Source organism: Apium graveolens, chromosome 10, assembly GCF_009905375.1.
Source record: "Apium graveolens cultivar Ventura chromosome 10, ASM990537v1, whole genome shotgun sequence".
NCBI classification, from domain to species: domain Eukaryota; kingdom Viridiplantae; phylum Streptophyta; class Magnoliopsida; order Apiales; family Apiaceae; genus Apium; species Apium graveolens.
The window spans coordinates 208104466-208176554 of NC_133656.1; the positions used below are offsets into that span (position 1 = coordinate 208104466).

Sequence of the window (72089 nt, forward strand, 5' to 3'; positions counted from 1 at the left end):
GATCATGAGGGAGGATCCAGTTCTAGAGATTAACTTCCATCTGCAAGGAAGTGGACTACATCACACACACCTGACTCAATAATTGGAGATCCTGAAGTAGGTGTCAAAACTAGAACAACAACAAATGAATGTCTCTATCATTCCATTCTATCTCAGACTGAACCAAAGAAAGTGGAAGAAGCTCTTCAAGATACTGATTGGGTGCAAGCAATGCAGGAAGAATTTAATGAATTTGAAAGAAATAAAGTCTGGACCCTAGTACCAAGACCAAAGGACAGATCAATTGTTGGTACAAAATGGGTGTTCAGAAATAAAACTGATGGCGATGACATAATTACAAGAAATAAAGCAAGGCTGGTTGCTAAAGGTTAATCTCAACAGGAAGGTATTGCCTATAATGAAACATTTGCTCCAGTTGCTAGATTGGAAGCCATAAGAATCTTTTCGGCTTATGCTGCTCACAAGAAGTTCAAAGTCTTTCAAATGGATGTGAAAAGTACTTTTCTCAATGGAGAATTGGAAGAAGAGGTATATGTTGAACAACCTCCAGGCTTTGTAGATCCAAAATTTCCAAATCATGTCTACAGGCTTGACAAAGCACTTTATGGCCTCAAGCAAGCTCCAAGAGCATGGTATGAGACTCTGGCTCAATTTCTTCTGGAAAGTGGATTTAACAGAGGCACAATTGACAAGACTTTATTCTACCTCAACCACGGAAAGGACTTACTTTTGGTACAGATATATGTTGATAATATCATCTTTGGCTCTACAAATACAAAACTTAGTGAAAGATTTTTCAAGTTAAATGCAGTCAAGATATCAAATGAGTATGATGGGAGAACTTAACTATTTTCTGGGACTTCAAGTCAAGCAAAATAAAGAAGGTACTTTCATAAATCAATCAAAGTACACCAGAAATTTACTCAAGAAATTTGTAATGCAAGACAGTTCAACTGCATCAACTCCCATGGCCACTGCCACCAAGTTAGATAAAGATACTGGAGCATCAGTAGATATTACTAACTACAGAGGTATGATTGGCTCACATCTATATTTGACTGCAAGTAGACCTGATATCATGTATGCTACCTGTCTTTGTGCAAGATTTCAGGCTGATACAAGATAACCTCATCTAATAGCTGTGAAAAGAATTTTCAAATACCTCAAGGGTATAGCTGATCTAGGATTGTGGTATCCTAGGGAATCAAACTTTAAGCTAATAGGTTACTCAGATGCAGATTTTGCAGGATGCAAAATAGACAGGAAAAGCACTAATGGAAGCTGCCAATTTCTTGGAGGCAGATTGGTTTCTTGGTTTAGCAAGAAATAGAAATTAATTTCCACATCAACTGCAGAAGCAGAATATATTGGTGCAAGAAGCTGTTGTGCATAGATTCTTTGGATGAAGAATCAGTTACTAGACTATGGGTTAGAATTTTCTAAAATACCTGTTTACTGTGATAATCAAAGTGCTATTGCTATGACAGGAAATCCAGTTCAACACTCAATGACAAAGCACATCAGCATTAGGTACCATTTCATAAGGGAACATGTGATGGAAGGTACAGTGGAATTGCATTTTATTCCAACAGATCAACAACTAGCAGATATCTTCACAAAACCACTATATGAAGCTACTTTTACAAGACTGGTAAATGAACTTGGAATGGTTTCAGGTTCTTTCTCAAAATCTATTTAGTTTTTGTTCTCAAACATCAGACTTTATGATCAGTGTTTACATATTTTCTTATCTCAATGTAATCTGTGCTTAAATTGTTACATATTAAACACTTCTTGTTATCTGATGTGATTCTATAAACTTTGAAATTGTTTTGAATGTTCTGTGACTATTCAATCCAATGAAGATTATCTTGTTAGATGCTGACTTAGTAGTCTTTAACAAACTATGTATCTCATGTTTGAATTAGTTGTTTATGTGGAAATCAATAACACAAGCAAATTCTGATTTTGATCTTAGTCAAATTTACTTTGTGTATCTTATTACTAAGTCACAAACTAGATTATTGCTTCTTATCTGTCAAATTCTGATGTCAGTAAATCTTAAGGATGAACTACATGTTTGATAAGCCTCACTTATCTGAAGAAAACAAAAGAAAAGAAAAATTAAAATCATGTACTCCTTTGAGATCTAGAGTAATTTATGTGAGAGGGAAGATCCAAGTGCAATGCTGATATTAAGTTATATGCATTAGAAAAACAAATTGATTTGTCTTGGTGACTTTTCACATTCTCTGATTACTGGAGAAATATTCTGATAACATCATAAATTCTGATGGCAGTTGTAACTCATTTACACTGAGAAACCATTGTCTAAAGAATTTCAAAAGATGCATAAAATAAGCACAAACAGTTGAGGTGGATTCTTGCATGACTTTATTCTACAATAGACTTCATAATTCAAGACAGATTTTAAGCATTTTTTTTAGTTATGCCTTATTTCTAAGATATACTGAAGTTTATCAGACTTTAATCCTTATCTGATCATTTGCACATACACACACTATCACTCCATATGAATGATGACAATTAGTGTGGTGATTAAGTTATTTCTGATAAAAAGTTAAGTATTATTTGCATAAATTTTGAAGACAAGTTCTGATTATGTTCTGATGATTAAACTCTGAAGATACCAGTCAGTATTTGTGTGAAGAATCACAGAAACAGTCATTCACTTTTTTGAGTACAGACGTCATGTTCTGATGACCGTTAAATTCTGATAAGAGTCAAGTTCTGATGCAAACCCTAATACTTACGTGTCACATTTTAATTACTTGACTTATTTTTAGTATTTACTGTAACGGTTATAATTCATAGGAAAGTAATTAAGTGAAGATAAAAACAGTGATAATCATTTGGTTAATGGGTTGCGTGTTTGTTTTGGTAACCGCATGTGAGCAATAATTAATGCACATTTACCATGCCAACTAATAATGTTTTGACTGTTTACATGCTGCCAGGTGTAAAATGCTGGTTTTACTTCCAAAAAGAGCCGTTGAGTGGAAACAGTATAAATATTAGAGATAAAAGATTATCAAATCTTGTAACTTCTCTCTTATCTTATCTCTTATTTCTTTTACTCTCTCTATCTCTCTCTCTCTCTCTCTCTCTCTCTTTTTCTCTCTATTTTCTGACGGACTTTCTTACAGGCATTTTATCAAACACCTTACAAACACACAACTTTTCACTTAGTTTCTCACAGAAATGGCACCAAAGGACCTTATCTATGATGGAGCCAAGTTTGTTCCCAACAACTACATGGCTATTCTCAACGAGGACAAGGCTCCTTCAGAACTTCACTTCATTCAAGATTTTCTTGCTCGAAGTGAAATTGGGTATGCTCTGTCCCAACCACAGACTCTCTCAGGCAAGAAAATTCTGGAGTTTTGGAGGTCTGGAGTTTATGATGATGGTGGTAAAAATGGGTCCCCAAGCATTATTTTTACAACAGGGGAATATGAGCACTTGGTCACCTTATCAACTGTTCGACAAGCATTGCATTTGCCAGAAAACTGTACTTACAGTTCACAAGTTGGAGAGTCAGTACTTCAAAACATGATGGCAAATCTTGGCTATGAGAAATCTTTGTCCAAGCTGGGATAACTGAAGAGGCCCTATATCAGGAGGGAGTGGAGCTTCTTTTCGACTGTATTACCAAAGCCTTTTCCAACAAATGCTCCAACTTTGATGCTATTCCAATCATGAGTCAGCAAATTGGGTATGCTCTTCTTAATCAAACTCATTTTGATTATGCTAGTGTTGTGCTAGGTTTTATTGGGGATAGGATGAAAGAGGACCCAAATAGAATAATTTCTAAAGCTACTTTGTAATTCTAAACAAAGGACCCGTGAATGCTTTATAGAACCGCATGCACGGGTTTACAAAACTTGCACTAAAATAGAATAATTTCTAAAGCTACTTTGTATATTTTTTATTTCCAGTGTTAGCCAATCTTATGCAGAATCTTTAGGTATGTGATCCTCCTTTGTCCAGTAAATCTTGGCCCTTCTTCCAGTTTTTTGTAGTCTTTCCAATTTAGTGATATAATTGTTTGTTGACTGATAATCTTGAATCTTTAACTTATCTACATTCAGAATTATGGAGTTGTTTATCGAGATCTCTTTTTGTTCTGTAGAGATGTCACATATCGATAAGTAAAATGACTTATCGATATCTTGAGTTCTCTATATGTGTCTTTGACTTGTCGAGGTCTCCAGTTCTTTACATGTATAACGACTTGTCGATATCTCCAGTTCTCTACATAGGCTTTTAACTTGTCGATATCTCTAGTTCTCTACATGAAGACTTGACTTGTCGATATCTCTAGATCTTACATGAGGAATGACTTGTCGATATCTCTAGAGCTCTACATGAAGAAATGACTTGTCGATATCTGAGATCTCTACGTGGATATTGACTTGTCGATATTTTTTGGGACTTCTCGATAAGTCATTTTGGACTTCTCGATAGACTTCTCGATATTCCTTGATCTGTGACTTGTCGATATCTGACTTAGAGCATTTTTCCTAGAACAGTATTATTCAAATCCAAGCTGATGTACTTCTCTTTGAGGCATGATCAAGATTTGATCTTCTTCTAGAGTTTATTACTTAGCTTGAATTTTGTTCACAAAAAAATCCTCCAGTCTAATCTACTTATCATTTTTACAGAGTCAAGTAATACAATTACAAAATACAAAATTAAATTATCATACAACTTATCCTTAGGGTTGTCAAGATAATTTAGTCTTGTTATGTACAAGCATGTCTTGCACAACATATATAATTTCTAATTTGATTACCCTTGACTTTGGTTATCCTTTTCAGTTACAACCATTAGATCTATCAAATCTTGTTAACAAGAACCATTTGATTTAATTTTAAAGTTAATATAAACAATGTCTGGAGTTCGAATTCCACAAACAACAAGTCTTAAACAATATTAATAAAATTTTATTTAGTATCAGTTTCGAATCATGCCAACAACATGTATTAGTTAGCACATCAAACATATTTTATTTCACTTTATTGGTTTTAGTTAGCTTTAAAAATACTTTAAACCACTTATACTTATATTATAATTGATTTTTAATGTATTATTTTTATAAAACTTAAATTTAAGATTCATACTTAAAATAGATTAAAATTGTGATTTATTATATATATATATATTGTGTGTGTATATATATATGTATATATGAATTTCTTTAAATTAAATTTATATCAGGTATAAATTTATAATAAGGAGCATTTATTAAAATATTTTTTAAGGACAAATGATGAATGATGTTGATTGAAATTTTAAAAAAAAATATGGCAATGAGGTATCCCTGAAACAACTAAAGATCGATATTTCACCTTTAGTTATGTAGATATGGAGGGGGTGAGATACCCACACGATGATCCGCTTGTCATCATGCTTGTGAAAGGAGGCTCTCAAGTAAAAAAGTGTTTTTGTAGACACTGGAGCATTAGTAAATATCATGTACTATGAAACATTCATGAATATGAGATATCTTGATTCTCAATTAACCTCTTGTGCTCTTCCGAGATATGAGCTCAATGGAAAAAGGTCGAAGATAGAAGAAACAATTCTTCTTCCCGTAACCATTGGGCAGAAGCCTTGATATACAACTAAAATGCTGAATTTTATGGTTCTAAAGGTCACCTCAACATAAAATGCGATTTTAGGAAGAATAAGGTTGCAGGGCTTTAAAGCGGTGGCTTCCACCTAACTCGGGACCACAGTTTAAAAAAAAATTGGGAGCACGGTGTAAAATTAGTTTTTCTTTTTGAAATAGACTTTCATTAACTTTGAAATTCAGAAGGTAGCATCTCCAGCAGCAGACTTGTAGGGGACATGAAATAACTAAAATCATCTAACAAACATGTGACTTTAGCTAGCACATGAGCAACCATGTTTGCTTACTTTTTGATGTGACAAATAAAAATATCATCTCTCAATCTAATTTTCTCCCTGCAATCATCAATTACATGACCAACCTTTAATAAAAATATTTCCTTTCCATGAACAACATTTACCACAGACTCGATCAACACGTTCTGCAATCGTAACTCTTCCACCTATTTGCAAGCTTCTTGTACACCTCTCTGCTTCCAACACTGGTAACCTCCAATTTTCATTATTTTCCCTGTAACAAACTTACCTTGATCATCTTGAATCAGCATACCCGGCGAAAATGAAATATCTTCACTGAAAGCCGAGGCATCGACAATCTCTTTCAAGGTTCCAGCTTCCGGAGGTTTTCAATGGACATCCTTATGACCTGGAGGTTGACCTACTGCATTTTTTAGTAAGTGCTTTCTCTTGTTAGATTCCTGTCATCCTAATATCAAATTAGAGCTGATCTCCAAAAAAGTTCTAACCTCATGAGAGAGCTGTAGTTTCCAGAATTTATTTCACCCCACGTCTGCGGGCACACTATTAGATGAGAGACCTAATACCGATACCCCGATTTCACTTAATAAATCTCATTATTTGTTCTCATCACGTATCTCTTACATTATTTTGAGGTATTCTTGTCTGAAGAAAGAATGAGAGCAATATTCATATCATGAAAATTTTGTTGAATCTTGTGCACATCCCGGTCTTTACTATTGGGGCGAAAATATCGACAAACACTTTCTTAATACGAATTTTCTAGTGTGTGCCCAAGGGCACATGCTAAGAATCCGTGCTTGATGAGTTGTTAAAATTTTATTGGTGGATAGTTTATTAATAATGATGGACCCCGTGCATACACAAAAATCTCCACCAATAAAATTTTGACAACTCATCAAGCACGGATTCTTAGCATGTGCCCTTGGGCACACACTAGAAAAACCGTTCTTAATATAATGTCATAAATTCATAAATATCCCTGTTATAGCCCGAGTGTGAAACGGCCCGAAAAGAGTAATATCAAGTTTTTGCAAGCCCAGCGAAGCCCAACAAACTAGTAGTTGAAGAAACGTTATAATTCAAAATTAAAAAAGGACACACGGTAGTGAGTAGTGAGAGAAAAGGTAGAGAGAGATATGACGGTGATCGACATCTTGACGCGAGTAGACGTAATCTGCAAAAAATACGACAAGTACGATATCGACAAACACAACCATCTCAACGTCTCCGGTGACGATGTTTTCGCTCGTCTTTACGCTGATGTCGAATCCGATATTGAAGCTGCTCTTCAGGTTTTGGGATCCTCTAATGTTTTTATACAACTATACTTCACTTTTTAGAATGTAATTATATGTGTTTATTTTGTGAAATTATGTGGGGGTAGAAAGCCGAGACAGCTGCCAATGGCAAAAATAGAGCTTCTGTAGTGGTGGTTAATGCTGAGATTCGACGTACCAAGGCTCGATTGTTGGATCAAGTCCCCAAACTGCAGAGTCTTGCTTTTAAGAAGGTTTACTCTCTCTCTCTCTCTCTCTCTCTCTCCCTCCCTCCCCCTCCAGTAATTGGGTTAAATTATTGATTGTGCAACGTATTGACTGATAGTGATAATTTATAGAGTTATCTCACCCACATCAATATGCCTGTTACAAAAGATCAAAATAATATGAGAAGAACATAAAAGATTATGATATATATATAAGGGAAGGGTCTGTAGCAACTGTTTGCTATTAACAGGTTGTTAACAAACAGTTTAACAGAGATGGTATCCGGACCGCGAAAATTTTCAGCGTTTGGTCTGGACGGACCGCGGAAAATTTCCGCGGTTGAGTACTGTCCCCTTATCCCCAGCATCCCAACAGCAGCTCATTTCACCACAAAAAACACCAAAATTTTCAAGAAAAATTCTACTATCTTCAAGTTTACATTTTAGGCGATTTTGGGGCATTTTCATCAAGAAATTCAAGTAGTTTTGTCAATTCAAGGTATATTTCTTCTCTTAAATTTTACATTTTCATGGAGGATAAACTATTTGCTCGTATGTTTCGTCATAAACGTCAAAATGAAAAAAAAAGAGTCTATTGATCATAGCTTACATCTTGATGATTTAATTACTAGTGAAGAACCTAAAACCCCTGTATATGTTGAAGATGATGATTTTGTAGATAGAAATGAGGAATTTATTAATTTAGATGACGATTTGGTTGATGTTGAAGATGAAAATGATGAAAATGAGGTTAAAAACGAGGTTGAAAATGATAGTGATAATGTTGAGGGTGAGGAGGAAGATGAAGATGATAATTTAGAGGATGCAAATTTGTATGAAAATGTTGATGGGGGGAGTTCCATATTTGAATCAAATTTTTCAAAGTGTGGATGAGGCCGGTCATTTTTTTAGGGCTTATACTTTACGAAATGGATTTGCTATTAAAATTCAAGCTAGCCATCATAATAAAGACAACGAGATATATGGTCGTTTATATGTTTGTAGGCTTTATGGAAAAAGTGTCGTCGCCGAGAGTAGTCAAAACAAACGGTGTAGAGAGGTTCTTCATAAAAGCGAGTGCAAGGTGAGGATGTATGTCAATTATCAAATGAAAAAACGTCACTGGGAGGTAACTAGCCTTAAATTGGTACACAACCACGGTCTTGTTTCCCCTAGTAAGATGAATTTGGTACAACGAGAAAGACATGTCAACACCGCAACCCGTAGTTTGTTTAAAACGCTTTATGGTTCGGGGGTTCATAATTGTCAAGTGATGAATGTGATTGGTAACATTCATGGAGGTAATGACAAAGTTGGTTTCAATGTTCAACATGTTAGGAATGTGTTAAGAGACGAGAGGAAGAAAATGTTTGAGATTAGTGACGCCCAAGCGGGGTTGGACTTGTTGCATAGGTTGAATGAAGAAAGTGGTTCTAAATATTTTATTAGGACCGAAGTCGATGAAGAGAATCGCTTGAAGTGTCTAGTCTGAATTGATCCGAGATGTATAATGGCTTATCAAAATTTTGGCGATGTTATGGCTTTTGATACCACTTATCAGACAAATAGGTATGCAATGCCATTTGTCCTATTTACCGGAGTCAATCATCATTATCAATCGGTAATTTTCGGGTTTGCATTGATGCAGAATGAACACGCATCGACTTTTGAGTGGATTCTTCGTACTTGGCTTGAAGGTGTGGGGAATAATCCTCCATTGACTATAATCACGGATCAAGATCAAGCCATGGCAAGCGCTATTGCGGTTGTACTCCCGATTACTACCCATTTATTATGTTCTTGGCACATTAGACAAAAATTCCCCGAGAAATTAGCTCATTATTATTCGACTTTTCCGGAATTCAAGACGGACTTCAACAATTGCATTTATAAATCTCTCACCGAATGTGTTTTTAAAGCTAGATGGGCGTCGTTTGTGGAAAAGTATCACTTGCAAGATCATAAATGGTTAAATGGGTTATATGAGTTGAACCACAAGTGGATTCCTGCATATACTAGAAACAAATTTTCAGCGTTTCTAAATATTTTACATTTCCTTGCCATTACAATTCATAAATATACATAAGTCTGGTACAACCAAAGTTGAAAGCCTAGCCTATTGGTAGTTCCTACCTCAGCTACAACGGCATCAACGCCTACAGGAAATTGCGGAACGTTTCCTATCCGCTCACGAATTGGGAGCTTGGTCCTGCTCATCTTGTCTATCTGTTGTTGTGTGATGAAAGAAGAAAGCAAGGTGAACAACAAGCCCACCGAAATGATATGGATAATAATTAACAATATATGAGCATTCTCATAGTACTCATGAAAGTCTTGGTCAAAAGAAATGAACCAAGTTGATATCTTAACGCGACCAAGTCGCAAATTATTCAGTATATAAGTATATATACTTTTCATAATCTTTGAAATCCTCTTCCATGCATAATATACACAGAGTTCCAGTTTATAACTGTATAAAAATATCGTTGCAAGGTGATCTCATATATCTAGCCTTGTCTCAACATTTTTGTGAAAATCTTTGTCATGCATAAGATAATCATTAACCAGATATAAGTTGAAAAGATGAAGTTACAAGATACTCCAATATACTTATATCTTTTCCGGATACTACTTGAACTACCACCGTTCAAGGTATCATCAGTTTCAAAAGTTCATCACATAGATGAGACTACAAGAAAAGGTTTGAATAGATTCAATCTTTGAAATATCATTCAAAAGAAATGAAGTTACGAGATACTTCATTAAGTCCCGATATATATATCCATATATATCTCTCATACATTTCCTGAAAACCTCTGTCATGTAAAGTATGAACAGAGTTGCAATATCCAATGAATTTGGAAAGAAAAGAATTTTGGCATAAACCCGATATCTTGCAGATCAGGCAAAGATACCAATAAGTAACCTTTTCTACTGTAGATGGATGAATTCCTCTCCGGTCATCACCCTGGCCGCATTAGGACCTCGCGCTAGACCGTTACCTGGCCACTCACGCGTGGATGGACTGTCACCCAGCCTCTTACACCTTCATAGACCTACCCCGACCTGTCGCTTATGCCGACTCAATTAGATGGACTTACTTCCCGAACGTTGGGCAAGTAATCAAATTGTTTTCTCAAAACAGCAACCTCGTTGCGAATATAAAATACACCACAGAGCCGGATCCCTCGGATTTTTGAGCGAGTATTCAAGTCCCCTTCGAAAGGAAGATCTTAAATTTGAAAACGAGTTTTGGGATCCGCTCTAACTTTTAAAATTATTTTAAAGACTCGAAAACATTTTTAAGAATGTTTGGAGTAATGCTGATTTAATAAAATAAATCAGTCCCGATATGTTAGAAAATATCTGAATATTATTATTTAAATAATATTCCCATAAGGATAATCCTTATAAAAATAATTGAAGTAAAAGTTTTAAAACTTATACTTGAAATGAATAATAAATAATCAAAGATATACTTATACGAAAGTATGATCTTTATTTGAATAATCGAAAATAAGTTGGATTATCGAAACATTATTCTTTAATAAAATAAAGAATATTATTTAATAAATAAGCGGAGTCATAAGTCCTCAAATGAATATTCAAAATAATATTCATTAAATAAAATAAACGGAGTCTTAAGTCCTCGAATGAATATTCAAAATGATATTCATTAAATAAAGTAAGCGGAATCATAAGTCCTCGAATGAATATTCAGAATAATATTCATTAAATAAAATAAAGTTATCGAATAAACCTTATTCGATTAATAGTTTTGAAAACTATATCAATATATATATATATATATATTATACTCGGGAACATTGACTCCCGGTTTAGAAAAATGTTCACCTTTGGGTCCCCTATACTAAGGGTATACGCAACTACTGCTTATCTCTAGCATAGGTATTATGCAACTTATAAGCAATTGAATCAACAGTTAGATATCAAGATTACGAAACAGACATGCATATATACCATATCACATGCTCCAATATATCGCAAGATTTGCTAATAACAATCATGCACTTATCACAAGATAATGCATATACATATATTTGCATCACAACAACAGTATAACGGGTAGAAAACTTTCCTGAGTGTTCCGGGGTAGACTTAAGCTTAGAGTGGGTCCGATAACCTATGAACAACAACATAAGTCGGAAGTAAACCCCGGTCGCTTAAGAAACTAGACTTTAACCAATTGAACCCTAACGTTCACTTATGGTAACTTATACGCTTAATGAATCACATAAGTCCTTCGAGTACCCTCGGCTCCACCATTTTTAATAAATTAACCATTAAGAGTTTTAAGGCGATTCTTTCGCGAGCACCTTACCAACTGCCTAATCCACTTTACATAAATGTTTCATACTCCAATTAGTCATTTAAGGGCCTTAACCAAGGTTTCAAAGTAAGGCGAGGGGTAATGGTTCGGTCGCGGAACGCCGTTACTTAAAACGGTCGTTTCTCCTAAACCGTACATCGGATTCAAACGAACCACATATCAAAACGAAGCTCGTAACATGAACTATCTAATCATGGCAATGGTCAAAACCTAACAGTGAGTTCACGGGTCCTAATGTTAAGAACAAAAACAGTCTAGGGTAATCAGACATTACGACGACTATGTTTATGCGATTACCAATTTCGTACAACTCCAATTCACAAACAACCCACAATCAACAAAACCACTTACTAAACAAAGCTCTAAACATTATTACACACCCATTACACTAACCCATCATCTAAACATTAGGAAATCCAAACAACAAAACTTAAGACTAAGATCATGAAGAGTTATACCTTCCTTGAAGCTTTTAATCCATGAAAGATCCTTGGAATGCCCATGGAAGCCTTAATCTAACCTCCTACAAGATTGATCTTTCAAAGAAATCAAGAACACAAAAATTAATTTCAAGAAAGTACTATTCACCATCTTCTTGATTGATTTATAGGAAATGCTAGGAAAGGATTTTGAAGCTAAGATTCCTAGGAAGTATGTAACTTAACTAGGAGAAGCTAGGATAATTACCTTGTAAATTAGCAAGGGGGGAGCTTGGACTTCCCATTTCTTAAGGAAGAGGCCGAGAGCTCTTGCTTGGAAAGGTGGAGAAAATGTGTTTTTATGATTTGTGATTTGTTTGGTTGGTTGTTTTACTTTTGTTTTGTTTAATTATCTTTTAACCATGTAAAATTGTGTGGCTTGAAATCAACCACCCTTCCTCCCCTTTTTGTCATGCTTAGGTCATCAATCCTATGTCATCTTCCCATGCTTGTCCTCTTCTTATTGGTTTGATGACATCATCCTCACTAACCTCTTTGATTAGCTCCTAATTACTTCGCTAATGACCGCTGATCTATTATGCGGTTCGCTTAACTTTCGTTTTCGTTTATCGTTTGAGGGATCATACCCGGGATCTTATTACTTAGGTTTCCTTAACCTTTCACAATACATTATATTCCTTTTATGATCCTCTCGTATGATCCTTGAATTTAAATCCTTTTTATTTTGTTACCTTATACTCAATTCTTTCTGTATCTGGTAGATTTCCGGGAAAAATCAAAGTGTTCGAATTTGGATTCTGACGATCTTTACATACACTTATATACCATATAAAGTACTAATAAGATCTCAGAAGATCAATAAAAGAACCCCTACATAGTGTGGTATGAAAAGTTTTCTTATTCAGCATAATCAGCAAAATCACTATTCATAAGGGTTTCAAAAATTCCAAAAATTGGGGTTATTACAGTCTCCCCTCCTTAAAAGGATTCCGTCCCGGAATCAGATAGAAAATGAATAGGCATACTTTCTTAGCATTGCACTTTCTAACTCTCAAGTAAATTTTCCCACATTGTGGTTCTTCCATCAAACTCTGAATAGTTTGATAACCCTTCTCCTAAGCACTTGCTCCTTTTTTCAATCTATAACCCTTCCTGGTTGCTCCATAGGTTACGTCTGGTTGCATGTCTATGCGCTCCTATGCCCCTATTTATCTGGCATCTGAATTACACTTCCTTAACATTGATACGTGGAACACGTTATGAACTTTCTACATGTTCGGGGGTAGGGCTAGCTCATATGCTAACTTCCCAATATGTCTTAATACCTCAAAGGGTCCAACAATTCATGAGCTTAGCTTCCCTTTCTTTCCGAACCTCATCCATCCTTTCCAAGGGAATACCTATAACAACACTAGGTCCCCTACTTCCTATTCCTTATCCTTTTGTGTCAAATCAACATACTTCGTGTTCCCATCTTGGGCTACTACCAGCCGTCCTCTGATTAAATCTATTATATCCTTGGTCCTTTGGACCACTGCTGGTCCGAGCATCTTGCGCTCTACAGCTTCATCCTAACATAAAGGGGATCGACATTGTCTTCCCTCAAAGATCTCATAAGACGACATCTCGATACCTGACATACGATCTATTATCGTGAGAAAACTCAATCCGCGTTAAGTGATCATTCCAAATTCTTTCAAGTCTATTGCACAGACTCTCATTATAGCTTTTAGCATTAGAGCTTTTGCTTCTCAATACCCATTCTTTTCCAGTTCGTAATCGCTACCTTCCGTTCCTAATATTATACTGGTTATACTTTTGCTCGTTAGCGTTCTATAACCTTTTAATAACCACGTCAACCTTAGTATCACGAATATGTTTCCATTCCGAATACCACCATAACTTTACTACTCCTTTTTCAGCTGTTTCTATTTTCCAAAGTTTGATCAATCATATAGAACTACAGGAATTTGTTGAGAGATCACTATGATCATAAACACTTGTTCTATTGCATAGTTAGTACAGAAGGTGGCCAGCCTTTAGTACTTGACAAGCAATTAAACAACATGTGGTATCCTACTAGGCTTCTATCGCACAGATAGATAGTCATTCGGCAATACCTCCCCTTCTGGAAGGGTTGTTCTTCTCAGCTTACATGAAATGAAAAGAAGAGAAAAGAACGAACTGAAAAGAATTGTATATACGTAAAAAAATTTATTGCCATAAAATATATGGCTTGGAATCTACCTCTGAACTATAGAGGTTTGTCATAGGAGAACTCAAGTATTATAGCATCGTATTTCACATGCCTAAATATTTTTGCTATTCCGTCCATCATTCTATGGATCCATGCTCTTCCTCGAGCTTATACACAATCACCTTTGAAACTCCCTCGATATCGAAAATCGAATCTGGGATCTCATTCTAGACATCATCGTTACTAGAATTCTATGCTTGCATCGCAACCTTCCTCGTATAGTAATACGACTCTCTATTGATAAGAAGGAATAAATATTCAATAGGTAAATAATCGACCTAGTTTTTCTATCAAAGATAACTTATACGTCAACACGACCCGATTAGTGGTACTCAATCTCAACATCCATTCCAATACAACTCTCACGGTTGTAATCAGCTCATTACTCGCAGAATCATTGTTGTATTACTATGGTCCACCACTGACCTACTGTCGTCATTCACTTTCCATGAAATCTTAATATCTAACCATACGGAGTCCATACATGTCGTATAGAATTCTTCTAAGGAGTAAACATAATCACCATTCATAATTCATGAAGAACACTCCAAATTCTGACGTACTTTCATGACATGAAGCAGATAAAATTGCAAAAGAGTTTCAATCAAAGCAACGATAGCAGGTTAATACCATTCTTAATCATATGCCTTAAATAGAAGACTTAACTCAAAGGTTCGTCAAGTCCTTTTTAAAACATGGTCCTGGCTTATCTCAAGATAGTACCTTCTGAGATAGATAGCCCGCTCATGGCGATTACACGAATTAAACCTTTACCAACTACTATTACGGTTGGGTATTGCACAATCATCAGAAGGAATGTCAATCTTCCAAACCATAATACAACCTTCACAGCTTTAACCATCATCACTATATTCCTTTGGCACAAGCGCCTATAATTATCCTCTTACCTTTAAAGTGTCGGTCACCTCTTTGGCCTTTCCTGATAGTAAAATTTTCCTTACAGTCAATTTCATTTTAACCACCTCCAAATAAATTTTCTACCTCATTTCAATCACTGCTTATGTGAAGATGTTTTCCTTAAAATCTGATGAATAAAAAAAAATATCACCATTTTTCCATAAGTTATTGCCTCAGTCTTTAGAGGTTAATCACTGTCACGACTGACTCTCAATCATACTTAGAACATCTTTTATCTTAGGTCCTAATTTCACTGAACAATTTCGACCTTTATTGGTTCGATCCATACTTTCTCATGGTTTAACACGTGCCCCACTTGGCATCATTATAATTACGTCATATTTCCTTTATCAACATTTCTATTCTTGAGAATTTTGAATATTACATTTCTCCTTGTAAACCCTCTAAGGTTATCCTTGAATCGTTCCTCCTGTATTCCCTAGATACAGGGCATATCAAGATACCATTTATTAATACCGAAATCATTGTCTATATACTTCTGAAAAATTTCTCCACTGATCCTTAAAGGTTGTTATTACCTTAATCCTTTCCAATTCATACTGTCAAAACTCATACTATCCCTATTAAGGGTGAAATGCCAACCTTTATGCATTCCCCTAGGATTTATTTTAAGTTACCGATGTTCTATCCTTAATTCCACCTTTAAAAAGGTACATGCATCCTTTCATGGATAAATCAAGTCATATATCCCTGATAAGGGTGTCTTATTCAATCATTCCCACCTCGATAGTATATGCCGAATTTCACAATAACATCTGTATTCAAAATGAGGTCAATCAATATGGCCTCCAAAAGATAACAACGGTTATCCGCTTTTCTTGCCTAAATTGGGTAATGATAACAAGGATGTTCTGGAAGATATTGGTCGTGTTCAACGTGAACTTCTCTTTAATAATTCCTTATTTACTTTTGTTGTTTATCTCAACAGTCATCTCAATGTTGGGATCTCTTTCATACCTGGCATCTCCCTTTCTGGGTATCAAGCCACCGGTCTTACAGTTCACATTCTTGAAGGTCACTTCCTTCATCCAATTTTCCTAATTTCTTACTTCCTTGTCTCCTCAATCTATCTGCGTCTCATTATTTATCCTTCGAACTATCTCAAGGTTTCCTCGAATCATCCCAACTTACAGGGGATAAAATATATGTATCTCTTATTCCTTCAATCATCAACTTTAACTCATGGTGAATCACCCTCATCCTGACGATTACATACTTTTCCATTTCTATTGCTACGAGTCTTTAGGGTTTCCTCATACCCAATCTCCCTTATTATTCCTCAAACTCTATTGCCTTTATATTCCTTTCCACTTCAGTTTCTTTTTATTTTCCTTTCTCTTATCATTATTTCATGAACCAACACAACATAAGCATTGATTTCAAACATCCCGTCATTCTGGATTCGTGTCCTCAGAACGAATCTTGACAACTTTTACCACTTAGATTCATAATTCATCATACTCTTCTGCCTTTGTTCTGGCTCTAAAGCTTTTACACTATCTCCATAACCTTGGGAAGTACTTTCCTGAAAACAATTGACTGATCTTAAATCAGTTTATTATAATCTCTTGCTTCGTGCCTTCCTTGGCCTTTCACCAGCGGGTGGCCTCTCTCTTAGGAGGGTAAGTGACAAAAACAGTCTTTTGTGATTCGTCAATCATTTAGAATCTCAAATGATTCCTTTATTTCCTTTAGCCAGGCTCTTGCCTCGACTGGGTCAGCTTGTTCCTTGGAACTCTGAGAGCTTAGCGACTTAAAGGTCCTGAAAGAATTTCTCACCGCATTGTTTCCTCAGGGTGGTGGTTGGGGATAATAGTCTAAGTTCTGTCTAGAAAGGTCCATAAATTGTCGTATAGGAGTACCGTCTCGGGTCTCCTTTCCTTACTCGAATTCTGTTTCCTTAGTCTGAACGTTCCCTCCTCCTCCCCATAATTGGGGTCATCCTACATGTTTTAAATCCTCATTTTCCACTTCATTATGTTATGGGTTCCTTCTATCTTGATGGCGACCTCCCTGACTATCACGTTTAGGGTTTGCTCTAAATCTTATTCCTCAAACTAGCTTTCATCTAAGATCTCATCTTTAAGCTCTTGAACATTTGGAACCCAAATACTATAGGAATACCTCATTATTCCCTTATCATCTTTCTCGGTATTAATCTTTTATCTAATTGTTGGCTCTCTGCCTTCATTCATCACTTTTTCTGGCACAATATATTCTTTTCCGATAATTCGGACTGTATTGCAATCTCAAACAGCTTTTCGGTACCGGCTCCAGTTACCTTCACTTCTATTTCCATTTTCTCAAAATCTCTTATAAACTCTCCCAAAGACATTATCATCTTGAGTCTCTCCTTTTTACTAAGGGCATCAGCCACCACATTGGCTTTCCCCGAATGATAAAGAATCTCCCAATCATAATTCTTGATTAGCTCTAACCGCCTCCTCTGGCATATGTTGAGCTCTTTCTACAGAAAAATGTACTAGAGCACTTATAGCTTAGGTAAATCTCGCACTTCTCTCCATACAAGTAGTGCCTCCAATCTTTAGGGCAAAACTATTGCCACGAGCCCAAGCTCATGGGTGGGGATATCGAATTTTATATTCCCTTAATTTTCTTGACGCGTACGTGAGTACCTTGTTGTGCTGTATAAGAGCACCCTAATTCCTTATGCGAAGCGTCAATACAAATCACAAAATCTCCTTTTTCCATCCGGCAATGCCAACATAGGGGCCATCACCAATCTTTGCTTCAGTTCTTGAAAGCTGTTCTCGTATTTCTCTGTCCATTCAAACTTCTCAGTCTTACGAGTAAGCCGTGTTAAAGGGCTACTATCTTTACAAACTTAAACGCACCTCTGGTAGTGACCGGCCAATCCTACCTCTGGTAGTCGCCCTAACCATAGTCATCAATTCCTCAGTGGTCCTTTATTCATTTTTGTCAGGATCCTCCACGGGATTCTTCTCAGCAACAATCCCTTCTAGAACAACATCCTCAACCGCTACATCCTTAATATGAACATCATCCGGTCCCGCGTTAGGACGCTCTATCGGATCCATAATCTGATCTCCAATAAGTAATAAAACATCATCGCGTTGTTGCTCCTCAACCTCAGGGTTCGGAGTCCCGCTACCATATACGATAACGAACTACACTTCTATCACGATATTTATAAGGGTTCCCATAAGGGTTTTAACTGTCAGTACTACGTTAGGTAGTCCGACTATGAACTTGGCAAGAGTTATTATTATCTTAGTGAACTTATTATTTTAACGTCATATCATCTCTGAGGTTTATAACGCTTGGCTCTGATACCATTTCTGTAACACCCCCAAATCCGGGGTCGGGGATTCGGGTTGTCACGAGTTCCATTTCCCTTATCAATACTTAATCTTAACAGTCAACCAACTACTGCGTACTGTGACCCCAAAATATACACACACACACCACAAGTTATAGTCTCAGAGATGAATACTTACACAAGTCATTTTATTCCACAATTATAAACCATTTCACCATAAAAAGGGTTTCTAAATATTTTACATTTCCTTGCCATTATTACAATTCATAAATATACATAAGTCCGGTACAACCAAAGTTGAAAGCCTAGCCTATTGGTAGTTTCTACCTCAGCTACAACGGCATCAACGCCTACAGGAAATTGCGGAATGTTTCCTATCCGCTCACGAATTGGGAGCTTGGTCCTGCTCATCTTGTCTATCTGTTGTTGTGTGATGAAAGAAGAAAGCAAGGTGAGCAACAAGCCCACCGAAATGATATGGATAATAATTAATAATATATGAGCATTCTCATAGTACTCATGAAAGTCTTGGTCAAAAGAAATGAACCAAGTTGATATCTTAACGCGACCAAGTCACAAAATATTCAGTATATAAGTATATATACTTTTCATAATCTTTGAAATCCTCTTCCATGCATAATATACACAGAGTTCCAGTTTATAACTGTATAAAAATATCGTTGCAAGGTGATCTCATATATCTAGCCTTGTCTCAACATTTTTGTGAAAATCTTTGTCATGCATAAGATAATCATTAACCAGATATAAGATGAAAAGATGAAGTTACAAGATACTCCAATATACTTATATCTTTTCCAGATACTACTTGAACTACCACCGTTCAAGGTATCATCAGTTTCAAAAGTTCATCACATAGATGAGACTACAAGAAAAGGTTTGAATAGATTCAATCTTTGAAATATCATTCAAAAGAAATGAAGTTACGAGATACTTCATTAAGTCCCGATATATATATATCCATATATATCTCTCATACATTTCCTGAAAACCTCTGTCATGTAAAGTATGAACAGAGTTGCAATATCCAATGAATTTGGAAAGAAAATTTTTTTGGCATAAACCCGATATCTTTCTGATAAGGCAAAGATACCAATAAGTAACCTTTTTTACTGTAGATGGATGAATTCCTCGCCGGTCATCACCCTGGCTGCATTAGGACCTCGCGCTAGACCGTTACCCGGCCACTCACATGTGGATGGACTGTCACCCAGCCTCTTACACCTTCATAGACCGTACCCCGGCCTGTCGCTTATGCCGACTCAATTAGATGGACTTACTTCCCGAACGTTGGGCAATTAATCAAATTATTTTCTCAAAACAGCAACCTCATTGCGAATATAAAATACACCACAGAGCCGGATCCCTCGGATTTTTGAGCGAGTATTCAAGTCCCCTTCGAAAGAAAGATCTTAAATTTGAAAACGAGTTTTGGGATCCGCTCTAACTTTTAAAATTATTTTAAAGACTCGAAAACATTTTTAAGAATGTTTGGAGTAATGCTGATTTAATAAAATAAATCAGTCCCGATATGTTAGAAAATATCTGAATATTATTATTTAAATAATATTCCCATAAGGATAATCCTTATAAAAATAATTGAAGTAAAAGTTTTAAAACTTATACTTGAAATGAATAATAAATAATCAAAGATATACTTATACGAAAGTATGATCTTTATTTGAATAATCGAAAATAAGTTTGATTATCGAAACATTATTCTTTAATAAAATAAAGAATATTATTTAATAAATAAGCGAAGTCATAAGTCCTCAAATGAATATTCAATAATATTCATTAAATAAAATAAACGGAGTCTTAAGTCCTCGAATGAATATTCAAAATGATATTCATTAAATAAAGTAAGCGGAATCATAAGTCCTCGAATGAATATTCAGAATAATATTCATTAAATAAAATAAAGTTATCGAATAAACCTTATTCGATTAATAGTTTTGAAAACTATATCAATATATATATATATATATATATTATACTCGGGAACATCGACTCCCGGTTTAGAAAAATGTTCACCTTTGGGTCCCCTATAGTAAGGGTATACGCAACTACTGCTTATCTCTAGCATAGGTATTATGCAACTTATAAGCAATTGAATCAACAATTAGATATCAAGATTACGAAACAGACATGCATATATACCATATCACATGCTCCAATATATCACAAGATTTGCTAATAACAATCATGCACTTATCACAAGATAATGCATATACATATATTTACATCACAACAACAGTATAACGGGTAGAAAACTTGCCTGAGTGTTCCGGGGTAGACTTAAGCTTAGAGTGGGTCCGATAACCTATGAACAACAACATAAGTCGAAATTAAACCCCGGTCGCTTAAGAAACTAGACTTTAACCAATTGAACCCTAACGTTCACTTATGGTAACTTATACGCTTAACGAATCACATAAGTCATTCGAGTACCCTTGGCTCCACCATTTTTAATAAATTAACCATTAAGAGTTTTAAGGCGATTCTTTCGCGAGCAGCTTACCAACTGCCTAATCCAATTTACATAAATGTTTCATACTCCAATTAGTCATTTAAGGGCCTTAACCAAGGTTTGAAAGTAAGGCGAGGGGTAATGGTTCGGTCGCGAAACGCCGTTACTTAAAATGGTCATTTCTCCTAAACCGTACATCGGATTCAAACGAACCACATATCAAAATGAAGCTCGTAACATGAACTATCTAATCATAGCAATGGTCAAAACCTAAAAGTGAGTTCACGGGTCCTAATGTTAAGAACAAAAACAGTCTAGGGTAATCGGACATTATGACGACTATGTTTACGCGATTACCAATTTCGTACAACTCCAATTCAATTCACAAACAACCCACAATCAACAAAACCACTTACTAAACAAAGATCTAAACATGATTATACACCCATTACACTAACCCATCATCTAAACATTAGGAAATCCAAACAACAAAACTTAAGACTAAGATCATGAAGAGTTATACCTTCCTTGAAGCTTTTAATCCATGAAAGATCCTTGGAATGCCCATGGAAGCCTTAATCTAAGCTCCTACAAGCTTGATCTTTCAAAGAAATCAAGAACACAAAAATTAATTTCAAGAAAGTACTATTCACCATCTTCTTGAATGATTTATAGGAAATGCTAGGAAAGGATTTTGAAGCTAAGATTCCTAGGAAGTATGTAACTTAACTAGGAGAAGCTAGGATAATTACCTTGTAAATTAGCAAGGGGAGGAGCTTGGACTTCCCATTTCTTAAGGAAGAGGCCGAGAGCTCTTGCTTGGAAAGGTGGAGAAAATGTGTTTTTGTGATTTGTGATTTGTTTGGTTGGTTGTTTTGCTTTTGTTTTGTTTAATTATCTTTTAACCATGTAAAATTGTGTGGCTTGAAATCAACCACCCTTCCTTCCCTTTTTGTCATACTTAGGACATCAATCCTATGTCATCTTCCCATGCTTGTCCTCTTCTTATTGGTTTGATGACATCATCCTCACTAACCTCTTTGATTAGCTCCTAATTACTTGGCTAATGACCGCTGATCTATTATGCGGTTCGCTTAACTTTCGTTTTCGTTTATCGTTTGAGGGATCATACCCGGGATCTTATTACTTAGGTTTCCTTAACCTTTCTCAATACATTATATTCCTTTTATGATCCTCTCGTATAATCCTTGAATTTAAATCCTTTTTATTTTGTTACCTTATACTCAATTCTTTCTGTATCTGGTAGATTTCTGGGAAAAATCAAAGTGTTCGAATTTGGATTCTGACGATCTTTACATACACTTATATACCATATAGAGTACTAATAAGATCTCAGAAGATCAATAAAAGAACCCTTACATAGTGTGGTATGAAAAGTTTTCTTATTCAGCATAATCAGCAAAATCACTATTCATAAGGGTTTCAAAAATTCCAAAAACTGGGGTTATTACAGAAAAGGAAGAAGATTATGTCACCATTAATCTAAAACGTCCCATGAAATTGCATACCACATTGGAGTATCATGCTTCTTGTATCTACACTAAGGAAATGTTTAGAAGATTTCAAGATGAATCGGTTGAGTCTTCAAAATACTTTGTTGAAAAAGATCGACGAGCTAGTGAAGAAGGGGAGGGAATGGGGGATGTTTATATGTACTATAGTTGTTATAGGCCCATGTCCGAGCCTACGAGAAGAAATGTTTATTTTGTGGCATTCGAGAAAGCAAGCTCTTTGGGAATGTGTACGTGTAGAATGCTTGAACATTCGGGGCTACCTTGTAGACACCTATTGGCGGTCTTCACTAAGAAACGAGTTTGGGAAATTCCCCCGTATTACATAAATCGGAGGTGGACAATGCATGCCAATGGAGTTGATGGTGTGTTGCCTTACAATTTGGATGTTGGACAAAGTCATGAGATGACCTCAACCGATCGATTTAATAGCATGACAATGTTAACCATGAGTTTTTGTCAAAGTAGCATTGCATCCAAGGAACGGTATGATTATGCCGTTGGAGTGATGAATCGAGAAATACCAATTCTCGAAAGAATGAGCGTTGATGGAATTAAATCTTACGAAAGCAATTCGCAAGCTCCAAATGCAAGTGCTCATGAAGAAACAATTCTTGACCCTATTATGTCCCAAACTAAAGGGAGGAAGAAGGACGTTCGTTTCAAAAGTCCAATAGAATCGATTGGTAAAAAGGAGAAGCCGCCAAGAAGGTGCACTTATTGTCAAATTGAAGGCCATGATAAAAGGAAGTGTGCTAGTAGACTAGAAGATCTTAAAAATGTTCAAGAATCGCAATATAATTAGTAGTGTAGCATTTTGTAACCGAATGCTGTAATCTTTTAATGGATTTGAATTTTAAGTGTTTAACATTGCTTTCTTTTTTGTTATATTTTATTGTCATATAATTGCCAATTATTGTCATATAATTGTGTTTTATTGTGATAGGTAACATGACTAGCGAGTATAGTGGTGACAACAACTCCGATCATAGTTGTGATTCGGTTTCCCACGTTAGCAAAATATTCTCAGAGTCCCTACCAAGCGACTCGTGGTATGAGGACAATGATGAGGAAGATGTGGTCTCACCAACCTTTAGTGAGATGGAAGATGCATGTGCCGAGTTGATTCCCCTTGTGGACAATGACGGCCGCCCCATGTGGAGGAAGAGGAAATAGACTTGTACCCACCCGATGAGGAGGCTTATAGGGCCAAAAATTAGATCGAGGCATGCAATTGGATGGAGGGTATTGAACCGTGGAGATTGGTGAACTCTCATCCAGATCTGTACTTCCTTCCGATCTTGAATTTGAGCAACAACACGCCCGATGGAAAATGGAAAAAATCCGGATGGAATGGCGGTAAGCTTGTTAAATGTGATCGGATTGCCGATATTGTAAACTTGAGGCCTCGTGAGGGTTGTAATATGGACCAAATACGCATCGAATATGTGAAGGGTTGGGTTTCACACCTAACGGGAGGGACGGAGAGGGAACGCGGGACATGTTTTGCAAGATTTCATCTCTATGATGGCTCGAATACGATTCCCGTTACCATTTGGAACGACTCCAACCCTTACCCGTGGAAACTTACGGAAGGCCATATCCGTGATGGTTGTGTACTTGTTCTCTACCATATTGCATGCTTCGTGGATACTACGCAAGGAGTTGCTCAACACCGGTTATCCGGTGGTCTTTCTAATATACTAGGTATTTTTGGTTGGGACCAATATATTTTATAAAATTTAGTGGATTGTATTGATCGTGTAATTTTCATTCGAATCTATGTATTTTCATTAAATTTTATATGAATTTTCTATGAATTAAAGTATGAAATTTGAGATTGAAAGTGTACCTAAAAAATTTAGATTGAAAATTAAAATTTACAAGTCGAACTATACATTAGAAATTATTATGAAATGTATTGAAAAGTTTTTTCAATATTTGGACAAACGTTGACTTTTGTTGACTTTTTTAAGGAATTTTCAATTTAGTGTATAAAATGAAAAAAAAAAATATTTTTTTTGAAAATCACTCATTACCATGTTTTAAGACTTTTGAGAGTGGTTTGGAAGTTAGTTTATGACCAACTTCCAAAAATTAAAAAATTTCAACAGAAGCTTATTTAGCATACTCTGTTTTCCCCTGTGTTATGCTATGTTTTTATGGGCAGAAAACCAAACTGGTGGTGGAAGGAATATGTCTAAAGTCCAATCATGTATTAGGATTTAGGAATAACTTTTTATGTAATCTGTTTTGATTTCATTGATATTAATAAAAGACTTGTTTTATTTTTTTTATTACGGGCTCTATCTATTTAAGTGTTTAAATAAGATATACCATAGTTTAGAGTAAAGCTTTTTATGGATTATGATGAGATCATAATAGTGAGACCTAAAAGATGATAACTCTAAACTTAAATAGTTCCTGGTCGTAGGATTACTAACTGGTAATTAATAATCCGCAAAGATCGGTACATACTATGCTTGCTTCATTATGAAGGATGTCTGTTCTCATAGACATTTGTGTGGTGACACTATAGCTAGTATGTAGGTGCTTATTATAGAATAAGTTCACTGAACATGACTCGCACAGCTGAACAACTGATGGAGTTCACTCACGTGTCAACAGTTGTTCACATAGTGATAGTTGTACAAGTATCCTTAGACTTGAGGTCATCATAGTCATCTTGTGTACACTGAACTATGCTTTGGTTTAGTTCTTAGTCTCCAGGGACAATTATTAGGGCTCTACTGGGTATAGAAATTTGTACACGAAGATAGTGTATGATCAATAAAGGATCTACCCCTTCCAGTGAAGGAAGCGAATGTTCAAGGCTGATCCACTTATGCTAGTTCAGGAATCTCTGGCCAGATTGAATGAAATTAGAAAGGAGTTTCTAATTTGCATAGAACTACGCATATTAAATGGTAAGCAAGTGATTAAATTAGATAGGCTTGACACGAGATCCATGCCTTGTATTTAATCGGGACATTGTAGGGTAGAAGGAGTTTATTGTATGGTAACTATTCACTGAATAGGTTCTTGGTAGTCTAAGCAGTGAATTCATATTATCCGGATAGTCGCGATATGCTGAGAAGTATCCCTCACGATGTAGAATAAATGTGATTAATTAATTAATCATATTTAATAAATTAGAGAATTTATATAAATAATGATAAAATAGTTTTATTATTATTTATTTCTACTACCGGCTTAATATTGAACCTACAGGGTCACACCATAAAAAGAGAATGATTTAATGGTGGAGGAATTAATTAATAATGGCTAATAATTATTTATTTATGAAATAAATAATTAATTGGCAAATTTAATAATTGATTAAATGAGATTTAATTGATTATAAATTAATTAAGAAAAGTTCTTAATATTATTAATTAAGGATTTAATTTTTGGAAATTAAATCAAGAGAGAGAATTATTTCTAAAGTGTTTAGAAAAAGGATTAATAATTAAAAGGTGTTTTAATTATTAATGAGAATAATAAATGGGATAATAATAATAATATTTATGGGAAAATTTCAGCTGAAAATTTTGCCTATAAATATACTATTATAGACCATATTTTTATTCGAACCCAAAAAACCCAAAAGTTTTAGAAAACCAAATTCTCTCCACCTCCTCCTCCTCCTTAACGTCGTTTTCTTGGTGGATACCGGTGGAGTGCTTCACGTTTGAGGAGCAGCTGCTAAGGATCTCCGATCGTTGCTCTTGGATCGCATATTAAAGGTTAGTAATCGATCCCTATGTTTTTACCACGATTTATATGCTTTTATTTGGATTTTATGTGTGTAAAAGTGTTTTTCCATGCCCCCGCTGCTATTAAAATCCAACAGATGGACCGCGGAAATTTTCCGCGGTTGGGCTGTATTGGGACCGCGAAAATTTTCCGCGGTTGGGGCCTGTGAATTTTTTTTTTGCAGATTGAAAACAGAGCAGCCAGAACATGCATAACCCTAAAAATCCACCAAATTCACAACCAAAATCCAGCAACACCTACAACCAAATTCCACAATCCCAACACCTACAACACAACAATCCACCAAATTCCACCAAAATCCACAACATCCAAAATGCTCAAAAACAACAAAAATCCAACAAAATTAAACTACGTCAAACCAAAAAAACCAAATAAAACCCGACAACATAAAATGAAATGAAATCCAACTACATAATTCAACAACCTAAAATCAAATGAAATCCAACTACATAATCCGACAACCTAAAATGAAATGCAATCCAACTACATAATCTGACAACCTAAAATCAAATGAAATTCAACTACGAAGCTTCGTGATGCCTACGCATACGAATCCCGGGAATCCCCCTTGCCTTCCCTAGCTGAAGCTCCCTGGCTATTCGATACCTAAAGGTATCCACCTCCTCCTGCGACCAATTCGGTACCTCGGCTAAGTCATATCCTTGTGTGAAGTAGTTCATGTACTTCATCACATAAACACCACAATCATTAGAGTTTCGTTGCTTTGGCCTGGACGATAGAGCTAGGACCTCGGCTGAAGTAGGGTCACGCCCCTCGACTGGGTGTACCATATGCAATAGCCTCGACAACAACCATGACTGCAATGAAATTATGATTCGAGAATGAATATAATATACAATTGGTAAGGACTATATAGAAGACAGTAATAGTAGAGGAACATACCACCACTCGTATATCCTCACGATAATCCGGCTCATCATTCATTGAATCTATGATAAGACCTTCAAATCGTCTAGTACCGAACATGAACAAAACCCAATGCACATCTTAGACACAACATGGGATGAATATGTAGTACTGGAAAAACCAGTAAAACTACGTAATGCTTTATTCCATGCCCTCTGCAATGTATCTCCACCAACCCTCAATGCTTTTCTGATTTTCTTCACATGCCCTTTCCCAAGAACCATGAAGTAGGGATCCATGAAATAATAGACGGGTTTCCTCTCCCATATACCTCCAGTGTGAATCTCCTCCTCTCGAGTCCTTAGCAATCCCTGAAAATATATATGAATGCAACAAGTAAAATAAATGCAACAAGTAAAATGAATGTAACAAGTAAAAGGAATGCAACAAATAAAATGAATGCAAAAACTAAAATATATTAGACAACTAAAATATATTAGACAACTAAAATGTATTTGACAACTAAAATGTATTAGCAACGAGTAACGAACAATACCATATAAGTGTATATGATCCTGTCATCAACCCATGTTCCTAGAGCCAGACTCTGCATAGCTGATGCATGGACGTGATAGTCCTGAACACTAAGACCACCGGGATTCCTCGGCGTCATCCCAAAGCCCCATCCCCAATCTGAATATATAACATTCTTCTTTGTCATGCTGAGACTCTTAGTGATACTCCACTTCTCCTCTTTCATCCTGCGGGATGCAAGCTTCGCGGGCCTACTAGATGAGGCAATAGCCTGGGGTGGCTGAGACACATGCTGGGATGGCTGTGTCATGTCAACGACATCCTGGGCAGGAATGGCTGGAATGTCAAAGTCGCCAGCCAAAGGTGCAATGAAATCTGATTTTATATTCTGAAATGTGGGAGGTCTGTAGGCGGGTCCTTTGATCTTCTTCATCAACCGAGAGAATGGTGTGAGGAAGGTAGCAGAAATCCTCCCAAACTCCTCCACAAACTCAGGAGGAACCCTAGCATCCAGTTGCTTCAACATATTAAGCCCGACAACCATCTACAAACAAAAACAAGCAAATATTTTTTCATTAATTCCACAAGGATATCATATCATCAAGATGAAATACGTGTGAATGCAAATTTTGTAGTGTGTGGGGGTGTAATTTGAAATATGCATATTTGTAAAACACTTACAATTTTATATCCCTCAAGGCTATCATACAACTCCCTCGTCTTGTACTGCTGCTGAGGCTGTGGATCGGGCTTCCCTATGCGCATACGAGATATATCAGCATACCACGCCATGTAATCAGCCTCCAAAGTTATGTCTACCGAGTCATCAACAAGGCCATCCAAATCTGAACAGAACCTGGCCCATTTTCCAATATCAATAAACCACCGCACCAGCCAATCCTCCCCTGCAAACGTGGCATCCTTAGCCCCCCTGTAACCAACCATGTTCACCGGTGCCCGTGGAATCTGGGGACTAGAACCAAACTGTCTCGACACCCTGTCCGGATGCTGCCACTCGACCACGTCGTAACATACAAGAGAAACTCGACCGCACCCAGCTAACTGTGCCTGTATCATCTCGCTGTCCATAACATCCTCGAACCTAGCATACGGCCTCCAGACTACCTCATCACCAGCAACACCATCAAACTCACCCCTATAGAACGGTAAGCTGTGGTGAGGACCTGACATCCTGCGCTTCTTCGAAACCCCGACATGAGTATCACTAGCATAGGCCCATCCCTCAGCAACCGGATAATCCTCCTGACCGGGAGATCGTAAAGGCACGCCAATAAGAAGAAATCTCTCGTAAGACCAAACCTGTAACACCCAGATACAACAAGCAATACTCTTGCTACCCTTCCTTGCAGCAATCTCCAAACCTCGGTATATCTGAGCTAACACAGCTGCACCCCAAGCATAATAAGGAATCTCCCACATATTAATCAATGGGTGCATATACCGAACATGAACAAAAGACCGGTTGATGCTGGGGAAGAGGATACAACCCATAATGAATAGCATATACGCCTTGGTATGTACAACCGTGGCCCTCATATTGTTCTTCTCGGGCTTCTGTGCACCATATCTCTTAAACAACCACCCCAGCTTGATGTTATTCCGATACAAAGCCTCCTTCACCTCCTCCTCGGTCAAAGGCTCAAACCAATTATTAGCAAAATACGCCGCTTTGTTCTCTATCACCCCACAAGTCAGCGCATCCCCCTGAACTGGCACCCCTAAAATAAACCCTACATCCTCCAATGTAACAGTCATATCCCCCTGCCTCGTGAAGAAAGTGTTGGTCTCAGGTCTCCAACGCTCCACCAAAGCAGATATCAACCGAGTGTCAGTAGCCAAGACAACAACAGGGTCTGCAAAAATCCCAAACCCAAGCATGTGTAGCAATTCCCGCTGTGGTCTCCTTAACTTCCACAAGTGCAATGACTTGTTCCCCGAATAGCTCTGCAACTCATCTCTCCCTGCACAATCCCAAACATCCTCACTGACGTGATACCGATTATCCCAAATAATATTATGCGCGTTAGGACCCGACAACAAATTCCCGAAATCCCCAAAATTATCCATACCTGAAAATATTGCCAACAAAATTCATCAATCACCACAATAAAAACACCACAACGTACACAATTAAAACAATCACCACATATATAAACACCAAGTTCACAATACATTCGAAATAACTACCCATTATTTGTAACAAAATCATATGTTAATTGCATCCATACTTTTACACTAACATAACTCGAATTTAACACTAAATTTATCATTACAAATTCGAATTATAAATAACTTAAATTAACACTAAATTTATTTATAATTCGAATTTAACACTAAAATTATCATCAATAATCCTAAATTTATTCCTAAATATTCGAATTATCACTAAATTATCACTAAATTTAGCACTAATATTCGAATTTACAGATTTTTCATTACATTCAAATTCGAATTATAATATAAAAATCTAATTTTATACGCAATTATTAAAAATTTGAATTATAATTATAAATTTGAATTATAATTATAAATTCGAATTAATTCAAATTATAAATTCGATTATTAAAAATTCTAATTAAAATTGTAATTTCGAATTAAAATTATAAATTCGATTATTAAAATTTCGAATTAAAATTGTAAATTTGAATTAAAATTGTAAATTTCAATTTTATACACTAAATTAATTCTAAATTAACACGAATTTATCCTAAAATCGATTTAAATTAAGTCCAAATTATGAACTCTAGAAATTATAAAAATTTGAATTTATTCATAGTACGATTCATATGTTAATTCATACATTAATTAACCCTAAATATCAAAATTAGATACACAAATTCAGATTTATAACAAGAAAAAAACACAAGTTTATATCAATAAAACTGTAAATAACAATTAAGATATCGATTACATACCTTAATTAGTGAAAAAGAAGACTGATTATGCTCCAAATATGCTTTGTTGTGGGTGTTGCTCCTGCTGCTGGCTGCTGCTGCGTTTGTGTTTGTGTTTGTGATGCGGCTGTGTGTTTGTGTATATCTGTTCTGAGAGTCTGTGTTTACCAAGAATTAGGTAAACAAAAAACATCACCAACCGCTGAAAATTTCCGCGGTCCATGCGGAGGGGTATTTTGGTAATTATTTCGGACCGGTGAAAATTTTCGTGGTCCATTTGCTGCTGTTTTAATTATCAGCCATTAGATCCACCATCCAACGGTGGAAAACTTGTTTGTTGTATACCGGTCTACAACAAACGTTTGTTGTAGACCGACCCCCATATATATATAGGGGAATGATCAAATACAAACTAAAATTAAAATAAAAACTATGAACTAATCTAAGCCATTAGATCTACCTAATGTAATGGTCCCCGCTAAATCACCCTACACAACTACTCTCCACCCTCCCACACCCAATTTCAGCCTTTCCCCTCCGTTTTTAATTTAATTTTTCCGTCAAACCGTAATTTTTTTTAAAAATCCGATTTCACTATATTTTTCTACATCTCTCAACGATCGATTTGCATACCATATGTGTTATATTTCGAATTAATCTTTTTAAAAAAATTATTTGGTTTCTAGTTTCTATTTTAAATTAGTTTATATTGGAGTAGCCCCTATATATATATATATATAGAGGAATGATCAAATGCAAATTAAAATTAAAATAGAAACTAAGAACTAATCTAAGCCATTAGATCTACCTAATCTAATGGTCCCCCTAAATCACCTCACCCAACTACTCTGCACTCTCCCACACTCAATTCCAGTTTTTCCCTCCGTTTTTAATTTGATTTTTTCCGTCAAACTGTAAGTTTTTTTTAAAATCCAATTTCACTGTATTTTTCTACATCTCTCAACGATCGATTTGCATACCATATGTGTTATATTTCAAATTAATTTTTTTAAAAAAATTATTTGGTTTTTAGTTTCTATTCTAAATTGGTTTCAATTGGATTAGTCCCCTATATATATATAATAGAGAGAAAAGTTACGTGGTGATCACGTTTTTGTCGGAGACCACCTACGTTGGGCAATCAAAACACGATGAATATATTATTTTGTGAAGTATATTTTACGAATATCACTAATTCATTAAAATTGTTGAAAAACATTTAAGTTTAATAAGTATAATCTGTATGTTTTGTAATTTAAACAAATGTTCAGCAAACTAAACATATATCGTAGAATAAAACCTTTTGTAATATTTTGCATGTCATTATGTTCAAGATTTTGAATAAAATAATGATTTTTGTAGAGCATAATTCGCAAAATAATACGTTTTGCAATATTTTTATGTAAGATTTTAGTTGTATCACGTAAGTTGTCTCCAACAAAAACATGGTCTCCATAGAATATATATATATATATATTACTTATGACACGAATAGTTTGTAAAACTCGTGATCATAGAGTTGTGAAGAATACTCCGCGAGATGGAAGTTCCAGAACCAAAACAAAATTCTTGTGGTTGTCAAAGAAATTGTTGCATAATTGGTTTAATGGCAAATTGACTAGTTGCTGAGCTTCGCGACTTGATATACAACCCTGAAAAATAATAGAAATGTGTCTTCGTATGGGAGGGGGATACTGGATTTGCACACAAATACGCGGCACCAATATTATGCAAGTAGATAGTAGGAACAAGTGAGATAACATTTTTAGCGCAGACAACAATCCAATAAAATTTTGCAGTTGTGGAATGAGCAATCAACCGGTATTCATCTTCAGGAGTGCTTAATTTCCGTTAATCAGAGTGAAGGAAAGGGTGACTGTGTAAGTAGAGGTGGATCCATGGAGGCCCAATCAAATAATGACATACCACTACGGCACTACCAGTACACATTATGTTCCTCTTTAAATTCAAATTAATGAAATCAAGGATTCTTGAACCGTCACTTTCTGGTCCATTATGATATCTACATTGTCTGATTGTCCTAAAGAACTAATTGAATATGCCAGATTTCCAGAAGTAGTTTATAGTGGCCTAGACTATCCGTCAAGTGACATTATAATGGCTGCCTATCCCACTCCCTTATCTTTCTTCTGTTTCTTTATCTTGATAATTAAAACTATGTCTAAACTTAGCTTCTATCTTGACATTTTGTTCTACAAACAGGTTAAAGGCCTTTCATCAGAAGAATTTGCTGCCAGAAATGATTTGGTTCTTGCGCTTCCAGATAGAATTCAAGCCATACCGGATGGTACACCGTCTGTGCCTAAACAAACTGGTGGATGGGCAGCTTCAGCTTCTCGCACAGAAATAAATTTTGATTCTGGTAATTTGTTAACTTCATTTACTTAATTTGATAATGTCATTTTTTCCGTATGTCAATTTCAGGTCTAGCTCATATATTTATTAATGACTCAAGTGTTTAAATTTGACGATAGATGGGTGCTTTGATAATGAATACTTTCAAGAATCTGAAGGGTCAAATCAATTTAGGCAAGAATATGAAATGAGGAAAATGAAGCAGGCATGTACTTTTGAATTTGTGTAATAATAATTTACTTGTATGTTATCAATATATTACTGCTATTAACTGACACTGCATCGTTTCTTTTCTCTTTTTTTATACTCGGTTAAGGACCAAGGTTTGGAGATAATAGAAGAAGGTCCGGACACATTGAAGAACATGGCCCAGGATATGAATGAGGTTCGATCGATTTGCTTTCTTATCTGTTAAGTTGTACATGATGAATTTAAATTCACAATCTTTGCTAGTATTTTACAGGAACTGGACAGGCAAGTTCCTTTGATGGATGAGATTGACACCAAGGTTAAAATATTTACCAATCATTTATTGTTTTAGAACAGCAAATATCTAAATTCCTCAACAGTTGCAATGATTCACAATCTTACAGGTGGACAAAGCAACATCTGATCTTAAGAGCACCAATGTTAGACTGAAGGACACTGTTACCTAGGTGAGTAAGTTGGAATAGTTTAGTTTCAAATCACTAATATATTTCCAGTTGCAGTCTTTCAGCATAGTCCATTTTGAGGTCGAGTCGAAACTTTTGTATCGATATAATTTTGCTGTGCATACTTTTGGGGATTGCAGCGTATATTTACAAGTGAGTAAATGCTGTAATATGTTACGTCTCCCAACTGGTATCATTTTGTTAGAGTGGATATTATTCATCTCAGCAAACATTTTGATAAACCTTTCAAATATACTGTGTTTTGTTGATTTAATTGTATGAAATCAACTGTTAAAGCCTTTATGATCATTTGGATGAGTATTTACTTGCAGTGTATTGAAGTAATGAACTGAGAAGAGGAGATGTTGGATCTGGTCTTGTATGACAAACTTGCCTTGGGTAGTAGTAATTTCTTTTGTCAATAGAGTGCAGTGTTTGTATGTAGTTATGTTCAACGTTTGAGCGTCTTAATATTCTGTGTATCATAAACAAACGTGGATGAGGATTATCTGTCATTATATCTAATTTGTTGATCTTCTTCATCAGTGGTGTTTATATTGTTAATATCTCAAGTCCCTTTTTTAGTTTCAGCTTCAGTTCTCTTTCAGCTCAGTAAAATGTTGTGTTGTAGCTCTCAAATACACGAACTTCTTGAAATTTGAGAATGAACCACCAATTTGAGGATAGGCAAGGAATCTCAAATCCAGTTGTAATTGCAAGTTGAGCTTGCTTATGTTAGTTAATGATTTGATGATTTGATATTTCTTGTTGTGCTGGTTCACAAAGTAAATTGTCTTTTAAGCTAATTTAACAAGTGTCAAGGAAAGTTGGATAGGCACCTTTTGCCTTCGTCTTCATCTTCCACTGTCAAAGTGGTTAACTAAACATAGCTAAAGTCTTGATTATTCATTCAATTCTTACAGGGGCTCTAGCACTGATTGTTAATAAAGATAAATTTTTGAAAACAAAAGGCTGTAATGCACAAAATAAATTAAATTTGAAATTCAAATATCTGAATTCTCACCCTAAACTCTACCTTTGAAAAAATAGTGACATGTTTTTGGAGAGGTAAATAGCTAATAACATTATTTTGGATTTTCTTCCCCTAGTGTCACATTAAGTTTAAATTTAATTTTTTTATTATTTTAAAAGAATATAATATATATACAAAATAAAGGTAATAGATTTGAAGTCTGGTCCAACAATTCTTCTTAGAAATCATGGTTAATTGTATTTAGACTTAAAAAAACCAAATCCACGAATGAATTTAGGTTTAGCATTGAAAATTATGATAATTACGATACAATAATTGCTACGTGTAAGAAAGCTATTGCATGAAAAAGGATAGCCACGTGGAGAGCGTTAATAGGCTAGTGCAACGTGGAATGACAAGCGAATCCTTGTTACACTTTCCTGCTGAACTATGTTTTTACATAACACAAGAACCCCCATCTCCGTCCCACTCCGAGTCCCGTACAACAAGATACATAAGTCATAACCTTAAACACAAACAAAACCCAATTATCTAAACCTATACTTACATACATAAACATCCGTATATATTGTTGCATACATGATCTTAACTAATCAATAAGTAAGACCAAGATGATGGGTATAAATCTTTGTGGAGTTGATTTTGTAGCTTGGAGAGGATTAGTATACACCGTATATATACTGCATTTTGTATGTATATGTCAATTCCTTTTTCTTCACCCTTTAGTCTCTGCCCTAGGTAATTTTCTTTTATTCACATCATCTGCCTTTACATACATGTGATTTTTACTAAATGCCCATTTCATAGTTCTTTACTTGTTCTGATCTGTGATTTTGTTTGTCAAGATTTTAGAATTTCATTGTTTTTTTTGCCTAAATAAAGTCGAAATCCATTTATTTTAATCAATTGGAAGAAGATATAAAGAAATAAGATTACCCCTTTTTTGGCGAAATAAAAAAGATTTGTTTTTTAGGATGCACGACTATTTTTAGTATCAAATTTGTATATAAGGACTTTACTTTTTGGTAGTTGAAGTTTTGTGGGATTATACGTCGATTAGGAGTCATAGTATGTTCATTGGGAAGATAGTAGGCAGGTGCTTTATGAATTTTGTTTGACATAAGTTATAATGTGCAGATGGCAAACCTGGTGATGTTGCGGAGTTGTTTGAAAGAGTTTCTCGTAGTGTCAAGGTGAAACGTTATAGCGAGGCTATTAATGATCTAAATGCTGCTATTGAGGCAGACCCAAGTCTATCTGAAGCATACCGGCATAAAGCATCTATCTTCCGCCAGTTGTGCAGGTTTAATTTTGAGAATTTAATATCCTTGTTTTTGTGTTCTCTGTGTAAAATTTTAAGAATATTTTATCTTTGTTTTTGTGTTATTTGGAAAGTATCTTATCTGTAAATATATTTTCCTGTACTGCCATCTCCAACCATGAACAGATTTCCAGATAATATCTACTCCTAGTATTACCTTATCAGATAAACTTTATGAGTACTTGACTTGATCAATATGCCGTCTTTTGCGGAGCGGTTTAAACCGTGACAGGTGGCTGTATAATATCAATACCTTTCTTGTAAATCCTTAATTCAGTAAATGATTTGGCTCAAAAGATGGGTTAAAGTGCTTTCATTTTATTCAGAGTTATATCAGAGTTAAACCTAAATCCTAATTTAGTTTATATGATCAAGGTCTCGTTACGTGTTTTATTGATCTAGTAGTCTGTAATATATAGCGCACACTCTTATTTCTGTTAATAATTCCTTTAGATATCACATCATCTGTCAAAACCTGCTATCATTGCACTGCCCACACATATTTTTTGCTCAGTATTTTTCTTCTACACAAGTAAGCCAGTGTATAGTACTTCTAGGGAGTTAGTATAATGGTAATATTTTTGTTGAACTTGGTGATTTTGAGGGCTTTTAGAGCTGCTAATAATCAACCATTTAAGACACATAGTGACATAGGCTTTCTTTGATGCACAAAGATGTTTTAGTTCGTAACCCTGACAAAACCTGTAATGAATGTTGCCACTTGGTTATAAATTTATTTATAAAGAATAAAAGGTGTTAGGTCTTATAATCCTGTACATTTCTTAAAGAAACTATATGCAATATACCTGCAAATTAGATGGTTGAGTTCGTGACGTTTTTGAGCTAATCATATGGTAGCTTAGCTTTGGGCTCTGCATAGAGGCCTCCAATTTGTATATATTGCAGTCATAGGGCCTGCTGCTGGACATCTTTTAGGCATGGATTCTTCTCTTTCTGTACAAAATCTTTGTATCTTGAGTTCAGATTTATTCTGATTATGTCATTATGACTTATCATATCGTTACATTGTTTGTTTAACGGGTAGCGACTAAATTGAACGACTTGATCTACCCGCTCTTTCCAAAAAGTTTATATTGCATTTCGAGCAAGTTTCACATGTATTCTGTAGCTGCATGATAGTGAGTTTGTAGTTTCTCTCTCTATTTGTAAATCAAATACAAACTGTACCCGTTGAATGTAGATATGAGGAATCAGAGGAAAGTTACAAAAGGTTTCTGGAGATGAAACCGGGAAATTCGGCTGTGGAGAAGGAGCTCTCTCAGTTGCATCAATCTCGAGATGCTCTAAATACTGCTATGAATCTCGTTAATTCAGGTGATTTTTCAAAGTCATTGGAATATGTGGACAAGGTTGTACTTGTTTTTTCTCCAGCATGCTCGAAGGTAACCATCAAATCTGTAACATTTGTGATCCTTGAATATTTTTTTGCTCATTCGCCTTTGTAGTATACCTTCATATTTTCTGACATGATGCATTGTTTTTTTCATTGTTGAAGGCCAAAATTCTGAAAGTTAAGCTATTGTTATTAGTTAATGATTATTCTAGTGCCATCTCTGAGACGGGATTTATTCTCAAAGAGGATGAGAATAATTTGGAGGCATTACTTATTCGTGGCCGCGCTTACTATTATTTAGCTGATCATGATGTTGCTATAAGGTATGTTCAAGTATTTTTTTTCCCTTCTGATACAGAAATAATGAACAAAGCATGCGCGCTGTCAAAATATATCCATGGGATTTGGGGGGGGGGAGATTAGTTGACACAGTAGAATCTTAAATATGATGCTGCATGGCTTTTCAGGCATTTCCAGAAAGGTCTCCGACTAGACCCAGAGCATAGTGAATTGAAGAAAGCATATTTTGGACTGAAAAACTTATTGAAGAAGACTAAAAGTGTAAATTAATATTGGCTGCTTAAGGCTTTTACGTGGTGCATATATATTTTCTTTCTTATTACCATCCTTTACTAATAGAAGTTACTAATGTAGGCAGAAGACAACGAAAATAGGGGAAAGTTGCGCCTTGCTGTGGAGGACTATAGAGCAGCCCTTGCTCTGGACCCTAATCATACTGCCTACAATGTAAATTTGCATCTTGGTTTATGCAAAGTATTGGTTAAGCTTGGTAGGGGAAAGGATGCTGTGAGCAGTTGTACAGATGCGCTTAACATTGATGGCGAGCTTCTGGAAGCTCTAGTGCAGGTCAGCCACGGTTATGAATTTTACAATATGTTTGTCCAAAGCTTCTAATTGTCTCTAGCATAACACGAATTTTCATGTAATCTATTAATTTCGATATTAATTTCTCTCTGTTCTCCAGAGGGGAGAGGCCAAACTTTTGGTAGAAGATTTTGAAGGTGCGGTCGCAGATCTAAGAACAGCTGCTGAGAAATCACCTCAGGTCAGTGTTAAAGTTCATAAGTTAAGAAAGTAACATTATATTGTACTAATTTCTCATGGCACAGCTCCATGATGTGTATAATAATTGATTAATTGAACTGTTTAAAGCTGTTTTTGATGTTGTGAACATGTCGCGTAGAGTTTGCTCTAATTGTCTTATTACTTCCATAGAATTGCATTGTGTTCTTTCTGTCCTCAATTTTCTTCCGTCTTCATAGTTCATAGTAGTATCTAGCATGTGGGTTACATATTGTTTTGTGGTTTTGGTAACAAGGGTTTTGGTAGCAAAGGAAAATAAACTCACGCCAAATCTTGTTAATTCCCACGAAGTTGTAGAACTAACATTACACGGGTCAATGTTGCAGGATATGAATATACGTCAAACACTGATGAAGGCTGAAAAAGCTTTAAAGATGAGCCAACGGAAGGACTGGTATAAGATTTTGGGGATTTCTAAAACTGCATCTATTTCAGAGATTAAGAAGGCTTATAAGAGGCTTGCATTGCAATGGCATCCAGATAAGAATGTTGACAATAGAGAAGAAGCAGAAGCCAAATTTCGCGACATAGCTGCAGCTTATGAGGTTTGTTTCTGCTAAATCTTTCTTCTTGTATTAGTTTCTATCACTCTGCTGCTTTCTTTTAGTCTCATTCATTATAAGAAAATTTATGATGAGCTTTTACATTAGCGCAAATGCTGCACAACATATTCAGTAAATGGCACTATGGTCTGCATCTAGACCTATGAATTTGCAAGATTCAGGTCCTGATTATTTATTTTGGGATATTAGATGATATAGTTTACCAAAAAGTATATTTTTTGTTCTGCTACTTTTGCTTTTGCAAGCTAATTTTTCTTTGTAGGCAGTGTAATTTATTTTAAGTTTCCATATCGGGTATTTCTATGAAAATTTGATACTAAGAAATTCCCATTTTGGACTCTTATATCATTATCTGCTTTTTTCCTAATTTTAAAACCCAGTAACACCAGACTTAAAATGAAACCCGTGAGCCAATGGCGAGTTGTGTTGGTTCTCTTTACCTAAACCCGATTCTTAAAAAATTTATTACCTTTGGGGTTGAACTATGGGTCTCTGGACTTTGAAAAGGAATTTGCCTACTTTTTTCACACTATCCCCAATAACAATCTTGCCTTGCATTCAGAAGACGTCAAATTTTGCGTTTTTAAATGTGAGGAGATTTTTTATTTTACGAATTGAGTAGTAATGCCAAATGTGTTAATACACTGCTTACTAAGTTATAGCCGATTGCAAAAGGATAATGTCAAAGTAGCGTAATTCTCATTACTTAATATTGATACATATAGGAATTACATTGATATCTTTTGATTTCCTAGTTTACGTACTGGAGATTTTCCTGTAATGTATTTATGCTACAGGTTTCATTGTTGCTTACTTTTAAGTGTCCTTTTTTGTAGTGGTATAACTGTATAAGCATATGGTAGTGTAATAACAAGAATTCAAGACAATTATTTTATGTTGATGTTCCTGTGTATGCTGATCAGCACTTCCGTTGTTCCTGTGTATGCTGACCAGCACTACCGTTTTTCTTACAGGTGCTTGGGGATGATGAAAAACGTACGAGGTACGACCAAGGTGAAGATGTAGAAGACATGGGCATGGGTGGGGGTGGAGGAGGTGGATTTAACCCTTTCGGTGGAGGGGGGCAACAGTTTACTTTCCATTTTGAAGGAGGGTTTCCTGGTGGAGGTGGAGGATTCCACTTTTGACAACAATGGCTATGAAGATTTTGATACTTGCATTATGGCTTCAAAAAAAGAGTCAGTAGCAATTCTACCCTTTTTAGCATTCTATTTTTTGAACCAACTGCCGACTGACTGGCACATTGTATAACATGTTAGGCATATATTTTTGCTATTAGTCCTAGAGGATAGACATTTAAGGAAGTTGTACTTAGTGTCCTGGATTTATGTCATGTAAAAGCTCTCGTTTCATAACTTGTATACCCCAAGATTTGAGAATTCCCGGCAGACTTTGATGTGTGTACTTCCGATTCAAAATACAAGAAAGGCAAATGAATTCACAGTGGTAGTGGAATAAGCACTGACATGAGCTAACCTCACAAAGGCAAGTGCATGCATGGAATGTCAATACTCTACTCTTTCCTACAAAGACTCGTGTTATATATGCCAAAAAAAACAGATTTGGCAAGTTTTTTGTGTGATAAACAAACCACAAATAACTATCCCTGCAAACACAAGAAACGATGAAGTAATATTATAGACATGAATTCAGTGTTTGCTTGACCTTCAAATTCAAACTTGTATCCTGAAATCAAATTCCACAAAACTTGTAAATTTGGTTTCACGTTTTTCTTTTTCTGTTCACAACAGTGCAAATTGATGGATTGAAGCTGTTGTACAAGTATTCTTAGTTTCTGACCATGTTCAACCTTTGTAAAGGAAACCTGTTTATTAGAGTTGGAACAACAGGGCTTAAATCTGTTGTAGAAAGAATATTTTACAAGAAGATCAAGAAATATACAGTTGAGGAGAACAGCAGTTACGAAAAGCTGCTATTCATCATGTTTACAGCTTTAGAAGAAACAATCTTATATGAATTTCGAAGCCTTGAAATGAATAAAAACTACAATACCACCATGTCCTTGACAAGGCGTTCTAATATTAGTACCAAATCTGTCATTGTAGGACGGTCACTAGGATTTTCCCTTAATGCTAGCTCCGCTGCTTCAGCAAGTTTAAACAGAGGTTCCACATTTCTGGGAAGAGGAATATATCTGTCAATTGTTGCAGCTGCCTTTCCTTGTCGAATCATGGGCAGTGCCCAGTCCACTATACTAGGAGTGTCGCAATCTCTATCATAAGCTTTCCTCCCACTTAAAATTTCTAGCAGTACGATTCCAAAGTTGTAGACGTCCGCTTTTATATCTTCAATAACATCGGTTTCATTTAAAGTTAAGAGCCCGAAATCTGCTATTCTTGCTCCCCAGTCTGCATCCAGTAGAATATTTGAGCTCTTTACATCGCGATGGATGATTGGAGGTGAAACTTCCTTGTGAAGGTACTCAAGTCCTTTTGCAGCCTGCAGTGCAATATTCAAGCGAAGGGTCCAGTTTGGAGGTGCAAGTCCCCCATGGAGATGGTCATGAAGTGTCCCATGGGGCATAAACTCGTAAACAAGTAATCTTTCCCCCATTTCTGCACAATACCCCAGCAGATTCACAATATTGGTATGTCTGATACTGCAAAGGATCTCCAGCTCCATTTCAAAATCCCGATTGTTTGTGTGAATTATTGTAGCAGCATTTGCTCTCTTCACTGCAACTTGCCTTCCATCCGGGAGCAGAGCTTTATAAACAAAGCCATAGCTTCCCCTGCCAAGCTCATTAAATTCCTTAAACCCATTGGTAGCATCCTTTAGTTCAGTAAGTCGGAAAATTTGAGCTACCCCGGGACATGGGGTCACAACCACAGGTGGATGTGAATCAGTAAGGGCTTCAGTTTCCAACTCTTTGCCAAGACACAATGCAAACTGTTTCGTTGTCCCCCTTTTGTTCTTCTTAGCAAACAGGCCGGGTAAAAGGCACCAGCAGATTAATATCAATACCAAACCAGATGCAGAAGCAGCAACTACAAGGATTAATCTTCGCAGCTGGTGCTGATGCTTACGCTTCATATCTGACAACGGATGAAGCTTGCATATGTCCCAACATGAGCTGTTTTGGCAAAGAGAGCAAGCTGTGCATACTCTATCAGCATTCTCGCTACATGAACTAGAAGTGAAGAAACCTTCCGAACAATTTACCCCACAAGGAGAACATATACTAAGCTCTTTCCGAACACACAAGCTACTTAAATCGGTCTCATGGAGTGAACTTGCATTGAAAGCAAATTTCCCTTGACCGCAAGATCCAGGAGTACACAGGCCAGGACTACACAACTGAAATGGAGGATCATAGTCCGGTGTAGATGTCATGTTAGAAAACCAACAATCAAGCACCAAATCATCTTCTCTAATACCACACGTGATATAATCTGAAGAAGCAATTGCCAAAAACCCAGAAGCCTTTGGAATAGAAGATGAGTTAAAGCTCCCCCAACACTCAATCCCATGATTATCTTGTCGAATCCCACAAAAGTGGTGTGCACCAGCAGCCAAAGATACAAATCCAATCTCAAGTGGAGGAGACTTTAGATAATCATTTTTACCCCAACAATGCACCTCATCATTAACTTGTGATAGTCCACAAACAGAACCTCTCCCTGAAGCTAATGAAAAGAATTTCTCGGACGATGATTCACCGTAAACTTGTAAACTAGTAGAGTGTGGACCCCAGCACAGAATGGTATCTTCTCTGGATAAACCACAACTAAAACCTTCACCAGAAACAACTGTTTTCAAAACAAGATTACTAACCACTTGATCATAAAACAGACTACTCTGTTGTGAACTCAAACTTCTATTACTTTTTCGAACAATATCCCAGCAATCAACTGAACCCGAATCATTATCAGAATAGTAAGATCCTCTTATAGCACAAACATGACTAGTACCAGCTGCAATGTGGGAATAAGATGTAGACTGAAAGACCTGAGGAACAAGATTATTAGTGATAGAACTCCAACAATATGCTTGAGAAGTATTAGCTAATATCCCACAAATAAAACCATCACCCCCCGAGAGAGCAGCCATTGGAGGAATATTAGCAGAATAAGCAGGTGAATTGTTTGATGCAGATGAGCTACTACTAGTGTTATTACTCCAACAGATCACAGCTTGTTTGCCACTTGCATCGATAGCGCAGAAGAAGCCATCCGTGCCAAACGCAGCTGCTATGGATCCCATCGATCCAAAGCCATGAGCAGAGTGCATTAAGATAAATAAAAGGATGACAAAGAAGGCAGAAGAAGCAGAAGAGTTGTGATGTTTTTTCATTAGATGTAAATTTGGATATGAAGGGGGGATGATGGAGTATGATTGAATGAAACAGGATAGCTGAAGAAGCAATTATGAGAATGACTCTTGTTGTTGGTGTTTGTGCTTGATTGATGCTCAACTGGATGGAGATTATGGTGAGCAGGATTCAACGTGGGTGTCTTCATTTTTTTTTCATTTCTCCAGTGTTTACCGTTGCAACTTGTAAATTTATATTACTGCGCCACAAGTTCGTTAGTTACTTGCAGTCAAAGGTTCCTTGAAACAAAGAAAAGGCAAGTGGTCGTAAATGGGTCAATTTTAGTAATCATGTTACAGTGTAACATTTATTTTATATTATTTTCTTAAGTAAAAAATTGATTACTACCCCTTACATTTGTAAATTCAAATTCTCATAATTTTTAATACAAGCGGGGAATTTAAACTTGTGAGCATTTAGTACATAATTAATAAATTCGGTTAACAAAAATTAAAATTTTAATTTCTTGTATCAGTATTTGGATTAGTTATAAACTACATGAAATGCAAACTCATTTCTTATAAAAGTCAAATCATAGCCTTGCCGCCTACTAGATTTCCATATCGTTCGCGTTTCTATTGACAGCCCTCCATTATCATTCCCCGTTACCATTCCGGGCAATCATCCCAAGCGGCTTACGATGCGTCAGGGTACCATATAAGTTGTTTAAAATATTAATGCTCAATGTGACCAATTTGCTTTTCAGGTTGGGCATGTGCAAGAGTGGCCAAAATTTTTGGTATAAATTTTAACCTAAATTTGGACTGAGACAATTTTATGTTACAATAGTTCGGTCTAAATTTTGGTCCAAATTCATATATTAATATTTTATTCTTTTAATTATAAATATATTATTATTTTAATGTGTTGATACTAATTCACATACTTATTCATATTAATTTCAAACTTAAAAATTTATTAAATCATAAAACATTACACTTAAACAAGAAAAAATAATATTATAATTAAATTAACTAAAAGAAAAATAGCAAATATTGATTGAACTACTCCGACTTAGTATATTTTTCCCACAAATGCTCGATTAATGCATCTTGAAGAACAATATGAGTTTTTTTATTTTTCGATATCGTCAAAGAAATTGTTGATATCGAGTATTTTCATCATTTTCAAGTGTCTCAACTTCTGGATTTGGAATTTCGATCCGCTCTTGAATTGGAGCACTCAAATCACGTTCATTTTCAATCAAGTATATTATTAATTTGAATTAAAAATATATTTTTGTTAAATAACAATTATATATATAAGTGAAAATTAAAAAATATAATTAAAAAATACTTAATATATATATAATAACATTCAATCAAAAAACTAATTAATGAATATATAAAATATAAAAAATTAATATTTTATTATTAAAAAATTTAGGTCGGTCATTTAGACTGACACTATTTACAGGACACTAAGCCACTGTTAAGTAGATTTGGACCTAGAGCCTAGCAATCGGATATAAAGTGACAAACAAATTTTGTGTATTAAGAAGATGCGGCTACGAAAGTGGGGTTGCTACGAGACAGAAAACGATAATACAGTGTGGATCTGTTGTGTCCCTAAAAAATGATAAACAAGGGTGAGACAAGAGTACAAGATGCATGTGAGTAGCAATTGGCTAGCCGAATACCAGTTTAGACCATGCTTCTTTTTGCTGTTTTTTATTAGTACCTTCTTTTTTATTTTAAGTACATTTTTTTCAAAACTACATTATTCACTACATGACTGTATGAAGAAAACCCAGAGAGATTTGTAAATGTTTTTTATAATTAAAAGGAAAGTATTAATAATAAATAATTATAAAATTCCCAAATTGGTATCAAAATGTATCTCAAATGTCAATATAATGGGAATACAAATCAATTAATAATAGTAAATATTGCATTCACAAATTTTTTTTAATACAAATATCCTGAATTATAAATCACTAATACTAAATCATTTAAAATCATATTTTATTACCCAATTTTGTACCAATAACACTTGTAACACTTCTCATTAATGATATTCATACAAAATAACAATGGTCAAAAATTGTTTGAGTTCACATTTTAAAATTTTATAATAGGAGATGGCTACCAAATATATTAAATAATAATTTATATTTTGAATTATAAAGAGATATAATCTCTTTCTTACTAATAAGGAAAACTTCCCTTAATGAAAAAAAATCAAGGTATCAAAATATTAAATTGATTATCACCATATTTTTAAACTAGTTTACTAATCTGCGGTTAGAAAGAGATTATAAAATAATATTCTAGAGAAATTTATTTTATGCAAGTTAGAAAATTATTAAGATGATAACTTTAAATTGAAGAGAAAGTTTACTAATTAAAGAATAAAGCGTTTAGTAAAATAATAAGACTGTAATTTCAGTGAAAAAGAAAATGCAGGGAAAATAAATATTATTTGAATTATTTATTAATTCAAAGTTCGAGAAGATTTGAAAAATAGACCGCGAGACGATGTGAGGGGTGTCACCTCACCGCGGTCGTCTTCTCCTTCATTAATATAAATAAATATATTGATGATTAATTTATATTATTTTCGAGTTTGATTTCTCGTAACTAACTGCATTACTACATCATATAAGTGTTATATATTGATTTTTTTTTATTTCACATTTATGAAAACTACAACTTTTTTTCCTATTTTCAGTTTGTAATCTCCAGAACTACATATACATTAATATTTTAAATTTTTATTTATCAAGTTATATTATATTTTTAAAATATTTATATAAATATATAATGATTATAAATTTATAATAAAAATAATAGAATAACATGTGGTCGTAATTTAGTAGAATAAATATACTATTTCTAATAGTTTAGCAGATATGTAACACTATTATTTATATCTTTTAATAATATAAAAAGTTGTATTCGTAGTTTAGTAGGATAAATATACTATGTTTAACAGTAGCTTAATAATTTAGTAGTTTATTAGATATATAACACTATTTATTTATTTTTATAATAGTTAAAATTAGGGAATTATCGTTGAACTAAATCGTTGAACTAAATTATATTTATTTCGACTATTATAATATACCATAATATAGTATAGATTTAACATGGTACGCGTGTTAGTGGGGTAATTTTGTAAACACAACGAGACGGACCATTAAGCGAGGTTGGTGCCAGATAACTGAATTCCAAACAAGCTCGATTGGATTGGCCAAGCTCTCGTTTGCCTAGAACTTCTCAAAAACTTCATGATCCAGGATCTGAATTCCTCACGTGCATCCTTCCTCTGTCTCCTTTTTTATTTATCGAAATTTTTGTGGCGTGTGTATAGATATATAATAAAAAATGATGCGATAAAGTTTAATTAAATTTTTTTATCAATACACTCCCTATGTTTATAACACAAACCCTTCATTTATTTGTGCATAGTTTATAATACTTCCTTCGTCTTAATTTATTTGTCTTATTTGACTTTTTACGGTTAAATTGACCTAACTTTAACCGAAAATTTCATATAGTATAATATCGAAAATACTTATAAAATTTATATCATTAGAAAGTATGTTTAATCTACTTTTATATGTATATATTAATTTTTCAAAATAATGAAAGAATGAGTTTTTATTTAAGGTCAAAATTGAGTCAATTTGACCATTAAAAGTCAAATAAGATAGATAAATTGTAACGGAGGAAGTATGTATCCCTATTATGAATTGCATAACCCAATTATTTATGTTTTCTTTTATTTATAAAAAAGGATCGGTTTTGCTATGCAGCTGAACTAAAGTAGAGATCACGTTTAACTGTGGGCTATTCAAAGTTGGTTTCTCCAAATTTACTTAAATCGTGACTAAAGCTTCGAAACCGATACAATCATAATGATCATATGTTAAACGGATGATGATCATCTTTATCAACTTGACCAACGGTTACTAGAAACAACGGAAGTAATCAATGAATAAGTTGTTACTCTTTAAATTGCGCAAATTGCAAATAATAATTAGAGGAGAATCCAAAACGGACATGTGCGTGTACACACTTGTTATGAGACTGCCGAATGAATAATAAAAGGTTAAAGTGTCTGAGAGGTCAAAACTCAAAATACATATCCCAGACAAATTTATTATGCAATCTGTGTAGGCCATGTGCATTCTCCCTCACATAATTTCTAGTAGTAGGAGTATTTAATTTATCAAGGGAGCATGAATCCAGACAATACCAATTTCATATTTGTTGGCTTCTTGTTGTATTGGAGACTCCTACTGTCCCTCAATTCACAACTTGTTATAGTACAATGTATAATTGCTCCATCCCAGGCCCATCATTTCCTTTCATGTTCGTTTCGATATTTCTCAGTTTTCTTTTTTACTAAAATCAATATTTCTATCAAGTAGGACACAACACGAAAGTTGCCCCAATCCTCAATTTCGTGATTTATTGGAATATAATTTATAAAAATACTATAATCTCTAAAACAGTTCTTAAAATCGTTCGTAAAGGGTGATGCGTAATGTACATGTGTGCCCAAAAATTAAAACGTTTTAAAAAATTTTTGAAAATGAATTTGAGATACCTAATCTTTTATATTATACTAAAACAAATTACAGTTGATATCATCATATCTTATGTCCTTTAACGACTTACATCATCAAATATATATCAAATCTTATATATTAAACTCTTATCAATTTTGCTGATTTTATCTTCCACTAACAAACCCTCATCATTTAATTTACTTTTAACTTCTCTCTTTCATTTATTACTTCCACTAATTCTCTTTTTTACTCATTTATCATTTATCTTTTACCCATTTCTCATTCTCTTTCTTCCTCATTTTTATATTTTTAAATTAATAATTTTCAATAGTTTCATTTTCCTCACTAATTTTATCTTATTCAAAATTAATTTTATTTACACCAATATTCATTATTATATTTTAATATTTAATAAAAAGTTGATTATTCTATTATTTATCGGCACAGCTAATGAAAAAATAACCTTGATTACTCGAAAATAGAGGTTAAAATACTACGAGAAAAAGGTAACATAATACAGTTGCCATTTCTGATATTCAAAAATTTATATTTTTCTCATTTTTCTTTTAAATAAGTTAACCTCAAAATATAATTATCTATTTAGTTCATATATAAATTAAACTTAATATACAAATAACTAGTTTAGTAAGACGTCCTTCGCAACGACCTTCTAAAATAATGTTTGATTTTTTTTTTGTATTTTTTATGTGATATAAGTCATTTTGAAATTTTGAATAATAAATCAAGAAATTTAAAAAGTCGTTCTCTCGTTGAACATGTTTAGTCTAATGAGACGCTCTCTCATTATTCACAAATCTGATATCATAAAATTACATTATTTATTAGTCAATAATCAATATAATATGTTTTCTATTTAATAATATAAAAATTGACAAAAATATATATGAGATGCGTCATTTCACTGCCCACCTCTTCTCATTTACATAACTAAAACATAATGATACAACAATTTTAAAAAAAAGTTGAATAAACATATTTATACATATTTGTCATTATAATATTTAATATTACATAGGCTAAAAAATAAATGAATAAATTTTAAAAATATAATTTAATAAGTTGATTTTAGGAGAAATAGAATAAATGATATTAAAAAAGAAATTTAGGAGAATATCATGATGATAAGTTGATTTAGAGAGAAAGGAGAAATTTTAGAGGAATATTATGATGACAAGTTGATTTCAGAAATTTTAATGAAAATATTGTAAAAGTTTAGGAGAATATTATGAGTGGCATAAATATTTATAGATAATTGTCATCATAATATTTCATAGGCTAAAACTTAAAGAAAAATTTAAGAAAAATATAATATGGTAAGTTAATTTTAGGAGAAAGAGAAGAAATTGTATTAAAAAGGAAATTTAAAAGAATATCAAAATGGTAAGTTGATTTAAAGAGAAAGTAGATGTTTTACCATAATATTATGACAGTAAGCTGATTTCAAAAATTTTAATGAAAAATGTTATAGAAATTTAAGGAGAATATATTTCTATTTAACAATATAAAATTGAGAAAATTATAAAATAAATTAAAAGATGTACACCTTACCGCCCTCGTTTTCTCTTTTACATAAGTATAACATAATGATATAAAATTTAAATAAATTGAAAAATCATTTTTATATATACTTATCTTTATAATATTACATAGGCTAAAAAATTAAAAGAATAATTATAGAAAAATATAATATAATAAGTTAATTTTAGGAGAAAGAGGAGAAACAATATTAAAAATGAAAATTTAGAAAAATATCAAGATGGTAAGTTGATTTAAAGATAAAGGAGAAATTTTAGGAGAATATTATTACGCCAAGTTGATTTCAAAAATTTTAATGAAAAATATTTTAAAAATTTTAGGAGAATATTACGAGTGACGATAAATATTTACAGGTACTTGTCTTTGTAATATTTCATAGGCTAAAACTGAAGAGAAATTTTTTAGAAAAATATAATACATTAAGTTGATTTAGGAGAAAGTAGAAGTTTTAGAAGAATATTACGATGCCTACTTATTTTTGGTTTAAATCATTGAAAAGTCAAAGATATTTTATTCAATTTACTACATATCATTATTTATAGAATACAAAAATAATTTCGTGTATTAAATAAACCATAGTACGGTACCTACTGACAGACTCCCAAATCTTTAATATTTCAGCATGCAATGTATGATTGTTCTATTTTTTATTTAAAAAATGTTTATTCATTTGGAATAGTTCAAAAAAAGAATAAAATGGAAGTTCAAACAAAAAAAAACTTATCTAAAAATCAGATTTTGATAATTTTACAGTCCATGCGAAACTCACAAGTAATTTTTAATTTAGTGGGGGTTTAAAAATTTTGTCCACCAAATATTATCCAGAAATTGAAAAAAATAAATAGTTATGAATTTTGCATTATTATCATGTTGAGTTTATGATGCATACTTTTTTTAGGTTTACATCATTGAAAATGTAGGATATTAAATTCAATTTATAATACACACTTATTATTTGTTAAAGAGTATTCTTTTTTTTTAATTCAACGACTATAATCAATTTACTTAAATATCTAAAGGTGCTTATTAAATATTTTCTAGGATTGTATTTGGACATTGCTATCGCATTCTAGTATTTAAACAGTAATAGAACAATATAAATATTTTTTATTTATGATTGTATTAAGATATAATCTTAATCGTCTATTTTTAAAAATATCATATTAATGGTTGAGATTGTTTTGGCGGTATGTGATCAAAATTTTTGATAAGAAGTCTCTTACGCTTATTATATATAAGGATATATATATATATATATATATAATGTTTAGCTAATCTAACTCATATATTTATCATCGGTATCAATGACACAAGATCATTATACTCGGCAAGAATAGGAAAATCATTTCACAATCTATTAATAGTTGTAATCTTTTGAAATTCTTAAATCCATATAAACAACTTTATTCTTGTAAAAAATATACTACTAGATTTTTACAGATTTGTAATATTTGAGCACGAATTTAAATGTTCATATTTTAAAAAGGAGTAAACGTTTATGAACATAAACTCAATAGTGAGCTTATAAATTCGTGATATGATCCAATTATTTAATAAACTTACAAACACACTGATAGGGATAAATAAATTATGATTGTATAATACTGCATTAATTGTACAAGCTGTGGGCTGCTAGGCCCAATAAAAAGATATATGAAACTCAGACCAGAAAGGTTAAGCCTGATGGACCAGATCAGGCCTGATGGAATAAAAAAGGCCCAAAAGCCCTAATTATTAATTAATTTCGTAATTAATTAATAAGGGAAAAATCAGCTATTGAGAAGAGTCCCGATAAGGATATAAATCCTTATAGATTAGCCTCAAGGGGACCTAAAAGGATAAGGAATCAGCTTCCTACTTCCTAGGACTCCTAAGTCTATCCTAATTCAGAGGCTTGTCCACCAAGTCTCCTATACCAAGTCCAATTCAAGGACTCCCACATCTATATAAGGGGTCTCACCCCCACCAATCAGAACTACGTTTTTTGACTTGATTCTCTAATTCACAGAGATACGTAGGCATCTCGTAAAGGCAGATTGAGTCACGAAACACGAGAGCAGCCATTAAAGGCCTTGAGCTCCCGAATCTTAGTATTAAATACAGCAAGTAATGACCTTGATTTCTTATCCATAACATTTGGCGCCGTCTGTGGGAAGCAATAACAACCATGGCGAGAACACGGAGAACAATTGGAGCTCTAGAGAAAGGAACACCATCAGAGACAACCCAGGTGATTTCATCAACCGTGGAGGTTCCTCCCCATTCAACTTATGCATCTACTCAGGGGGAAGCCCAGACAGGGGCAACTCAACCTCAGCCACAAGGGACAACTCCCCCGACTATTCAAGGTACGAATCCTCAAGTTCAGCAAGTACATGTACCTGTGAATTCTCGACCCGTCGGGTATGAATATTCAACTGTTGTTACTACTAACCCCCCTTATGGGATGCCCCTTCACCCTGAGGTTGGAGGAAGCGGATATGCTGGGCGAAGCGAAGCACGAGGGCGGTCGCCCCCCTATATACGAGGTTTGGGTCCTATCCCTGAGGATCGGGAATTTTCTGGTCCATACACTGAGAGAGACTCCGAATCTTCGGATGATGAAGTGGCCCCGAGAAGGAGGCGCCCTGGAAAAGAACCAATAGCCGATGGAAGGCAACGCCCCCAAAGCACCCCAGGGGCGAATCCCCAAGAAGTGCAGGAAAAGATCAGGGCTCATGAGGCTGAAATCCAAAGGCTGAGGCGTGATTTGGAGGCTCACCAAGCCACCAGACCCCACATACCTCCTAGGGGGAGAAATCCTCCCCCTATCATAGACCTGGATGGTCCGGTAAGAAGAAGGGCTGCTGTCCCAAGAACTGATCCGAGCAATCTCCTTCCCCTTGGAGATCCTGATGATCCAACTCCACCCTTCACAGAAGAGATAATGAATACCCATGTCTCAAGGAAATTCAAGATGCCCACTATCAAAGCCTATGATGGCACGGGAGACCCCGCTAATCATGTTAGGACATTCTCTAATGCACTGCTGCTGCAACCCGTGAATGATGCTATAAAATGTCGGGCCTTCCCTCAAACCCTGTCGGGTATGGCTCAAAGATGGTACAGTCGCCTACCCCCCAATTCTATTGGATCATTCAGAGAACTAAGTCAGGCTTTTATTAAGCAATTCATCAGTGGAAGAGTCCATGAGAAAAGTTCAGCATCTCTTATGAGTCTTGTGCAAGGAGCTAAGGAATCCTTAAGAGATTACCTGAATCATTTTACAAAGGAGGCTTTAAAAGTCCCAGATCTTGATGATAAGGTAGCCATGATAGCATTGCAACAAGGAACTAGGGATGAGTTTTTTAAGATGTCTTTGGCCAAACGACCCCCTGAGAGCATGTTGCAGCTCCAAGAGAGGGCATGGAAGTATATCAAGGTTGAAGAAAGTATGAGGAAGACCGTAGTAAGTAATGAGCCCATTGGAGGCAAGAAACGAAAAACTGATTTGGAGTATATCGCTAAGGACAAATATCCTAGAACCGAACAAAACCCTGATTCAACCCCCAAGAAGGGAGGACCTGGGCAAAAGTTCACTGAATACGCTAAGCTGAATGCTCCCAGAAGTCAGATTTTGATGGAGATTGAGAAAGACAGAGATATTCGCTGGCCTAAGCCCTTGAAGGCTGATCCCGCCAAGCTAGATAGGGGCAAGTATTGCAGGTTTCACAAAGATGTTGGCCATGACACCGATGAGTGTAGGCAATTGAAAGATGAAATTGAGTTTATGATTCGAAAAGGAAGATTGAATAAGTATACTGGAGATGGAGGGGACAGAAATAATAATGGAAGGAAGAACTTTGAAGATCGTAGGAGGGACCAAGATGATCAGGGGCGGAATCCCCAACCTAGAGGACCAGTTATAAACACCATTTATGGAGGGCCGAGACCTCAAGGGCCTGTGATAAACACGATCTTTGGAGGTCCAACTGCTGTTGGATTGTCCAAAAATTCCAGAAAGGCATATACTAGAGAGGTTATGCATATTGTTGGAGAAGCCCCGAAGAGGGCCAGGACAGAAGTAACATTGGCTTTTGATGATTCCGACCTAGAGGGTGTGAAGTTTCCCCATGACGACCCGCTGGTCATAACACCAATAATAGGAAATAGCCCGGTTAAGAGGGTCCTTGTGGATAATGGTGCTTCTGTGGATATCTTGCTCCATGACACCTTTCTAAGGATGGGGTATAACGACTCCCAGTTAACACCAACCGACATGCCGATATATGGATTTGCTGGAGTAGAATGTCCTGTGGAAGGGATAATCAAGTTGCCAACCACCATAGGTACGGAGCCAAGGCAAGCAACGCAGATGCTGGATTTCGTAGTGGTAAAGGCTAGTTCAACTTATAATGCTATCATGGGGAGAACAGGGATACATGCCTTCAAGGCAGTCCCCTCTTCCTACCATTCAGTCATGAAGTTTCCCACCCGAAACGGGATTGGAGAAGAGAGAGGAGATCAAAAAATGGCTAGAAGCTGTTATGTGGCCTCTTTGAGGGCAGATGGAGTCGGGGGGCAGGTTCTTCCTATTGAAGATATGGATGTTCGAGAAAATGATGAGAATAGAGGAAGGCCAGCAGAAGAATTGGTTTCGGTTCCTTTAGATCCCAAGAATCCTGAGAGGATGACTTTCATTGGAGCCACATTAGAGGAGCCCCTTAGAGGGAAGTTAGTGAAATTTTTGCAAGAAAATAGTGATGTGTTTGCATGGTCAGCAGCTGATATGCCAGGCATAGACCTGGAGTTAATTACTCACAAGCTAAACGTGGATCCAAGTCGGAAGACAGTGAAACAAAAGAAAAGAAATTTTGCCCCGGAAAGACAAGAGGCTATAAAGCAGGAAGTGGAAAAGCTCTTAGAGGCTGGTTTCATTGAGGAGATTCAATTTCCGGAGTGGTTAGCAAACCCTGTAATGGTGAAGAAGGCTAATGGAAAGTGGAGGATGTGTATAGACTTCACCGATCTGAATGATGCATGCCCCAAAGACTGTTTTCCGCTGCCTAGAATTGATACTTTGATTGATGCCACCGCTGGACATGAGATGCTGAGTTTCATGGATGGGTTTAGCGGATACAACCAGATCAAAATGTATAAGGATGACATTCCAAAGGTATCATTTATCACTGACTTTGGTGTTTATTGTTATCTTGTTATGGCGTTTGGTCTCAAGAATGCAGGAGCCACCTATCAAAGGTTGGTGAATAAAATTTTTAAGGATCTTATTGGGAAGACTATGGAAGTCTATGTTGATGACATGCTAGTCAAGAGTCTAGTAAAGACTGATCATATAACCCATTTGAGGGAAGCTTTTGAGGTCCTGAGGTACCACAAGATGATGTTGAATCCCACGAAGTGTGCTTTCGGAGTAGGATCTGGAAAATTCTTGGGATTGATGGTCTCAAAGAGGGGAATTGAGGCTAACCCCGATAAAATAAAGGCAATCCTGGACATGGAACCCCCAAAAACTGTCAAGGATGTTCAGAAACTCACAGGAAGGGTTGCTGCGCTAGGACGATTCATCTACAAGTCAGGAGACAAGTGATTGTCATTCTTCAAGTCATTAAAGAACATTAAAGACTTTGTATGGAGTGAGGAAAATCAGAAGGCATTTGAAGAGCTAAAGAAGTATATGGGCCAGGCCCCGTTGTTGGCCAAGCCAGTTCTGAGTGAAGTTTTATTCTTGTACTTGGCTGTTTCAGAAAGCGCCTTGAGCGCGGTGTTGGTTAAGGAGGAACTGAAAGTCCAGAAACCCGTATACTATGTCAGCAAAATTTTGCATGGTGCTGAGTTGAATTATTCAGCCATTGAGAAATTCGCTTTAGCCTTGGTAATGGCTTCAAGAAAGCTGCGTCCTTATTTTCAAGCTCACCAAATTGAAGTGCTAACAAATCAGCCACTGAGAAATATCATTCACAGTCCCAAGGCAAGTGGGAGACTGATTAAGTGGGCAATAGAGTTGGGAGAGTTCGATCTCAAGTATAAGCCACGTACGGCCATAAAAGCCCAGGCACTAGCTGACTTCGTGGTGGAATGTACCATACCCAACCAAGAAGTCGGGGGGCAGGAAGATACCATACCTCAAGACAAGGGAGTCGACAATGGGGACAAGGAGAAAGAATATTGGGTTCTCTATTTTGATGGAGCATCAAAAACAAATTCCAGTGGAGCAGGGTTGGTTTTGCAAAGCCCTGATGGATTCTTAATTGAGTATGCCATGAAGCTAGACTTCCCAACCACAAACAATGAGGCAGAGTATGAAGCCCTGATTGCTGGCCTTGGTCTAGCTGGGACACTTAGAGTCAAAAACTTAAAGGTCCGTGGAGACTCGAAGCTGATCATATCCCAGGTAAAGGGAGAATTTGAGGCGAGAGATGATACGATGGCTAAGTATGTTTGCCTAGTAAGGGCTGTGATGACCCAATTTAATGAATGCCATGTTGAACACATTCCAAGGGAAGAAAATGCTAAAGCAGATGCGCTATCAAAGTTTGCTTCATCTGAGATTGAAGAAAGTTCAGGGAGTGTGTACTTCCGTGTTTTGAAGACACGAAGCATAGATGTTAAGCTTGTGGCTCCCGTAGGCTTGGGGACGTCATGGATTGATCCCATCAAGGCTCACATTCAGACCGGTTGGTTGCCAAATGATGCAACTGAAGCACGGAAGTTAACTGTTCGGGCACTAAGGTACTCTTTGATAGATGGGATTCTTTACAAAAGATCTTTCGTGGTTCCCTACTTGAGGTGTCTCAGGCCCGATGAGGCACGCTTGGCTCTTGAAGAAGTGCATGAAGGTATTTGTGGACAACACTTGGGAGGCAGGGCCTTGGCTCATAAGATAACCCGTTTAGGCTTCTATTGGCCAGAAATGATGGCTGATGCCAAAGAATATGTAAAGAAGTGTGATCGCTGTCAGAAACATGCACCAGTGGCCAGACAACCCCCCGAGATGCTGACCTCTATCAACTCACCTATTCCCTTTGCTATGTGGGGGATGGATATTCTAGGGCCTTTTCCTATGGCCACAGCACAAAGGAAGTTTCTGATTGTAGCCATTGATTATTTCACTAAGTGGATTGAAGCCAAGCCCTTGGCCAAAATCACAACTAAACAGGTTGCACAATTCCTGTGGGAAAACATTATGTGCCGATATGGAATTCCCCGTATCCTCGTCACTGACAATGGAACACAATTCAACAACGAGGAATTCAAGAAGTATTGCGAAGAAAATGAAATTGAGTTACGGTTCACCTCTGTGGCTCACCCGCAAGCCAATGGGCAAGCGGAGGTAGCAAATCGGATAATCCTGGATGGACTAAAGAAGAGAATCGAAAAGTCAAGAAATAATTGGGTGGATGAGATACTTCCCATATTATGGGCCTATAGGACTACCTGTAGAGTCACGACAAATGCAACTCCTTTCATGTTGGCATATGGGGCAGAAGCAGTAGTTCCCGTGGAGATATCACATTCCTCTCCAAGGATTCGGGCTTTTGATGAAAAAGAAAATGAGGAAGGGCAGAAGTTAGCCCTGGATTTAATCGATGAAGTGCGAGATAAAGCACACGCAAAGATAGTAGAATATCAGAAAAAGGCTTCATTCTACTACAACCTAAGGGTTAAAGAGAGGTTTTTTAAACAAGGTGACCTAGTCTTGAGAAAAATAGAGGCTTCTGGTGTCGGACAGAAAGGAAAGCTTGCCCCAAATTGGGAAGGGCCGTATAGAGTCAAGAGCGTTCAGGGTAGAGGAACCTACAAGCTGGAGACTATGGATGGTTTTGAAGTCCCGAGAACCTGGCACGCACAAAACCTGAAGGTTTACTACGTGTAAGATGGTCGAAGTACGATTCTCACTTGTCATTATGACAAGTAGGTTTAAAAGCACCTTGAAGCTTTGTTTGCATAGTATTTTTCTTTTTTAGCTATTATAGATCAGGGTCGAACCCATATTAGTAAGGTTTTGGAAAACCAGACTTGAAATTGAAGAGTTCGAAATTATTTCAACCTATGGATGTTTGAGTTGTGATAATACTTGTGTGGCCCATTAAGCCAAGTTTGAATATTAAAGTATCGGAAAAATGAAGGAGAGAATGCAAATAAGGAAAGTAGCATAGCCCCGCAGGGTAATAAGTTTTAATACAAACAAAAGTCCAGACATAAATTAAGGATAAAATTACAAAATAGAAAAACTACTCCTCCATGCGGGAGCCTTCATTCTCTTTCTCCTTATCAGCGCCTTCAGCATCCTTCGCAGGAGAAGCGGGAGGAGAAGCAGTGTTAGGATCCAAGATGCGATCATCTGGCTGAGGAGAGTCGAAGAGGGCGTCTATGCTGTCCTCTGACTCAGCCTGCTCAGGACTTATAAAGTCCTTAGGGTCGACTAAGCCCGGGTACTTCTCAGAAACAGCCTTCACGGCCGCATCCCATCCCTGAGTGAACTGTAGGGAGTAAAGACCCTCATCATGAATCTCCATGAGATTCTTAAACTTGTCAGAATCCATGTAGTCATCAATGAGCTTATCCTTATCGCTCCTAAGTTTCACCAGCTCGGAATGAGCCTTAGCCAACTCCTCTTTCTTCGTGTCTAGCTTCTTCTCTAGGACCTTGGCTCTCTCCTCCCACTTCTTCATCTCCTTTTCAAAAACATCAGAGTTACCCTTCCAAGATCTAGCCTGATGTAGGGCCGCCTGGAAATAGGTATTACTCTGCAAAGAAATATGTATGAGTTGGCGCAAATTTATTGGGATACAAGAAAAGTTGAAATTCACAAAAGGAAGAGAAGAAAAAAGAAAATTACCGCAGCTTGGGCTTGAGAGCCCAGAAGCTCAATAGTCTCGACATCACTCCCCGTAACAATGTCAGTGAAATCATGGGGAGTGATGGAATGGTACGACCAATCCTTGGCATGTTTGGTGGATCCAACCACCGTATCGCTCCTCCTGAAGCCCCAGTTAGGCCTGAAGGAATGTGCCTTAAGTGGAGGATCCACATCGTCCCCCAGCTCGACCACCGGGACGTGGGGCTTAAGGAAAGTAGGACCGTCAGGTTTGCTCCTGGGATCCCTGTTTAACTTGGCCCTCTTCTGGCGGCTAGATTCCCCCTCCTTGGGCCTATTGACGTTATTAATAGCCTCACAAGCTGAAAGGAAAAGCAGAAGGAATATTAAAATCCAGAAAAAAGAAAAAGTACGGTTAAAGAGAAGGAAAAATAATTTCGCAGGTATAAGTTTACCCTTATCACTGGCCTGGGAGAGACCAACTTTCTTCAAGGAAAACTCCTCTAAAAGGGTCCAGGTGTCTGTTTTCCCATCGTCTGAAATTAAGGCTTGGTAGGCCACCTCCTCCTCATCAGTTAATCTGATGCTACCAGGACTACCATCTGATACTTTGCAAAATGGCCTACGGAAGAGTGTGGCCCAATCACCCCCAGCCCAGGTCAGCCTAACAAACTCATCCCTCCATTTAGGGTTGTTCTCGACTATAGAGTTACTATCAAAGATATGGGGAATTTTGGGCCGTTGGCGAATTAAAACCCAGCCCGGCTGACTCATGGAACTATTATAGAATTGGAAAACTTTCCTAAAGACTGCTACGGAAAGAGGAAAGCTATTCCTGAGACAAAGGACCATGAAACAGATAATGTTCCTCCAGGCGTTAGGAGGGAGTTGACAAGGGTTGATTCGTACATCGGCCAGTAAACGAGGAATAAATTCATGAAATGGGAACCTAAGACCTGCGGTCAGGGCTCCTCGATAAATGAACAGGGTATCCCCCTCCCAATTACAAGTCCTATCCCCAGGGGCGGCTGGAGTGATCCTAAGGTGGGGTGGAAGTCTGTACAGGGTATTCATAGACTCTATCCTACCATCTAACTCATGAAAAGTGTTACCATGATTATACGAATCTAACTCAGACAGAGAAGGATATTCATCACCTCTCGAGTTAATCATATCAATGAGGGAAGTATATGGAGATTGAATTTGGATATTTGTACCTCTCTTAGAGACATTCATCTTCTGCAAACGAGCTAGGTCACGGTCCGCCATTAATATGCTTCGGTTGAAGGCTTGAAACCCAGAAATACTTGAGAATGGAGGAGCTGCGGTGGCTTTGGTCGCCGGAAATCGCCTTCAAAAGGGAGAACTTTAGAGAAAAATGTGAGATGAAATGAGAAGTGGGAAGTGAAGTGAGGATTCTCACTCCACACTACACTTATATAGGCGAAAAGCTCGGAATACGAGGCGTTTTTAGGCCCATTTAGCCAGGCCCAACCTAAAGGCCCATCTACAAGAAGTATCAGGAACAATCTAGAAGCTCCTGTGGAATTTAAAAAGTCAAAAATCGACCAGAACCTTAATATGGTTCGATCAGAGTCCTGATCGATGCAAAAGAGAGTCCTGATCGATATCTTATTCGAACAGGAGGGAAGAAATCCCCTAAGATCGATCAGAGTCCTGATCGACAGAGAAGAGAGTCCTGATCGATATCTTATTCGAACAGGAGGGAAGAAATCTCCTAAGATCGATCAGAGTCCTGATCGACAGAGAAGAGAGTCCTGATTGATATGCTATTCGAAAAGGAGGGAAGAAATCCCCTAAGATCGATCAGAGTCCTGATCGACACAGAAGAGAGTCTTGATCGATATCTTATTCGAACAGGAGGGAAGAAATCCCCTAAGATCGATCAGAGTCCTGATCGACGGAAAACAGAGTCCTGATCGATATTCCATTCGATCAGAATGGTCGAGAGCCATTTAATTCGTTCAGAGTCCTGATCGAAATCGATCAGGAATCCTGGTCGATTAAGCCCGTGTAGCAATCGACTAGGGTGTCACTTTGAAGGCCAATTCGGTCAGAATCCTGATCGAAATCGATCAGGAATCCTGTCGACCAGAGTGTAAGATCCTGAGCTAATTCGATCAGGATCCTGATCGATTTTGTCTGCATCCTGATCGATTTCGAATGCATTCTGATCGATTTTAAGCCAGAAAATTAAGGATAAGTCCCGGGAAATTAGGGAAAAATCCAGAAAATTAAGGATAAGTCCCGGGAAATTAGGGAAAAATCCAGAAAATTAAGGATAAGTCCCGGGAAATTAGGGAAAAATCCAGAAAATTAAGGATAAGTCCCGGGAAATTAGGGAAAAATCCAGAAAATTAAGGATAAGTCCCGGGAAATTGGGGAAAAATCCAGAAAATTAAGGATAAGTCCCGGGAAATTAGGGAAAAATCCAGAAAATTAAGGATAAGTCCCGGGAAATTAGGAAAAAATCCAGAAAATTAAGGATAAGTCCCGGGAAATTAGGGAAAATCCAGAAAATTAAGGATAAGTCCCGGGAAATTAGGGAAAAATCCAGAAAATTAAGGATAAGACCCGGGAAATAAGGGAAAAATCCCAGAAAATTAGGGAAAAATCCAGAAAATAAGGAAAAAATCCCGGAAATAAGGGAAAAATTCCTGGAAATTAAGATAATTCCTGAATAAAAGGAAAAATTCATTGTAAATGTGTAGGTCGCTCCACACTTTACGGAAAAACGAAACCCTGTAAGGGAACAAATAGACTTAACTTCTGCGAAACCTAATCAATGTTTCCCAAAAGTTGGGGGGCAAATGATAGGGATAAATAAATTATGATTGTATAATACTGCATTAATTGTACAAGCTGTGGGCTGCTAGGCCCAATAAAAAGATATATGAAACTCAGACCAGAAAGGTTAAGCCTGATGGACCAGATCAGGCCTGATGGAATAAAAAAGGCCCAAAAGCCCTAATTATTAATTAATTTCGTAATTAATTAATAAGGGAAAAATCAGCTATTGAGAAGAGTCCCGATAAGGATATAAATCCTTATAGATTAGCCTCAAGGGGACCTAAAAGGATAAGGAATCAGCTTCCTACTTCCTAGGACTCCTAAGTCTATCCTAATTCAGAGGCTTGTCCACCAAGTCTCCTATACCAAGTCCAATTCAAGGACTCCCACATCTATATAAGGGGTCTCACCCCCACCAATCAGAACTACGTTTTTTGGCTTGATTCTCTAATTCACAGAGATACGTAGGCATCTCGTAAAGGCAGATTGAGTCACGAAACACGAGAGCAGCCATTAAAGGCCTTGAGCTCCCGAATCTTAGTATTAAATACAGCAAGTAATAACCTTGATTTCTTATCCATAACACACACATAACTACGACGTTTACAAAAAAGTAGTGAATTAGTTTCATAATTTTTACGTGAATTAGCATACGAGTTTCACAATGAATATTAATGTAAACCCATGTGAGCGATTCAAATTGTGCCGTATTTTCACGAGAATTTTATACGTTGTATCATAACGCTCATGAAATAACGTAAATATCATCTTTTAAGCATGGAGAATGTCTTCATTCAATGATTAAGTTCTAAACTTTTAGGACCAGATAACTCGAAAGCGATTTGACATATTTTTTATCTCAAAAAGATCAAAAAGTGTTGCAGAGGTAACATAGCACCTTACAAAATGGGTGTTGGTTATATTTCACATGTACAGAAATATCAACATAGTCTGATTTTGCAGTATACACATCATATACACCATTTTATTTGTATTTCTAAAATATGTATTTTTATCGCCATCAAATTTTTTTATTACATGACGGAATAGCTCGATCTGCTAAATTAATCTTTTTCTCTCATATACGAAGCAAGAAATCTTATCGGTATAAGATTAAGGATGTTGTTAGCGATATCAAGCAAACAAATATGATTTAATAGGCAAGTTCTTCCTCTCTAGTCTAATTTCCTTCTCCAACTGATAATATTAATATGAGGTACAATGATATATTTCTCTTCTTTTTATCTGTCTTCTGATCGAATTTAACTTATTCTTTGCTACAGGAAATACCTATGATGGCTTAAACAAGTTGGAGAGTTAATAAGAAAGTAGATTAGAGAAATTAAAGTTATCGCCGTCAGAATTTATTATTTGAAGATGGAATTTTGAGCTGCTAAGGTAATCTTTTCCTCCCGTATACGAAGCAGGAAATCTTATCAGTATAAGATTAAGGATGTAGTTAGCGATATCAAGCAAAGAAAAATGATTTAATAGGTAAGTTTCTTCCTCCTAAGTTAATTGTCTTTTTCAACTGAAAATATTAATATGAGGTACAATGATATCTTTCTATTCTTTTTATCTGTCTTCCACTTATTCTAATCGAATTTAACTTATTTTAGTGTGATACATGAAATACATATGATAGCTTAAACAAGTTGGAGGGTTAATAATAAAGTAGATTAGAGAAATTAAAGTGTAGTAGATACATAAATCTAGTTATCTAGTTATATTACAATTTTAGTATTCTAAAAGGAATACTTATCATGATTTATATCATATTTTAAGAATATAATGAAATACATAGATGTTGCAAACGATAACTTAGAGATATCAGGATATAGATGTCATAAATGGAAACTTAGAGATATAAGGCATATAGACAGTTAATATTTGTACATCTCAAGCAGAAGTGTTGACTTGCTTCCTAGTTTGATATTCACTTGGTACCCCCACCTCTATACATTAGTTACAAAATGTATGTATCAATATACTCTTGCATTAATTACATATCTTTTCGAGTTAACATATTGTACTAGTATTTATGACCATAAAAATTTAGGTATCTTTTTCAGAGTATGTTCTGATTTCCGGGCATATGAAGATTATCATGTCAAAGTCTAGATATTCTACGAATATTCTAGCAAATAACAACTTAACATGTAAATCGTCACGAGTATAATCATCAATTATATTTCCTCCATCGCATCCAATTGTTAACATTTGTGAGTGTACGTAAACTAAGAAAGCTTAAAAGAGTATTAAAATAGTACAAATTAGTGGGGTCCACCATAGAAAAATATTTTATTAAAAAATTATTAACAAATTAATAAAATATTGCGGAATGAAAAGTGTTAAAATGAAAGGTTCCAGAGGGAATATAATTATCCATTATTAAATTTGAATAATATATATACTGATCATTAAAAAAATTAAATAGCAAAAACAAAATACGAGTACATAACTTAACTTAGCTTGATCACTGTTATATTTTAATCTACTATGAGTGGGTAAATAATTTACCGATTCTCATTCTAAGATAGAGGAAGACCATGCATGTAGCCTTAAATTATAAAAATATATAAGGAACAACAAGAAGATAAGAAATTACTAAGTTTTGATCGAACTCGACTATGAAATTGTGATTTTTATGATAATGTCCTCTTCAAGCGCTGCAACTCGATGAACTGGGGCTTAGTCTCGATGAAAAGTTGAGGTGGAAGACCCTGTAAGGTAATCATCAGTTTTGAGGTCATTGAGATGCCTTGTTATGATATTCACCATAACTCTATTCCTATCTGCAGGATTATTTGATGGTTCAGGGGCACTACTACCGCTAGCAAACATTGTAATATCAGTTGTTGTTGCTACTGTAGATTGATTACCCGTATTCCTAGTTGATATTTCAACCCCAGTCTCACTTCTTGATCTGTTACTTTGAGGATTCTGGAAAAATCAATGACACATAAAATTTAGATATAAAAATTATTTTTTCAAAGCCAATATATACCAGTAAATATTAAAATTTTGGAACATGAATATATAATCAAATCATACTTGTAAATTATTATATGCATCAATGACTTAAAAACATATGAAAACTTAAAAGTTATAAGTAAATGTTAATTTTCTTTAAAAAAAATAAATTAACAGAATTTGGAAAGTTAACGATGGATATTGTTGATTTACACATGTATCTAAAACATATTGTAATATTATTAAAAAATATAATATACATTTAATCATAAAATCAATGTTATTCTCTAATATTGTTGGCAATTAAAATTTGAAAATATATTTAGTTTGGTCAGAAAAATGCAAGATTGCAAGTAAAATCATGAGTTAATATATGCATGCAAGGGATACTTACGGAAGTTACCCTTCTACGCTTCGGTTTTGGAGGTTTCGTTGTTGCATCCATCACTTGAATCAGCTCATCAAACTAATCAACCAGTCATGTAAAATATAGGGGGTTATAGCTTATAACATGATTTTCATGGAACAATAATAGTACATTTGAGATGTTCAGATTAAAAACTTACATAAAGTATATGAAAAAACAAAATATATTATGTTGTACATATATTCACACAATCAAGGAAGATAGATTGCAACATAAGTTTTTTACCTGGTTGACGATTTTGTCAAATTTTCTATGACATTTGTTTTGTCGATTATCAATATCAGAATCTTCGTTGGGCATTGACATTCCGACAAGAGAAATTACACAAGACCTCTTTTTAGTTTCAGAGTTGATTGGCAGTATGATAATTTTACAGTATGTTTTATGGTACACGATGCAAGAGGTATTTATTGTGCATTATATAGGGAATGAACTTTTTGAATTGGATGATGTTTGGATTACATAAATATTGCATCATGACCTATTTATATAATTTTGAATAAATTATTTCAAATTTAAATTTAATTTTATATTTATTGTTACATAGGAAGCTAGCCTTAATTAAAAATTTAGAAAAAAATATGAAAAAATGTGAATATATGATTTACGACCTTTTTATCGAAATTATTAAATTTGATATATGATCAATTATATTACAACATTGATACATATGATTCAATACTTTGAGAAGCTATTTAAAATTTTAATATGTTAAATTATAGTAAATCGTAGTGTTTCTTACTCGACGGTTTCGATGGTTGTCCTAGACTAATCTTTGAAAAACAAAATGAGTTTAAATAAGAAAAAAAGTAACTACTACATATCGAGAATAACCTTAAACATGAAATTTATCATTGTTAAACACTTTATAATTCACATGTTTATGACGAATAATTTTTTATGAGAAATATTCTAAAAATTAAATTAACAAGTTACCTTTGTTCTTTATCTTAAATTTTCATACTGGTATGATAATTTTTCTATATGGACATAAATGTATGTACTAATCTTTAATAACTAAATCAAATTACAAATTAGCACAAATTTAAATGATAAGTAACTTCCATGCTTCTTCCTTTATTTGACTAAAGTCTCTCTAAATGCAAACCTCATGACCATTGAGCAGTTAATATACATTCATTAAAATTCCACGTTTTTTGTAGGTTGGTCAGTTAATATGTTCATCTTTCTCCTTTACGAAAGATAGATAACGACATTACTATTTACAAAGAGGGATTCCTCACCACAAAGCATGAAGTGACATTTTTCTCGTGAAAATGAAGTAATAATTAAAATTAGTCAAGGAAACACACAATTAAAATATTATTATTCACATGTAAATGTGGTTGTAACAACCAGTTATATGTCCAAACTTTTAAATATATGATAATCAAAACGTTACAAAATGTTACTTGTTTTGTATTTAAAACCCCCGCGTTTTTACTTCCACTCGTCTTACGTTTCAATAAGTATACGTTTTCTTGAGTTTTTGTTTCAATTAAATATATATCATGATATCCATTTACATCGGCTACACATCATCCTTAGTTCAGCATGTAATTAGTTTCATTTTAGCTGCTGAATAAACATCTTATTAAATAATAAAAAAGAATCTTATAGTGGAGGTTTTTAAGTTATAATTTGTATCTAATATATGAATTCGCAATGCGTATGTATGCTAATTGAATATATAATTTTATTACATCATACTTAGTTCATTATGTAGATTACTCCAGTTAAAAAATTATTCACCGTGTAACTATTTATATTTTGGCTACGGAATCAAAATTTAAAAGTTTTATTTGTATCATATAAATGAGTACTAAAAATTGAATCAATTTAAATTAATTAGCAAGCTTAAAAATCAAACTATATATCACGAACCGTGGGCCTTCTACGTCCACGGTCTGAACCGACGAATCGAAGTAACTTTATACATATGATAATTTCTAAAAAATTAAATTGTATATCATAAAATTATACAATATATTTTTATTTTGCTGATGAAACGAGTTCAAAATGTCTGAAATCAAACTCAGATAACGAATTCAAAATGGAGATAAATTTTTGTGTAAATATATCTATGTTTTCATACAATACATGACTATTAAAGGAAATTTGCAGGTTGAGGTCTCGTGTAGGCAATGCGTTTATGTCATAATTATCAATATTAAGAATTAAGATACAATTAAGGTTCATAAAAGTACGTGGTACTATTTATTATAGTTATTGGTATTTATTATTATCAGCTCTTACTTTTATGATCTTTCTTATAAATATAGTTTCTTACTTATTTTATTTTTTCTTTATTATTCTAAATTTTAGCTTGTATATGAATATATTATTATTAAAAAGTAAAATATAAAATCATGAAAATTATATGTAAATATTAAAATATCAACTACTTACATTCACGAGCAATGTTACACAAAATCGGTATTCGGTCAAGATCGGTGACACGACTTTGTAAGAATTAATCGTTGAATTGGGGATTAATCCGTTGAAAAATCGGAAGAAATTTCATATTAATAAATATTTATATATACATCCAAAAATATATAGACTCAATCAACCAAACCAAATAATTAGTAATATAAAAGTAAGAAAAGGTTTCATCTTACTTTCATACAAACACATACCAATCACTCAAGCCATCACTTAAAAACTCGTCTGTTTCCCCTCTCTCTCTCTCTCATATATGCATCTCCTCTCCTGCTTCTTTCATGTATATGTATACACGTAAGCAAATCAACCGACTTTTCCTTTCTTTCCTCTTCTCTCTCTAATGTATTACGATATCATGAATTTTTTAACTTGTTTGACTGATTTTACCCAATTTGAATCCGATTATGACTCGATACTGCTAAACGATTTTATGTTGCGATATGGCCAATTTATATTTGAATTGATCGATATATGTAACACTGTTCACGAGTGATAACCTAAAATAAAACAAAAAAAAATAACACTTTTGATTTTAAAATGTTCGGTTTCCTTAAGGTAAGTGTTGTGCAAGACATGCCTGTACAATAACAAGACTTAGTCAAATTGACAATTTTAAGTAAGTTGTATGATAATCTATGTTTGTATTGTGTATTGTAACAATTAAGTCTGTAAAAATATTCAAGGGAAGACTGGAGTCTTTTTCTGTAAACAGTATCAAGCCTAAAAATTGGAATGCCAAATATGAAAATAAGAGCTTCTGTTCGTAAAATTTGTGAAAAATGTCGACTATATTTGGAAGAAGATCAAGAAGATCATGCCTCAGAAGAATTGTGAAGAAACTTGGAGTTGAATAAATCTGTTTTGGGAAAAATATTCTAAGTCAAGTTCTCTACAAGTCACAGATTAAGTATTATAGAGAAGTCATTCGAGAACTCCAGAATGACTTATCAACAAGTCAGGAAAAGCTACTAGAGAACTCAGAGATATCGACAAGCCAAATTGAAGACATGAAGAATGGAGATATCGACAAGTCATTTCTTCACTAGAGAACTCTAAGATATCGATAAGTCTATTTGTCACTAGAGAATCAGAGTTATCGATAAGCCAACTTGTCATTAGAGAACTCAGAGTTATCGATAAACCAAAGTGAATACATGTAGATATAAGATCTCAACAAGCCAAATTCTCTTATAGAGAACTCAGAGACTTCGATAAGTTAAAACATTTATAGAGTGATTAGAGATCTCGATAATCCAATATACTTATCGAGATGCCAAGTTCTCTAGATACAAAACTGGATATCTCGAGGTAAAACTCAAAGTACAAAGTGCAGACCAATTCAATATCCAAGATTATCAAGCAACAAATAATCTAATCAGTTGGATTGACAAATCTACAAAAGTAGCTTGAAGAGTACAAAATCAAAGGCCAAGATTAACTGGAAAAGTAAAGTCACAGGCGTGCAAGATTAGCAAAGATACACTAAGCCATAAATAGAAAGATTTGGTTATCCAAAAATAGGGTTTAGTACATGCTATTGCATGCTGTGTAAAAACCAGTGTTTATTGTTCTATAAAGTAAACACTAGATGCTTTGTTTAGTAGTAACAATTTAGATCAGAAAAATCTTGTATTCTCTTAAGAAAGAAGCTAAACTCTTTATCAACAAAGAGCCTAGAAATTTTATAGCAAAATATTCTTAATTTTAATATAAAATTAAGTGAGTTTTGAAAGATTTGTGTTCACTGTTTTATATGTCTAACTTCAGCACTAAAACATTTAACTACAATATTTTAATTTACATTGTTAATCACCATAAACACTTCAAGAAAATCAGAAAAACACAAAAACATATTCACCCCCCCTCTGTGTGTGATTCATTACCTAACAAGTGGTATCAGAGCAAAATCTGAAAGTAAACAGATTCAAGATCTTGGAAGAATGATTACAGAGAAAATCAGTAGCATCAAAATCCCTACTTTTGATAAGACTAGCTACACTATTTGGAAGAAGAAATTATTGCTATTTATCAGGATGGCCAATCCATTATATTTTCAGATTCTTAATAATGGGCCTTTCACTCCTATGGTAAGAGTTTAGGAATCTATAGACGGAGATATAGTCATTCCAGCTTATTATGCTCCTAAAGATCCTTCAGAGTACACTGAGCCTGAGAAAGAAAAAGTCTCCCCAGACAGTGGCTTGCAGCTGATCTTGATGGAGTCACTTGACAATGTAATGTACAATAATATTATCAACTGTGACACTGTTAAACAGATCTGGGAGAAGATTGAAATATTTTGTGAAGGAACAGAGAAAGTTAGGTCAAATCAAAGAAGGATATTAATTTCACAGTATGAGGGTTTCATGGCTAAGCCAAAGGAAAGTATTAGTGATGTGTTTGAAAGATTTAACAAGCTGATTAATGACTTGCAACTGTATGATAAATATTATGAAGCTGAAGAAGTGAATTTGAAGTTTTTGGTCACACTCCCTGATCATTTGGAACATAAAATTTTAGCAATCAGAGAAGGAAGAGACTTGAGCAGAATAACTCTGGAAGTCCTATATGGAATCTTAAAAATATATGAATTAGAAATGATTCAAAGGAAATTATTAAGAGCTGGTCAAGGGCATGTTGTACATGGTTCAAGTGCTCTAATTGTCAATGAAAGCCAAACCTCTAATGATGAGCCAAGATCCCAGACTCCAATTACCTCAACAAGTGAGCAAAGAAACAATGATTCACAAGAACAAGTCATACTGGAATTGGAAGAAGATGAGTTCTACACCCTGGATGAACTCGATGAGTTAGATCAGTCAATGGCCTATCTGGCAAGAAAGTTCTCTAACATTAGAGTAAAGAAGCCAAGATTCTTCAAGGGTAAAGGACAATCATTCAACAAAGACAGCAGCTGGAAAGGAAAAGGGAAGTACACATCTGATAGCAAAAATGGTTACAAAACTGGATATGTTGACATATCAAAGATAAGGTGCTATAACTATGATGAGCTAGGCCATTTTGCTACAGAATGCAGGAAACCCAAGAAAGCAAAGAAAGACAAAGTTTATCTTGAACTGGAAGCAAAGTATGAAGCTCTTCTGAAGAAACAGTAAAGCAAAGCCTATATTGCAGAGGGAAAGAGTTGGGATGATTCTGATAATGATGAAGATGAGGAAGTTAGAAATTATGTATTTATGGCCTTGGAGCAAGGAGAGTCATCCTCATAAAAAACACAGGTACTAACTCTTACCATCATTGTTATAGGATAGAAAATTATGGTGTATTAATTGCTGTATTTACTACTAAGGTTTGGGAGCTTAAGGCCATTAATGGCTGCTCTCGTGTTTCGTAGCTTAACTCTGCCTTTACGAGATGCCTACGTATCTCTGTGAATTAGAGAATCAAGCCAAAAAATATAGTTCTGAGTGGAGGGGTGAGACCCCTTATATAGATGTTGAGAGTCCTTGAATTGGACTAGGGTTAGGAGACTTGTTGAACAAGTCTCAAACTTTGGATAGACTTAAAAGTCTTAGAATCAAGGAATCTGACTCCTTGTGGGTGTAAGTGCCCTCAAGGCTATCTTTTATAGATTTATATCACTGGTAGGACTCATTTAATGAGCTTTTAATCTTCCCTATTTATTAATTAAGAAATTAATAAATATTTAGGGCTATTGGGCCTTCGTTATTCCATCAGGCCTGATCAATGTGTTGACCTTCTTGGTCTGAATGACATACATATGGCCTTCTTTAATGGGCCTTGCAGTCTTAGATGTAATTAATGCAACATTAATGACGTAATTAAGGTTTATTTCACCCCCTATCATTTTCCCCCAAATTCTGGGAAGCCGTTAAAGATTTCGCAGAAGTTAAGTTCATTTGTTCCCGTACAGGGTATCATTTTTGCATAAAGTATGGAGCGACCTACACATTTACAACGATTTGCCTTGTACATGGCTTCAGGGTTATTTTTAGAACCTCCCTATTACTTTCCTTACTTTATTCCTTTTTTTAGGAATTTTCTGGTATTTTTCAGGAATTTTCCCCTAATTTCTGAGATTTTCCCCTAATTTACAGGAATTTTCCCTTAATTTCTGGGATTTCCTCTATTTTTCAGGAATATTCTGATACTCACAAGTATTTTTTCTTTAGTTTTGCAAGAAAATTTTATCAAAAATAATTTTGATGTTTTTCTAATTTTCCTGATTTTTTGGGATTTTTTGCTTATTTTTCCCTATTTTTTTAGCAATTTTTCTGATTTTAGCCCATTTTCTGATTAAATAATCAGAAAATGGGCTTTTTATGTTGCCATGCATCCTAGGCATGTGTCACCCCCGCCTAAGAGACATGTTATCGACAACGCCCCGAAACATTGTGTCCTAGGCGCTGTTGGCTTCCTGCCCATACTTCCGACGCGTGGGTCACCCCCGCCTAGGAGACATCTTGTGAACCACGCTTAGGAATAGTGTCTCCAAGGCGTGGTTGGTTTTCATCCTTCCATAAATCCTAGGCGTGAGTTACCCCCGCCCAGGAAGCAACCTTTGAACCACTCCTAGGAATTATATCTCCTAGGCGTGGTTGGCTTTCATGCCTCAATAAATCCTAGGCGTGGGTCACCCACGCCTCGGAAGCAACTTGTGAACCATGCCTAAGAATTATGCTTCCTAGGCGCGGTTTGGACATTCATTCCTTTAATATATTCTAGGCGTGGGTAACCCCCGCCTAGGAGACATGGTTCCAACCACGCCTCAGAATGATGTCTCCTAGACGTGGTTTGACTTCCTTTATCCTTCAATATATCCTAGGCATGGTAACCCCCATCTAGGAGACATGGTTTTAACCACGCCTAGGAATGATTTCTCTTAGACGTGGTTTGACCTCCACATATTTTTCCTTGTGGTTTTTCAAAAAATTCAGGGTTTTTGGCAAAAAAAACATTCTAGATCCTTCCCGAATTTGGTAGGATACTCTAAAATTCAAATTTTATGAGCTTCCTGCCCTGATAGGCCCATTTCCTT

At 35.4% G+C, this 72089-nt stretch overlaps 3 protein-coding genes across 4 annotated transcripts; 2 read left to right on the forward strand and 1 right to left on the reverse strand.

Moving 5' to 3' along the window:
- The first annotated feature begins 7055 nt into the window (after positions 1 to 7055).
- LOC141692611 (syntaxin-71-like) lies at positions 7056 to 34377 on the forward strand. Of its 2 annotated transcripts, XM_074497501.1 has the most exons (9): positions 7056 to 7211; positions 7304 to 7429; positions 33027 to 33186; positions 33299 to 33384; positions 33496 to 33564; positions 33643 to 33687; positions 33773 to 33835; positions 33973 to 33985; positions 34165 to 34377. In XM_074497501.1, exons 1-7 carry the CDS (start codon positions 7056 to 7058, stop codon positions 33833 to 33835), a joined length of 705 nt encoding a protein of 234 aa, XP_074353602.1. In that variant the 3' UTR covers positions 33973 to 33985; positions 34165 to 34377. The 2 variants fall into 2 exon arrangements, with proteins under 2 accessions (XP_074353602.1, XP_074353603.1); XM_074497502.1 differs by lacking the exons at positions 7056 to 7211; positions 7304 to 7429; positions 33973 to 33985 and having other exon boundaries at positions 32754 to 33186.
- Positions 34378 to 35262: 885 nt separating this feature from the next.
- Positions 35263 to 40632, forward strand: LOC141689321 (dnaJ protein P58IPK homolog). The gene is made up of 9 exons (XM_074493580.1): positions 35263 to 35564; positions 35964 to 36129; positions 37349 to 37550; positions 37664 to 37824; positions 37969 to 38062; positions 38156 to 38368; positions 38487 to 38567; positions 38932 to 39150; positions 40143 to 40632. The coding sequence occupies exons 1-9, from the start codon at positions 35438 to 35440 to the stop codon at positions 40314 to 40316; spliced, it is 1437 nt and encodes a 478-aa protein (XP_074349681.1). The 5' UTR covers positions 35263 to 35437; the 3' UTR covers positions 40317 to 40632.
- Positions 40633 to 41065: 433 nt separating this feature from the next.
- Positions 41066 to 43670, reverse strand: LOC141689320 (serine/threonine-protein kinase-like protein CCR1). The gene has a single exon (XM_074493579.1). It carries the CDS (start codon positions 43501 to 43503, stop codon positions 41194 to 41196), a length of 2310 nt encoding a protein of 769 aa, XP_074349680.1. The 5' UTR covers positions 43504 to 43670; the 3' UTR covers positions 41066 to 41193.
- Positions 43671 to 72089: the final 28419 nt, after the last annotated feature.

Bases quoted from the DNA above. Each gene is read 5' to 3' on its own strand.
- LOC141689321 (XM_074493580.1), top strand. From the start codon at position 35,438: ATGATGGGTATAAATCTTTGTGGAGTTGATTTTGTAGCTTGGAGAGGA. The intron at 35,565-35,963 runs GTAATTTTCTTT...TATAATGTGCAG, and splicing joins CCCTTTAGTCTCTGCCCTAG to ATGGCAAACCTGGTGATGTT. The intron at 36,130-37,348 runs GTTTAATTTTGA...CGTTGAATGTAG, and splicing joins ATCTTCCGCCAGTTGTGCAG to ATATGAGGAATCAGAGGAAA.
- LOC141692611 (XM_074497501.1), top strand. From the start codon at position 7,056: ATGACGGTGATCGACATCTTGACGCGAGTAGACGTAATCTGCAAAAAA. The intron at 33,385-33,495 runs GCATGTACTTTT...TACTCGGTTAAG, and splicing joins AAATGAGGAAAATGAAGCAG to GACCAAGGTTTGGAGATAAT. The intron at 33,688-33,772 runs GTTAAAATATTT...ACAATCTTACAG, and splicing joins TGGATGAGATTGACACCAAG to GTGGACAAAGCAACATCTGA.
- LOC141689320 (XM_074493579.1), bottom strand. From the start codon at position 43,503: ATGAAAAAACATCACAACTCTTCTGCTTCTTCTGCCTTCTTTGTCATC.